At 41.9% G+C, this 72,089-nt stretch overlaps 2 long non-coding RNA genes across 2 annotated transcripts; both read right to left on the bottom strand.

The window, feature by feature from the left end:
• Positions 1 to 41,603: 41,603 nt before the first annotated feature.
• LOC146680945 (uncharacterized) lies at positions 41,604 to 43,198 on the bottom strand. Its single transcript, XR_014918061.1, has 3 exons — positions 43,058 to 43,198; positions 42,050 to 42,142; positions 41,604 to 41,919 (listed from the first exon to the last, which is right to left on the bottom strand). It is a non-coding gene; the product is annotated as an uncharacterized LOC146680945 (long non-coding RNA).
• Positions 43,199 to 46,931: 3,733 nt separating this feature from the next.
• Positions 46,932 to 48,106, bottom strand: LOC146680944 (uncharacterized). Its single transcript, XR_014918239.1, has 2 exons — positions 47,766 to 48,106; positions 46,932 to 47,180 (listed from the first exon to the last, which is right to left on the bottom strand). It is a non-coding gene; the product is annotated as an uncharacterized LOC146680944 (long non-coding RNA).
• Between the last annotated feature and the right edge of the window lie 23,983 nt (positions 48,107 to 72,089).

Raw genomic sequence — 72,089 nt, 5'->3', positions numbered from 1 at the left:
GGTTTGGATCGTTTACTGTAATGATGATGTTGTCATAGCAATGATGCAGGTGTGCACATGCTGGCTCAGGTCTTTTTTGTTTTGTTGTTTTTTTAACCATAAAGTAAATATCATCTCTTTATTTAATCGTTGCAATGGAAATGCATCAGTGTACTTTCCATACGTCTCCGAACAAGTTCCTTTTTTGGACTTACCGTTCTCTGTTTTATTTGTGGTTATTTTACTACTTTTGTTACAGAATTTGTTAAAATAAATTTATGGGCATTAATTGTCTCCACACATACAAACAATATATATAAAAAATTATAATCAAATTAAAATTATAATCAAAAGCTCTAAATGCTTTTAGAGATGTTTTTACTAATTGTTAAAACATTTAGTTTCCCGTCTAAAAAGCTGTATTTTTACTATGGCCAGCAGGGGGCGACTCCTCTGTTTACACACTGTAGACTGATTCTATAGAAGCCTCTGAGAAAATGACCCTACTTCTCCCTTGATATATGAATTAACATTTACATTTACAATCTCAATTACTGGTTCTGTGGTGGCCCTAAAAGGTCAAATGGAGTGCAACGTAAGAAAAAGCATAAAGCACATTAAAAAAAGAAATCTGAAGCTGAATAAAGATGTTGCAAACGCTAAAACACACAAACAAATAAATAAATAAACTAAAATTTACCAAACTAAACAGAATTGTAGAAGGTGATAACGTAATGGACCAACTACGGAAGTGACAAGCTAACAGTAAATGGCTAACAGCAAACATGTATTTTCAAAGTTAAGTCAAAATTTTGAGTTACCTCTAAATTTCAGCAGCTTTCGGCGTAAGGTTTCAGAAGCTTTACAATGTCTCTGTGCCATAGATTTAACAGAGCAGCATAAATCCACTGGGGGAATGTTTGGCTTTTCCACCAAACTAACATGCTGGTTAATACCAGCTATGTGTTACCATAAAGAGTTTAAAAGCTGGATGTAGCTTCCAGGTGTGAAAAGGGAAGCCAATGTGAAAAGTGCCTTAAGTCTGCATTCTGTTGAATGGTCACAAGGGGGGTTGCAAAAGTAATTTGAATAGAAGTCTACAGGAAAAACTGTTTTCTTTAAAAAAATAACATCACGATGAGTGGACATGCTCGTTGTTAATAGGGAGTTGAAAAGACTAACAGACTCTGTGCTTCATACGTGTAGTCTATAAACAAATGGGTGAAAGTGGCTGGGTCTCTATTTTCATTTTTTTCTAATACTGGTTAAAATTAACCTGAAACAATAACTTTTCAGCTAGTCCTGGACTATGGTTGGATGACAGCTGGTATAAATGAAAAGGCACCAAACAGTTCACCTTAAAGAAAACACTTTTATTGATGCAACACATCTATCATCCATCCATTTGTCCATCATTTCATCCATCTGTCCATTTATCTATCATCCATCCTTCATCCATCTGTCTGTCCATCCATCCGTCTGTTTGTCCGTACATCCATCCATTCATTCATTAATTTCTTCATTCATCTCTCCTTTCATTTGTCTGCCCATCCAGCCTTATCCAGATCCAGATATCCTTCTAGAAACAGGGATGCTGTTGAGGGAATTTGCAGCCTGTTCTCGTTTAAATTAAACATCAAAAAAACTTCAGCTTTACAAATGTATTTCACATGCCACCAAGGATGTACAACCTGTCTTAAACTAACGAACCACCACAAGCTGAAGCAGATCAGCATGCCACTGCAGCTCCGCCAACACACAAACACACACAAACAGCATGTGTATCACATGCACATACCATGCACACAGTAAGAAAAACACTCCAGTAAGTCCCCCTCAGCTGTGCACACACAAATCCATCAAACTGAGGCGTACATCTTCGACTTGTTAAGGTACTATTTGTCAGCTGCTCCTGGAGTGGCTGTGTGACTCCGCCACTAATTGCCACTGGTGCTAAATTTAGTAAGGGAGATATGAATCCTTCTGATCAGAAGCACCGAATCTAAGAAAAAAAAAATGCTCTCAGCCTCGCAGGCAAGTTTACCCGCCTCTCTCGCGCTCTCCCCCATCTTCCTGCCACTGGGGAATAGGTGAACTATTCCATATGTCAGCCTTGTCAATCAGCAGCAGAAATATGGGAAAAGCTTCCTCTCCCTTGCCTTCTCTCTCTCTTCCCTTCCCCTCCACCTCCTTCTTTTCCGTTTCTCTCTTTTCCCGCCAAAGATCCAGGGTAGATGTTGTTCCACTCTCTTAGAATTCTGCCAGTGCACGAGTGTGTGTTTATTTATTTCCATGTCATCATGGGTGGTTTGGAACCTCAAGACAAGAAGGGAATATTAATCAAAACAATCTCAGCTAGGAATTTTAATTGTGATATTAATCAATCTTTGTAAATGAGGCGAGGGCTTGTCAAAGCTCTAACGTGCCAGATTAGGAAGATGTTGCTTATGTGGAATAAAATAAAGTTGTTGTTTTTTTTAAACATCAAAATAATTTCATGATGTCCCTCTCAGCTTTTAACCTTTTATTTCTGTCAGTCACACACTGGTCTGAGCAGCACTTGCCATTAAAGGTTGATTGCACTGATGCCAATACGTCATCATCTCATCAAATTTCTGTTTTGCTAGCTATCCAGCCAGTGACAGAAAGCAGTGCCGTCTGTTTGCTGATTGATGACACAGGCTCTACTTCGACTTCCATCATAACTCACAAACTTTGGCGGTACAGTGAAAGATTTGCCTGCAATCAGGTTTATGGCAGATCAACTTTATCTATGGGAAAAAAAAGGGTCTATTTTGTGGAGCATCAATAAATATTCTGCTTTGATCTGTTGCGGTGACGTGATGCCATCCAGAAGGCTCTTATTTTAATTAATACATTTTTCATGATGTGGGTGAATGGTTAATAAAGGGCTTTGTGAGGAGACTGATCTCCTTGAAAAGAACATCCATAAAGGATGCAAATCATACTAAAAGCACTGTCTAAACAAGACACAATAAAGGCCAAGGCTGCACAGAGAATGAATGTACAGCAGCTTTTAAAAGATTTCACTGCATCAGGGTCTTCTTGTTTCTCCTTCTGATACCTATGATTCATACAAGATTTCACATACCTTTTAATCACCTGTTAGATAAACAGGAAGCTCTGTAAAAGTTAAGGCTGCAGTGAGTGTAAGAGTGTGCATGAAACACATTATACGCATGATAGATTTAAAGCTGACAAGTAACAACATGTTTGTGGCAAATGGGTTAAAAATAACTGCAGTGGAGCAACACACCAAATATATAACTTCTTCCTAGAAAGCATGAGATGTGTTTTGCACCCAAACCAAGGCTAGACAGTGGTCTAAGTATCATTATTAGGTGTAAAATAATCTCTGTCAGTAGTACCCATCTCTCCTCGATGATTCCTGTTGCGCCTCGTCTATTTCATTAGGATGAATCCGACACCCACACTCAGAGGCATCAGCATATTACTTGTCAACAAGTACCCCAGTCTCTGGTGAATCATATGTTCACAACTATCCTCTCTCACACTTTGACTTTTGAGGTGATGTGTTGAACTAAGGTCTAAGGAGCCATCCATTAATAGTGTTCTGCAACTGGATATCATTGGTTTAACGGTAAAACTGAGTGAGATTCAGGGACTTTTTCTATATTTTTGACAAGGTGTTTCTGTGTTTCAACCAGCCCAGACATGGTGGGGGCAACAATCCTGATTAGTCAAGTTTAACAATGGCTACTATGAGTGCTGTTGACCAAGCAGGATGGTGGTAGTGGTGGAAGCTGTGCTACAGTTGGCCAAAGACAAAGGAAGAGGAGGGGGGGAAGGCAAATTTGGAGGCATGAGTATGAAAGGAGTTTGGAGGAGATTGATTAACACTGGTAATAGGAAATAGCTGGATGATATGATGGAGAGAAGGAAGACATATATAATGAGTGTGCAAGACACCAAGCAGAAGGGAAACGAGGCCGGGAGCACTGGAGGTGGAATCAAAGTGTTCTTCCATGGTGAAGATACAAATCTCAGTGGAGATGGGGTAATCATAAAACATTCTGCATGAGAGAGAAGAATGGCAACACAGCTTAACTACAGCTCTATAAAACTACAACTTTATAATTTTCTTATATTATAGGGAAATGCTGGGGGAAAAACTCTTGGCAATCACCAAAGAATAGATGTAGTTGATGTAAAGTTTGATTTTGAAGCCACGATTGTAGCATTTTAGTTGCTATCCCACGTTGCTCTTTTAGAATCAAAAGTGAGTTACACTAGAAGACTTAGCAATTTGAATCCATAGACTGCATATTGTATACTGCACTTGCTAATTAGTGCCAAGCAGCATACTATTGAAATAGAAATTAACTCACCAAACTGGAGCACAGCCTTCTCAATTTGGCTGTTAGTTGAATTAATCACAGAAGAAGGAAATATTATTTGCCAGATCACGAGGAAAGTTACAAAATAAAATCACTGCTCAAAAAATGATAGTTCAGAGGTCCAGCTTAGGTACTTATATTAGACGATGTAAAGCCTGGCAGATAGCTACCATTTACTTCCACAGTAATGAAAACTTTAAATTTTTAACACAGTTAAAACAGGTGGCTATATAAATCTTAAACTGCCCCTGCTGTTGTCAAAAAGGAATAACTTAAGTACAGAGACAATAAAGATTTTTGCACCAGGCTTTAAAAATGTTTCATGTTTGATGTATTTTAACATGGGAGTCTATGGGGATTGGCTCACTTTTGGAACCAGCCTCAAGTGGCCACATGAGGAACTGCAGTTTTTGACATGAAGTCACTTGGATGAGTGGCGAAACATTTCTCCCACTGAAAGGGCAACATCCAGATGAAGACAATCAACCTCTTTTAGATCAGTCCCTCTTATTTTTTGCTTATGCAGCGATGACTGTGATCAGAATTACTTGCTGGTGTTAAAATGTGTCCACGTGGGAAAAACTGTTGGGGTTTTTTTGGCCAGAGGGGCTGTGGCCTCCCCTAAGACACCCTGTTGGTTCCACCCATGCAATTTGCCTTCATTCTGTATCTCTACTTAATCAAGAAAAGGAAAATGTCCCCCAAAACCAAGCTGCTTCTCTTTGTGAAGTGCTGTGACACAGTTGAGCCAAGATTGTTACAGTTGGCGTATGAGCAAATCCACTGATAGCAACGAGGTGAGTGTGTGAGTGCAACTGAAACCTGATAGTGCCATTGGAAAGTCGATGTCACACGACAAACACAATCTGCGCCAGTATCTGCAGCAGTGAGACAGAGGCACAACCCGCTAATTGAACCCATAAATGTAAGGCATACTTCCACCAGCTGTGTTTAGTGTTTTCTTATAAACCTCAGCATCTCTCAGACACACCCACATGCAAACAGTTGCCATACACACACACTCAGTCACACAGTGAGAGAGAGGAAAGAAGAGCGAGTGCCGGATGAGACATCGAGAGCGATGATATCACAAATCACAGGGACAATCAAGACGGTGTCATCTCCAAGCCGTGGACGAACAGGCTGTTAACAACAACAACAAGAAGAGATGATGGAAATCATTTCCTGAAGGATCTCCTGTTGTACACCATCAGACAGAATATCTATCCCGCCTATTACTTTATGACAAAATGCTGCATGTTGATGAGATGTTATAATAAGTATATGATTCCTGTCATGTACGCTGAGTTGCGACGGGATGAAAAGCTCAAAGAGAGACTGTTTTGATCAGTTTTCAGCGTTGTATGGTAATGCAAAATAAGACATGGACACTGGACAGTGGAAACAAGATATTTAGTATGCGTTCAGCATTAAAGCACTGTCGTCTTAGCAGTGTTTTCTTTTTATATTTGCAATAAATGTGACAAAATATAGACTATATTTTTACACAGTCGGCGTAAAGTTTTGAAGCAACAGAGGCTTCACGCTACACTGAGAGCTCAATGTCCAACCTAATGATGTATATGCTCTTCACTTCAAATAAAAGAGTCTGCTTTGAACCTATGGTGTGCATGTGTGTGTCTGTATATCTTTACAACCACCTCTTTGAGACAGAAAGACAAAGACAAAGCAGGGCAGCTAAGAGGATCTCTGTATTGACCTTGCTGCTGGCTACGACCCGAGACCTCACCCCCACCTGAAACACACCACAAATGCACACATTTACTCAGGCGCTGGTTCATCCAGGGCACCAGACCGCCACCGCTGCCCTCTTCCTAATGCACAATGCGTGCACGTAAAGACTTGCACTTGACCTCGTCCCCACGCTGCCTCCTCCCAGCCCGGGACCCACTGACAGCTCACAGGCAAGCCGCCTTCAAAGGTGCAGCGCTTCAAACAGGCACACACACACACACATTATAGTACTGCTTCTTTTTAACCTTTATTCATCCAGGGAAAGTCAAACTGAACTTTTTCTTTTTTCCAGCAAAGCCCCTTGTTTGAGTTCACATCTGCAGGCTTCCCATCCTGACTGCTGTGGCGTTCAGATTGGTCTGCTCAACAAATTTCAACCAATGGTCCTCCAGTCTTAAAATCCCTGTTCCAAACTCGGAGCAACTGCTTGAAAAGCCTGAGTCACTCACTCGCAGCCGAGCAGCGGTGACTCATATAACGACATCAGGAAGGAAAACCAACGAGCTATGAAACATGCACGGCTCAGACACACTTACTGAAATGTATACAAACATGAGTCTGATTATTCTCGGCGGACACAACTCGTATGATTTCATTCCTTGCTGAGAGAGAAGAGGGGCAAAGAGAGAGTGAGTAAATAAATGTGCAGCAAACTGCCGCCAGTGTAAAAGGAACATTATTTTTTAGGTTGTTGGTATAATGAGTAAGATCAAAAAAGACATAAACTTTATGAGTGATAGATATGAGAAAACTTTCCACAACCCATCCTCCTCTGTCACGCCAACTCTCTGCATGTCCTCCTTAACCACAACTATGAATCTTCTCTGAGGTCATCCTCAGAGAATATAAATATAAAAATACATTATGGCGGGTTTTCAATTACTATGGCCTAAGAAATTTTATATGGGATTGCCACATTGGATGGATCCAGAAATTTTTGTTTTATGCCAGATTCCCTTCTCAATGCAATCCTCTCATTTATCCAAGCTTGACCTATGGGACTCTATGGGAGCTCTGTAATAAAGTGGGGGCTTGTCCGGGATTCAGACGCTGCACCTGAACTCACCAAACAGACCACTATTTTTTCTTTATTGTTTTACTTGTTCCTCTTCTGCCACACATTTGCCTGTTTGTGCACCAAAACTATTTCAAGATGTATAGGTAATAAAACTACTCATTTCGTTTCTTAAAAAAAAATCATGGTTTGGGTTAAAGTTATAATGTTAACCTCATGTTCCAAAATTTAATTCTCCCATATACAACGAGGTTCTCCATATTTTCCAAGTGCTGGCATCATCACCACTTTTTCCTTCAGTCTCATGGCATCTGTTTCAGATGTTAAAACTCACACACACTATTTTACTTCCTCAGATAGTAAAAAAATAATAGCAAAGGAGTACAAATCATACACTGTATGTAGAAGACAAACATGTTTTCCAGCTCTGACACTGAAGGCAGCATGGAAATATCTTAAATCTGCATTCTATCTTATCGCCAGAAGGGATATAGCAATTGCAAAAAGAATTTAAATTGCATAGAAGCCTTTGGGAAAACCCCTTTTAGCACGTGTTATTGGTGACTCCAATAAACACTTTCCTGATGAATTTGTACTATCATCCAATAGTTTCACACCTTAGTGAATATAACATGGTGCTAATTTTGTGGCTAAAGCAGTGTATACCTTAGAGGCTAAAGCAGGGTATACTTTGCAGTGTGGCCAATTGTATAGTTTCTCCCAGTTTCTTAGTAAGATCATCAAGTCCCATTTCAAAACACTAAGACTGCAGTGATTTCAAAGCCTCACAACCTCATTAGCCAGTGGATAATGTCATGGTAGTTACAATGATATTTGTATATGCAATTTAATACTTATGGAGTATCAGTATCAATATGTGTCAATTTTAAAGTGAAGAAGAGTTACTGAAAACACCTCAAAAACTCCTATTATGTAATAAATGTTTAGTTATAGGTTAATTCTTTATGAATTCTAATGTTTTATGTAAGTAAACAAGAAGTTTTACAAGTTTAATACCGTTCAGTAATCCAACATATGGCACAGTAGTAGTAAGTATAAGGGCATATTTTGCCATAAACAACTTTATAAACTGTTGCTATGAACTATTAACAGGGGCATAGAATTATATCTAGGGAAAAAACTGGCTTTAGCATTCATATTTTTAGAACTCATACCTCTAGAGCGGCACACAATCTGTTACTCTGTATCACTGCAGTGGGAGTGATGTAACACCTTGAGGGACCCAGAAACCCTCCGCTGATGAAACCCTTCGAGAAGCCTAGAAATCCTTCGTTGACTTCTATCATGTCTCTGGATCTACCTGGCTGTCTGTTCTCATCAGCTGCAGCCCTGGCAGATTCGACTGCAGGGAGGGGTTCAGCGCCAACATATGTCGGCCTAACTCTGGCTGTCACCATGAAATAACTGACACCACCCGAGACCAACTGCAGAAAGGTCCATTTGAGAAAATAACCCAGGGTGCAGAAGAGGAAAAAAAACCCTCTATGACTTGTCACAGAAAATGTTTAACTGAGAGTGAAGGAAACATTGCTTGCCAGCAGTGTGTGTGGGTTATCTATGCATCTCACACTCAGCACTGCCGGTGGAGGCCCTCTATGGGCTCACATGGCACTGGGATGTGGCTATGTTACAACCACTTGGGGCTCTTCAACTCCAGACTGGAATCGTACAGGGAGCGAGTGTACTGAGGGCCCCCATCCTCATCAACACAACATGCCTCTGCCAGACAGAACAAATTACACTCCCTGCACCCTCCGCCCCACCACCACCCCATGTGAAAAACAAGCTCGCATTACCTCTCAACCAGACTGTAGTGTCTGCATCTACTCTCAAGGCAATGGTTCCTCTGTTGCTAGAGATGTATAGAGGGGAAGCACAAGCCTGATTACTCATTTGGTCTGATTTGTTTTCATGTGCCACCCATACTTTATCATATGATCTCAGGCCCAACTCTTGCCACCTCCTGCTCTAAAACCCTTGAACAGAATTGTGCCGGTTCATGTGCTCTACACTGATGGATGGACTGTCTCAATATTCTGCTTCTGGTTTTCAGAAGAGGAAACTCATATGCCCAAAACAGAGTATGCTTTGAGCAGTAGCGCACAGTGTCTTGGCTTTGGGTGACAGTTTCGCAGTTTACTGGCTAAAAAGAAGGCTAACCAACAGCTCAAAGATTTATGTTTAACTGGAACAATGCACACATCTATGTTGTACGTGTAGCCCTGAAAGGCTGAAAAGCTTATTATGAATTTTAAAAAAAAACCCTCATTAAAACACTGACAAAGTCGAGTTTCTTTGACCCAAAGGGAGCACTTAAATGATCACAATATGGTCTAGAACTTACACCCTAAATCTTTTGACATGCAAAGCCAGAGACCTTTGCCATTAGGTCACACAGTCATGAAAGGCTTTGCTGACTTTCCACTGTAAATATCAGATATTTATGCCCAGAAGCATGAATGTCCAGATCTTGTGCACTGGTCTTTACACTGATGCCATCTTTGACCTGGCGGGTAGCAATTTTCGAGGGAATCTATTGCTTAGTTGTTGGCAAATCTATTATAAATACACAAATATGAAGCTAATGGTACCATTAATGATAGATTAGATTTATTTGTTTTATTCTCTGTCAATGTCTATCTTAGATGATGACATAATTCACAACATCAGGGATCTATGAGTCCAGGTTAGGAGTCACATAATTGTGGCAAACATCAAATGAGACATTGAGATCTTGAGACTAAAGGATTCATCCTCTGTGGATCACATCTCCGTACAATATTCCACATCAGTTCAGTTGTTGAAGGAATAGTTGAGCATTAACCAAGATGATGGACCAATAAATCCAACTAGAAATGCGAGAGCCCTGCCAGTATTCTGGTTAAAAGGGTCGCCAACCTCCTAAAAATGCAAAAAATAGACTCAAATCATTATCGTTAAGTGGAAAAATGAGCCATAAAGTAGGCCAAGCAAAGCCTGTTTTGTTGTTGACATGTTTTTCTATTGCTTCAATCAGATGCTGATATCAGTTAAAAATACGTATTGAAAGGAGAATGTTTTGTCTTTTTAAAGATGATTTCAATAAGTTGTTTTTAAACGGATAATCAACAAAAAAAGATTGCTGTTATTTTTTTTTAAAGAGCTGAAAACAAAGTACGAATTTCAAAGTGCTTCTTTGGTTTCATTTTGAAGTACCAGGCGCCAGTTCATTTGCAGTTAATTACATTTCCACCCAATGATTCTGATACAATAACAGTTTCCTTCTATCCACTTCTCTTACATCTTCAGCTTTTTGATGGTTGGATGGTGTTAAAAATATATCCTCCTCTAACAAAATAACACCTTTTTGAATCTTTGGTCCAAACAGAAGCTGCGGCAGTGCTGAAATTACGTACATCTGTACGGCAGATTGTCCTCGTGCCAAGTGTGAAATAATCTTCATTAAAAGTGACAAATACCTGATTTGTAAAGAAGGCATTGAAAGCAACATGTGCTAGAATGACATGTGGGATGTGGATGGTGAGAGAGAGACTTGTGAAAATGCAAAAGCTTTGTTTTGAAACCCAAGAAGTCGAGTGAGAGGGAGAAATCACACTGATTCTTCCCCACATCTGCTCACTTGCTGTAAAATAAAAGAAATAAAGCTCTTTTCAGTTTTGGCCTAATATGTTGCATATTGCTAAATCTGTTCAAAATAAAAAATAATTAAACAAAATCACCATAAAGCAAATCCAGGTGGTTCTCCACCACAGAGCAGTGGTGTAAAAAGCACAGTGTGGTAGCAGGCGCTCAGCATTTCATTTGTCTTTTACACTAATTGATTGATCTGATGTTATTTACTATACAACGTGAAAAAGAAAGCTTTCACAGGGCTCTGTGTGGTTTGTGAAAAACTAAGTACACCTCTTTAAAATGTTGATTCAGCTCATTGAAGTTTATGAACTTTTATGCATTTCAATTAGGTTGAGTCTGGTTTTTGACTTTGATTCTTTCCCGTTTCGGCCATTTTGTTATAAATTTGCTGCTCAGTTGGAATCATTGTCCTGTTGCATGACCCAATTTGGTCCAAGCCTTATCTGCCCTTTATGTGTCCTCACATTCGACTCTAGAATACTTTAGTATACAGAAGAGTTCACGAACGACTCAGTTACCGCAAGGTGCTCAGATCCTCAGCCTGCAAAACAAGCCCGAATCAAGCCCTCCACCACCGTGCTGACCGCTGGTATCGGGATGTTTGTGTTGATATGCTGAGTTTGTTTTTTTGAATCATGGTGAGACACCTGGTCTTGTCTGTCCAATGCACACTGAGTTTATTCCAGTTTCTTCTGTTCTGTTCCAAGTTCAGACTTGGAATGTTCCAAGTCTGAACTTGGAACGTTCCCTCCTGGAAAGATTGTGGGACTGTGTTAATACACACCTGAATGCACCAGATCAGTAAACTGCCGAAACTTCCCCTTGTAGCGGGTTGTCACTACAAACCCTTTTCAAGAAAAAGAAGCTTGTTGAAGAGGCTTAATTTTATCCTTCTGGGTGTCAGAGCCTCTCACACTATAAAATGCCAAGCTACCATATTAAGGAAACTCACTGGCTTGTATCTGTGATTCCTATAACTTATAACCTTAAGTGTGTTGGATTGTGAATGGAGTGGTAAAGCAGGACTTTCCTACTATCTGGTACAGTGCCTTTGTTCGTCGTCTGTGGTGTTTCACATTATAATAAGGATGCCATTGCAGTCTACCTTTATTCTTCTCTTTTTAAGCCTTCTACAGAATCCCTAATTAGGCAATTGTTTCGGTATAGCCTGACATAAAATACATGAATAAATAGAAATTAAATATTTCTTATTAATAAAGGAAAGATTCAGTAGATTGTAGTGATACTCTAATAAATCTGAATAAAACATTCGAGTCAAGCGTATTTCCGAAAGTGTGCTCTAGATCCAATTTGTATTACACGTGAGTAACATATTCATTCATCTTTTAATTGCATATCATTACTTAGTCATTCTGATACCAATGGATTACCCACTGCAGAGTGTAACTAATTGCTAGACACACTTGGTACAAGTTAATCAGGAGTTTCCCTCCAAGGAATCATTGTACTGTAATCTAATATACAGGAATGTTCTATTCTGGAGTTGGCTACTTCCTCCTGCCGCCTCTCCTCCACATGTAATATTCATGACGGTGAGCTCTTCCCTAAAACCCTCTCCTCTCCTCACCAGGTGGGAAAGCAAGCATGCGTCTCCCTGACAAAACCTCAGCCACTCTCAGTGCTTTGTGTAGGCTCTTCCTCTCACTCTCTCTTAGCGGTTAAGCTGTCCCTGGGTTCCTCTTAGCTATTGTAATCCATACACAATACCCACACATTTAATGGGAGAGATGGCTGCAATAAAGCAGAGGGTGTATTTTGCGGGGAGCAATTTAGCCTTCAAACAATATGCCAAGGTTTGCCTTCCTGGGACAATACTGCCGTTTGGTTTCTTCCCCCCTTGTTACCATGCAGAATGTTACAGGGTAGTCATTACAGTTTGGACTTGGTGATGGCAAAATGAAAAGAGGAGAGAACTGCATGCTGCCATCCTAAGCAACTTTGCATTGAGTCTTTGTGAAGGTAAGCATATGTGCCTTGAGTGGGATGAATGTTCTGGATTGTGAGGCGGCAATCGCCCAGCGGGGCGTCCTTTTAGCGAGCGCGGTGTCCAGCTGCTTTCTCTCAATTCAACCGCCTTTCAGGCTAAACGCAAAACCCACCTGGGCAAAAGAAGAGGCCCTCACTACAGCTTTGTCCTTTATCTTCTCTGCTATGAGAATACCTTCTGCACTCTAACCTGTGGGGACAATGGACAATAAGATGCAATCATTCTCACTTCACCGGCACAATTACTACACAACTTAGCTCCTTGAGTCCCCGCTCGCCCCCAAGAAAGTGAGATGAGAAGAAAAGTCTAAGAACAAGAGGGACTTCTTTTCTTCTGAGCGAACATGGCGTCGACTACGACAGTGTTTGCTCCTCTTCCCTCCATTTCCCTCAGCGATAAGATGCACAAGACTGATCGCGCTAGCACAGTGCATGCTGGGATAATGTGGCAGCGTGCTGCTAAGCACTTCCTGTCCTCGGCAAGTGCATTGGGGGGTGGGGGGTGGGGTGGGGGGGGGTGGGGGGGGTTGCAGTTGTAGCAATCGGGATGTCTTTCTTCACTCTCTTTTTTCAGATAAACTCCAAGAGAAGTGGGAAGAGAGTTTTAAAGTCAAAGCTAGCAAGGGCTCCGATGATAAAACGCATCTCAACCTTCTTGCTAAACATCCATGTGGAGTCGTGCATCCCGTGATCCTGGCTTGGCTGCCGGTGCTTCATTAAGATTAGCCGGATATCAGTATCCCCAGCCTGTCATTAATAATGACAAGGCCCACCACTAAATACATGTCCACTGTTAATTATCAGAGGCCATGTCTGTTAAATATCAGATTCCTCCCTCTAAACAGTGGGCAGTTCTCCCGTGCAGTCTCATCTGTCACTGTAAATGTCATCACTTTATTCTCTCGTTGGCGACCGTGACAGGCCCTACTTTGAGCCCCACTTTATCTGCTTTTGCCTTCCATTCTCCCTGCTACAAAGATCCCCCCCTCTCTCACACTCCTTTTCTTTCTTTCTTTTTTCTTTTTTTTTCAACCACTCACTGCTGTATCCGCTTTCCAACACGTGGCAAATGATTGCCCCGGTAAAGGTATTTTCTGTTTCAATCTTACATTTTCCCAAGAGAGAACAAAAAAGAAGGGGGGACAAGCTTTCTGCAGCTGGTTTCACTGAGAAAATTGTTCAGAATTGCCTCATTCCAGGGCAGATTAGCGAATGCATACAATCCCAGGCTAAGTGCTATTGTGCACTACAATTTGGCCATTATACTTTGTCTTTTCCATTTAGAGAACCCCTACCCAATTAAAGTAATACAGCCCTTCCAATACCTGCTCCCAATTAAATCTGGGCGGTATTACCTGCCTTGATAGAGCTGGCCATGGCTCCTCAACACTCACTTGCATTCATTAGGCCTATTCAACGTGACGGAGCTGATGACAACGATTCAAGTTGTTCTCCCTCCATCCCTCCCCCTTGCCACTCTCTTCTCTCTTGTTCTCTCCCTCTTTTGGGTAGGCTCTCACTTTCTTTCTCCCTCTTTTTTTCATCCCTGCCTTTCTCTCTGTCACTCCTCAAGACTAGAAATGCCTGTCGCTCAGTCCGAGGGCTCAGAATTGGCTGGGGAATAGAGAGGAGGGAGGGTCAGCCTGTGACACCCCCCATCCCCCCACCTGTTTTTTTCTCTTTCTTCGACATTTTCTCGCCTGCCCTTGGTTTTGTTTCCCAGGTAGCTAGGGTTTTTTCCCTTTTTTTTCCAGTTCATTGTGCCTTTTTCAAATCCTTCGTCCATGCTGCTTGGTTGGCACCATTTTAAAGCCCACAGTCACAAAGAAAGAGCTTGTCCAGGCCACTGACTCGATTGACAATTTCAGAGTGCTCAAAAAAGAAAAAAAAATCCACAAAAGCCGGAGCTCGGGGTGCTGCTGAAGTAGGGGGAAGCCGTCAGTATGACATGTCTGCTGTCCAAACCCATAACCGCCAGGTGTTTGTAGCCTTTCAGGAAAGATCTGTCATATCCAACTGTTCCAACTGAACTCAGGGCTACTGATAAAAAACTTTTCCTTTTTTTTTATTAGTCACAGTCTCACATTTTATAAAGCTACAGTTATAATGAGCTAAGCCACCAGAGGAAACTTGCTGACAGTAGTTGTACTTAAAGCAGAGACAAAGACCTTCACATCTGTACACATCTACACAACTAACAGGATAAATACGCTTCAGGCTTCTTCTGGACAGTTGAAGCGTTACCCTTAAATATTTTTTTTAACAAAAAATTATATTTTACACAGTCCTGAACACTCATACTCCGATTAATGTACTGAAAGCAACTTGGAGTAAGTATCTTGCCCAAGTATATTTGGCATGCAGATGGGAGCAGCCAGGGATCGAACCACCAACCTTTCGATCAGATGACCTCTTAAGACGCCTAGAGTCCAGTTGGTGACCCTCCCCTGGCAACCTCCATTTGCTGGGAAAACATGTATTCTTAGACTTGTTCATGACACTTCACAGCTAGCGGTTGCAAAAAAGCATCTTTGTGGTTGCACTGGTCTCCAGCAGATTCCTGTAATTAGCATGAAAGACACTGACCTGTCTGCAGCCACTTGTGACTTACTCTCCAAGCTGTAGTAAAACCTGACCCAAGCCAAAAAAATGAGAAGTTCCACCTTCAAAGTAAAAGCTGTTAGCTTCCTGCTGAACTTTAGAAAAGACTCAGCTTTCACTTAAATAGCGAGTTTTCTCTGTTTCCAGTTTGCATTGTTACGTTGTTGTTTAACTACCACTCAGAGAGTAGTTTGCAGACAAGTCTGAATCTTATAGGTCACCGCAGCAACCTGCTAGCAACAAAAGGAAGGATGTTTTTGTTGCAGTATCATATTTATCTTTGCTGACAGTTGCTAGAGTGAAATTAGTCACAAACTCTCACGAGCACTTGTGAAATATGCACTTTGCTGAGTTACAGTAGTTGCCAGATGACTGTGTAGAGGTCTCTAGACTTGTGTGAATGTGCTCTTAGCCAATCATCTTCCCAAAGCTAGGTGGATAGCTATCTAGCATGATAGCCAGCTCTGAAAGACGTATACATACGATTTATAATTGCTCTAAATTTGCAAGGAACCCTGCTGCCATGTGTCAGATACTACAAACTGGATGGGTAAGCATCATCTTACCAAACATGCAGTAGACATTTCGCTACGTTCTTTTTCTACACAAATACTCCCTCACCGACCTGCTTTGTACACACATGCTAACACGGTGCGACTGCAACATCCCTTCACAGCAATCCCAGTGTTTGCTAAGTAGTAATTTCTTCAGAAGGATTCAAGATGAAGAAAAAAAATCAAGAGCGTTGGTTGAATGTTAGCATTAAACAGAGCGCAAGTGAAGTACGTGAATATACTGGACAGTGATGACAAATAGGCTGAGAGGAAGAGACATTAAAGGATAAGATTTAAAATGTATGAATTTGATACTTTTCCAGATTTTTAACAAATGTGTTTGCCCATGTCTTGTTGCTTGTCTAAAGTAAGAAAACTATCCTCCTAGGACCTGCCGTCCACATATGTGGACATCGCATTTTGGGTTATTTAGACCAAAATACTCAATTTTGCTCTACAGGGGCCTGATATCCACTTACAAGGACATTATACAGCTACTGTTCTATCGAAATTTTAAACGAATATCCTCACATGTGGCTCTCATTTTTCTTAGAAACAAAAATCAGGTAAAAAAAAAAAAATCTGGTAATTCTTTAATTTTACATTCATCGGGTCCCAATATGCCTAAATATCAAAGAGAAATTAAAAATGCATGCTGTGGAAGAGTTCGGGTCTTAGGAGGCTATAGAGTTAGCTTAAGATTATACAGTCCACCCCATATATTTTAACATATTTACGTAGTATATAGTAGTTATAACCTTTTTCAACCTAATAATTTAATATCTGTATGTATAATATATAGTAGAGAAAGTGGACATAGCTAGCGGCATGTTCTGGTGAGTCTGAGCCCAAAAAGTCAAATCCTCAGTTTGCAGCAGCGATAAACGAGTCATGCATGAGGCGAAAATCTCTTCAGCTGGTTTACATGCTTCCATCAAGCACCTTGTACCCTAAAGAGCATAATACCTCCTTGATAAATTCTCCCAGTGCTATTGGTTTTACTCTCAGTGACATTTGGAGATAATGTAGGTGAATATAATGGCAGTAGGAGGTGGAAGTAGAGAAGGAGGAGGAGGAGGAGGGGTTTCCACTATGGCAGTGAGAGTGACATTCTCAGGACCCCCCATGAGGGGAAACCTCTGGTCCCTGCTCAGCAGCTAGCGGGAATGATATCAACTTTCCCTTTTCAGTCAGCCGGAGGATCAGCAGCTCCCTCCGCCTGCACAGCTCTCGCCCAGATGAGACTGAACAGCTCTGATAAACCAGTCAGCTGAAAGTAATGTGGGCTCGGGCGGTGAGGCATGGGATTTATTTCAGCCTGAGATGCTCTTAAAAAACAGCTGGATGTGTGTTATATTTGTCATTTAGTAAATTTGGCTGTGTTTGCGCAGCAGTTCGAGGAATTTAGTTTTAATACGTTGCAAGGAAATATACTTCCATTTAATCAATACTGGGCAACTTTCTTCTGATTCTGTCGAGTGTCCTTGGTGTAAGTTCAGTTGACATTGTGATAAACAAATGAAAAGGATTGCACACCATTTCATCATACTTTACAGTCGCAGACCCCCCCAACCCCTTCTCAACAACATTGATTTAAGAACTTAGATCATTTGTTTAGTGGAAAACACATTTTTCTATCTATACTTGAACTCAGGCACGACTGGAAAAGCCCAGCCAATCAGAATCAGGCGAAGTAGGTCTGCGTGTTCCGACCTTGAGAGACACCGCAACCCGGGGATCGCGCTCCCCTCCTTTGATATGCCAAATCAAGGATCCTGCTCCTGCCGACTGAAGGTTGTTTTGTTGCTCTACTTCTGGTTTTTGCCGTGTCCGTGTTTAAGGGGAAACTGGCCGTGACTCGCTCGCTTTAAAGAAAGAAAAACGATCAACCTCCCTCACCTTGGGAGGGATTTTAAAGGGAACGCTGCAAGGATGTTTGACATGAGAGATAATGAGGTATTGGGAATAATGAGTAAATAAAGTATCCATGATGACACCCCCCCCCCCCCCCGCCCCATCTTCTTTCTCCCTCTGCTTTGGTTTTGCAGCATTGATGCTTTTTTTTTTGGAGCTCACTTGATTCTGAAGGCACATGTATGCATGCATGCAACCACTTAGCAAACACGGAGAGTAAGGAAAGGAAGCCGGATGGGAGAGGAAGATAAAGGATGGCTAAATTCAGACCACATGGCCTCATGGCTGAACAAATGGAGTCACCAGGGGCTACTTCTAGTCACGGTAGCTTTATGAAACAGGGGTAAGAGAGGGAAGAGGCCCATGGATGAATCTGCACAATATTCTCCCATACTTGGTTTATCATGCCTGGGAGGATCATCAGGGGAAAACTTTTTGTTACTTTATAAAAGTGTATTATGCCGAGAAGCACTTTTTTCTGTCCCAGCCCCAACTTAGTCAATCTTATTTCAGCAAATGTGAATAATTAACATTCAAAAACTTTTCCACCAGCTAAACCAATGCTTAAAATTCTCTCCTCGTCTCTCTTTCACCTTGCATCCATGCTGATGTTTCTCCTCGGCACACTGCAAAAATGTACCAAATCTACATATAAAGGTAAATGAATGAATGTTAGAGATGTAGAAAAAAGAGAGACAAAATGTTCATGAAACTAGCTCCTAAGTTCTACTTTAACAGTTTGTTTTTATTGTTATTTGAGTAAAAAGCTCTTAAAAACCTGAGCTACTGCACTGCAAATCATATGAAACATCTAAAAAGAAAAGAATGCTGCGGTGGCCCAAAGTCCATACTGTGTTGGCTTTGGGATTATGGAGTGTACTTTGTTTTTTTACATGCTGCTTGGTTGCATTTACCTATTTTGAGAACCTTTTAAAGACCAGAAGATTTTTTTTTCTTTATAATTATGAACCGAGATGTAAAACCTTAAAAGTGAAAGAGGCTGTACTTTCTTTTTTAAATGGGGAAGTCTGCCTCAAGCAAAGGAGTTGGGGTGTCATGGAATCTAATTCGGGTGAATGCATGAGTTGGGCCTGCAAATTGGCATGGGTATAGTACTGGACCATTGCGGCGAAGCTTTCAGTTTACCAGTCCATCTACGTCCTCACCTACACTTGTGGTCCTGAAATCTGGGTAATTACTGAAACAATAAATCTGTGAATTTATCGAGACCTTAGAGATAACTTGAGAAGTTTAGACATGTAGAGGAATCTCAGTGGAGAGTCATTCCTCCTCCGAGTCTAAAAAAACCCAGTTTAGGTGGTTTGGGTATCTGGCGTCCTTTTGGTGGTATTCCTGCCACGACCAACTGGGATGAAACCTCAGGATAGACCCAGAACCCAATGGGAAGATTATATTTCTAATGTCTCCTGGGAACATCTTGGAACACCCCATCGGGAACAGGAAAGTGTAGCCGTTGAGAAGGCTGTCTGGAATACTCTGCTTAGCCTGCTGTCACCACGACCTGGCTTTGGATATGTGGAAAATAATGGATGGATGGATTAACATCCCAATAATCTTCTGTTATATTTTATTGCAATTCCTCCTAATTCACTCTGTTTTTTGCAGAACACTTTTGACTGCTTGTTAGTGAAAAGCACTTTATAAATAAACTCTACCTACCTACTGTTAGAGTGAATTGTTAAATGTTTGTCATTTTTATGTTTAACATTTGTACATTGTTTTAACTCTGATGAAAGAAATTCCACTGTCCTTCCCCCCCAGATTCTTGAGGTTCTAGGTGGGGGGCTGTAGTCTTTTATTACAGACACATCCTTGTGCTTCTTTTAATGTAAGCTTCCTGCGTTTACGACCTTTTGGTCAGCAGGAGGCCTGACACACACATTCTCACATAACACACACACACACACACACACACACATTCTTACTTAGATACAGAAGTTCACAAATATACATACAATGCCTTGCCTGGGTGTGGCTTTGTTCTGACGTGTTTTGTGTGAACTGTCTCTCAATAAAAAAGGCAACAAGGGAGGTCGTCGAGGTCATTTTCGTGGTGGACACGGGCCTCCCTTGCGCGAGTGATTGATCGATCGACTGTCTTGTTTTCTTCATGATGAATAAGTCTCTAGAATTAGCAGGGCTTGAGGAAACACAGACCCAACACCTACGTACCAGGTAGCTGATAATCACATGTATGTGGTGGACTCCTATTTTGAATAGAGATCTTTTAGCATACAATGCTGCCTTAATCAGAATGGCAGAGTTGGTAGATGCCGTAAACCTGATTTGTCATCCATCCTACGTGGATGCTTTGACCAATGACCAGTGTTGAAGTCGATGACTGTAATAGAAATTAATAATTGTGCAGGTGGAGGTTTGGGAAGCATGAGGCAGGATGATGATACCTGTGATCTGTTTCTGTTGATTGTTCAGCACAACTGCTCGGTGACTTTACCAATTCTAAGAGTGATTAATTCAGACTCCTGACAGCTAAAACAGTATTAAAATGCATGGTGCTGCAATGCCTGTGACAGCAATTTGGCTTGATGTGCATGTAATATGAGTAACTTTAAGAAAAGCACAATGGCACGGGTACGTTTTGACCTATAGAGCAATACTGGGTAAACTTCCAGCTTCCAGTATTAGAGCTAGAAATATGTATTAGGCTTTGACAGATCATGAGGGAATACAATTTTCCTGCTGTGCACGTTGGACTTGGACTCGCTGAATTATCTATAAAAAATTAGGTTAAAGAGGCATATAGGTGTTTTCTTTAGAATTTTTAAAGAGGAGAAAATCTTGAATGGCGTATTATTCTCCAAAAAAAAGACCAATTAAGCCAGATATAAGATTGCCAGCCAGGTTAGACGAGGCTTTTTGCTGCAGATGTCAGCGATGAGCTGGAATTAGCATGGACACTAACCCCAGCCAGCTTTTAATTAATTTTACACAGACTGTAGTGCAGCGACCCCGTGAAAAAAGGACAAGGCACACCCGACTAATCAGCCTGAACCCCATGACATCACTCCTGGACCTGCCAAGCCAGCCCAAACAGGGGGGAGCATAGGTAGTTTACTGTGGATACAAAGCGCCAATTTATCACTATAAGCAAATGCTAACCTAGGAGCGTTGCCCCCGGCAGAATTAATTGGCCCTCTCCCTGTCTGTGAAGTGTCTGGCCTTGTTTAAAAAGACAGGCTGCCCCAGAGACCCTCGCTCTCAACACGCTGCTCTGAGGAGCCACGCCGCTATTGGCTGATTGATATCCATGGAAACCCCTTGTTCTACATAACCAGGAAGTGCTTGTTCATGAGAGCGGCTGGATGCTCAGAGCACTGCTGGGACAGAGTCATGCCTTTGAATTTTGAATACTACAGCGACCAAACATGGCACCAGCAAATATTCGGGGCCTCTAAGCAAAACTGTGCACACAGGCACACACACAAAAACCCCCACAGCACGGCGTGGTGGCCGGAGCAATCGGGGCATGTGCAGCGAGTGCCGCGTTTAATGGAGTTCCCGGTCACTGCGTCAGTGGTTTTTCCACCAAAAGCGCCATCCACACGACATGCTCCAGGGTGCAGAACCCCAGCAGCGGAAACAACACAACTTTTTTCCCCCTTTTCTAAAAGGATGAGGCGGCTGTTCTGTACGCTCCCATTGGAGCTGATAGTTGTGGGGAAAAAGCAAAGAAGTAGTGATTAACTACACTACCGGCTCTTTCAACCCACTCTACTGTGACTAAGAAAGTGTGGGTGCAACTTTCTAGTACATTAGCCACTGGAGATTGAAGGCTACTGTAGGCTGAGAGGGGTGGGGGGCTAAAAAAAGAGGAGACAACAGAGCTCTCCCCTTCTTCGTCTTCCTCCCCTTCGCCCCACCACCCACTCTCTTTATCTGGCTTCTCTCGTTCAGTTGAGAGAGTGCAGCCCTATCTTGCCGGCCCATCCGTGGTGTCTCCTTTCCCTGGCTCCTGTACTTGGGGGAATAATTAATCGGCCTAACAGGTAAGAGATACCAAGACGTGGCATAAGAGCAGCTTTCAGAGCTTTGTGTGTGTGGGGTTTCCACGCTGAAATGGATCCGCTCGCCACTCAGGGCCCTTTTCACCAGAGGAGCCGTTGAGAAGGGGTGTGGGGGTGGGGAGTCAGCTGCGAGCGGATCTCACCGGACAGCAACACCCCACCCCATCCACCCCCAACCTCCACCCTCCTTCAACTCTCTCCCGCCCTCTCCAACCTCTCGTCTCCTTCCCTCAATCCCCCATGAAACCCCACATCCTTTATTTTTCTGTTTTTTATCCCCTCCTTCGCCTCTCAGAGAAATGAGACTCATGCACGCACAGAGGCAGCTCGGGGCGCCAGAGCAAACTGGAGGGCCCTTGGACATTTTCCCCCGATCTGTCCTCCACCATCAACGCCAACACCTTTCCACTCAAGCAACCAGGCGTGACTCACCTCCGCACGCATTGTTAAAAACATGACCAGTCTAATCCTGTTTTGAATTTAAGTTCTTTTTTTTTCTCCAGCTTGAAATCTAGCGTAAAAAGTAAACTGCTGTCCTGGCTAACAAAGACTTTCTAAATAAAAAGGACCTGGATGTGACAGTACACTTTGTAAAAGCAGCATGTTTCTGAAGGATCGTTTCCTGCAAGAGACTTCAGTTTTCTTCCTGTGGGTGTCAGGTGATTGACAGCAAGCAAAATGTAAAGTAATACTCACGCTGATGTGAACAACAAAAAAAAAACCACACACACACATCCAAAGTCAGTACAGTGGAGATGTGATGAAAACAGAAAGTTTTACAAAGCCAAAATGAAGTGTCACGTTTGTTGTAATGAGTGATGCTGTAAAATGAATAATAGGACACGGCTCGTGTTAACGCAGAGAAAAGCATAAGAGAAACTTGAATTGTCGTTTTGAGTGTTTGCAGGCCATAAATCAAAATAGCACTGACATATCTTCACTTATAACAATAATAGTAATGATAATAATAATATTAAGAAGAATAAGAATAACTATGACTAACTGGTATTTAAAGTAGGCCTATTATGCTTTTCCTTTTTACTGCCATACTGTTACAATGCAACTCAGTAATCCTGAGGCGAACAGCTCAGGCTTCATACAACTCTAAACACTTCATTTCAGACAGTTTTTCCAACTCTTGATTCTGTGTGATGTCATAGAGAGCAGCTATCCCTAATATGGTCCTGTCAGCTCTGGCTGTCAGCAGAAAAGCCAATTCTTTTCTCTGAATTGGGGTCGCTATAAAGTGCCTTGAGGTGTTGTTGTGATTTGGTGCTATGTAAATGAAAATTAATTAAGTTAAATCGAAAAGCCCCACCCACCATCCATTTGAAATATTTGTTTACAAGGGGCAACCAATTAGAAAAAAAGTTGGCTTTGACGGGGGGGCAAAGCTGCTTGTTTAGCTGAAAGATTATTTTTTTAAAGGTTAATGTAGAGAAAAGCATTTTGAGTGTCTGCAGATTCTAAATCAAAACACTGTTGACATACTTTTTATTTTAACAACAAAAGTATTAACATGAAGAAGACGGAGAAGAAAAAATTTAAGAATGACTAGCAAAAATCTGAATTTACGTAAATAGGACTGATTATACTTTTCCTTTTTTTTGCCATACTTATTTCTGTGTGATGTCATAGAAGGAGCATGTCCATAATATGGTCATGTAAGCTTTGACTATTAGCAGAAAAGCCCCACCCACCTTCTGTTCAAAATCTTTGTTTAGGAGGGGCAGCCAATTAGAGTATCTGAACACCATAAATGAATAACCAATCAAATAATAAGAATAAATACAAGATGAATATAATATAGGAAGAAGGATAACTAAACTAAATAACAAAATTTAGATTTTAAAAGGGATTTGTTATATTTTTTCACAGTTGTGGATGCTCATGTTAGTCATGGCCAACGTTTTAAATAATGAGTTTGGTAATCCCTCAGAAACCAACAGCTCTAAACACTTCGTTTAACTCTTGCCTTTGTGTGATGTCAGAGAGAGCAAATATCCCTAATATGGTAGTGTCAACTTTAGCTATTAGTAGAAAAGCCTGTTTAAAATCTTTGTTTTACGAGGGGCAGCTAATTAGAAAAAAGTTGGCTCTAAATAAGGGAGAGGAGCTAAAGGAGTTTGTTCAGCTATAAGATTTTTAAAAAGAGATTATTTTGAACAGTTAATCATGCCAAGCCACTCTAACAGATTTCAAGAATAATAAATATGGAGCTGGAAATGCCCGTGTTGTGGAATTAGCTCAGTTACTACACAGCTAAAGCCTCCTTTATGCAACAGAAAATGCTGTGGTAGTGTGATACAGTAAAAGTAGGATTATACTAACAGTGTGTTGACTGCACTCTCTGTTCCCTCTCCTCCTGTTCTTTTAGGGGAAACTGTAGCTGAGCAGCGCGTCAGTTCAGCAGCAGCTGAGCGAGACTCTTGTAAAAGGGAAAACTTCACAGCCCTTGCGGGTGTCACACCCTGGAAATAGACTGTGAACTTAAAACTCTTAGATACTGAAAATGAACTAAGCGATATATTATTTATAACAGCCGAGGCGGCGCTTTGACGCGCTCAGGCTCAGGCGAGCTTTGTCCTTAAACGCTGTCTAGAAAGTATTCAGGTGGCACTCGCCTATAGTGAGCTGCCGTTGGCCGCCTAGTGTGAGAAATTGAACTTAACTTCCACCACTCTTAAAAAAAAAGAAGAAAGGCTGTTACGGATTCTACATGGAGTTGCACACATTCACCAACCAATATTACAAATTCGGAGGGAGAGCAAACACTTCTTGCTCGTTTCTGGCTGACTAATACAAACCGAAACGCACTTTAGGCACCATTTGGAAAAAAATGACTTGAAAGTGTCTCTGGGTGTAATTTTATTGAAGTCAATCGGGCATCCTCAGGCTAAGAAAATGTTGTCACTTTAAGCAGAAGCAATTGCCTGTGTTTTGAAATATTGACTGTATCCTCACCCCAACAAAAAAAACCTCCTGATTATAAAGTGTTTTGTTTTTTTTAAATGAAGCGCTACACAAGCAACCCAAAACAGCACCGATCTCCTCTAAAGGCGAGGCTCTACAGGAAATAGATGTGATTCTAGACACTTCCTACTTCCACCTTCACAAAGGTCACTGGTGTAAAAGTACACTAGATGCTTTTTCCCCTGCTGGTCAGCTACCAGCATACAGTATCGTACTCCCTGCTGAGCGTGCAGCTGGACGCAGGAAGAGGCCAGAGCGCCACTGCCACACCGCCCTCCCCTCGCCTGGGCAGGGGGAGGTCCGGCATGGCTGCCACTCAGCTTGGGGTGCGCTTGATGTATGACAAAAAACTAACGGGATCGATAGGCGCCCCGGCAGAGAGCCTCTCTCCTCCTCCTCTCCCAGCCTGCCTGTGTTTACCCTCCCCTGTCCTCTCCCTCTCTTTGCTCTCACTTACTTTTCCTTTTGTCTTACCTCCCCCTGCTGGCTGCCTCTTTTTTCTTTCTTTTTCCCCCACCTCCCTCTGAAGAATCTCAGGGGTTTGCTTTAGCTTGAGAAGAGCTCAACATAAGGAAAAAGCAGGCGTTGCTTTTAATGCAGATTTGCATTTTTTTTTCCTCCCCAAGTGCTGCGTCATGAGTTTGCAGAAATCCCTCAGCTGCTGCTGCAATTACCATTATTTTTTACATTTCATGTGGCAAAAAAAAGGAGCATCAAATGCTACTTAACAGCTCGCATATGGGAAAATGTGTTCGGGCTACCACCGCCGCCGCCCCGGGGCCCGTCCAGGCCGTAAGCGCGCCACTTGTACCACTGTAATCGCTTCAGATTTAAGCACCCAGATGAACGCTACGTCGTTAGCAATTAATCAAAGATATCGATAACACCTCATCAGAGATTAAATCAATCCCGGTAATGTCAGCGCCGATGCTTAATCGTCTGACTTGGGTTCATCAACGGCAGTGATTGACAAGCTAGAGAAGAAGGAGGAGAATAATTAAGGAACACAGATATTCCTGTGACTGCTGTTGGCGCTCGCCTTCATCATCAGAACACGAGGGTGGCTTTCGTGGTTGAAAAGGATACTGCTGACAAATTCAATTATTGAAAGACGACAGGCTAATGGGCCGTGGTAATGATTTATTTCATAAGTATTTCTGCTGTATGTTTTAATGAAAGCTAACGCCGTCACTAGTGGCAAAAGGGAGCGGATGCCTCAGACCAATTACTGCACTGTCACCGAGGGCGCGTGCTGCAGTAGTAATCCTCCCTCCTCATCCCACAGCCTCCAGACGAGACGTATATACACAGCAGCACACCCACAGTCTGAGCATGTGCACCATAACCACACATGCTCTTTTTTTTTTTGTTTTTGTTTTTGCTTTTGTATTTCTTTGCCCGAACCTGCTTCCCCTTTGTGCAAACACAAAAAGCAAGCGTATACCCTTCTGGTATTTTTCATTTCTTTGCTTCAGTCTGGATGGATTCACGGGGTCCACGCACAGCCTCTGCCCCACCATGCTTCACCGTCCCTGGGCGTGAGAGGCACAGGTAACGGGGCCCGAGAGTGTGGAGGGTCCACAGGTCTTCTAGAGGAGGGTGGGGTTGTTGTAGGGAAGGGGGTTGGAGGCTGACACACATCTGCAGGGAGAGAGAGAGAGAGAGAGAGATGGGCTCAAAGGCTCGGGGAGAATGAGAAGGGGGTTGCAAGGGTCAGTGGCAAGTGGCACACACAGGGTGGGTGTGCGGGTGAAGTGGGGTGGAACAAGTGCTATAGAGGGGCCAGGGATTGTGTTTTTCCCATGGTCCACTACTCCCTTTTTTTCCCCCTCCCTCCCTCTGAAGTCTCCCACCCAAACCCCCAAAAACCGGCGGCCCCCGCCCCGCTCCCCCTTCCCCCCCGAGCTCTCTCTATCTGCCTCGCTCTCTTTCTCGATGCCCTGTCAAGAAAGGAGCGGGGCAGGCTCAGTTTCACTCCACAGGGCCGGCGTGTTTTCAATGAATTTATACAGATGAAGAAGTTCAACACAATGGATGGATTACCTCAGCCAAAATAGAGTGACCCCCGCCACTCCCCTCCTTGTGCCGCCCCACCCGTGACCCACCACCTCCCTCCCAGCAGTCCCCTTGTAACCCCCCACCTGCCCCACCTCGTCTATTCACACAGCCACTGACACGGACTAACACTGAATGATATAGACTCGCACAGACGCAGACATGTACACACATTTTCTTTTTTTTCTAAGAAAAGGCTTTTCGAGGACGGACAGTAAAAAAAGAAATGAGGGACTACTTATACTTTAGATATCAGAAAGTGACAGTGCCAGGTTACTACCAACTTCTGTAACACCATGAATTTGAGTTTCTTTCTTTTTTTTTTAATATCTGAGCTCAGTGTCCCAGTTTTGCAGCAGATGAATGCTGAACACAGGTCAAAAGATTTTCTTCATCTTGAACCCATTTTTATTGCATTATTTTGGCCTCTTCCAACGGAAAGTCAGTGTCCGAGGGTAGAAAAGAATATAGTTGCAAATCTGCAATGAAAAATGTCAAAAATAACTTTTTTTGTCCTCTGATGATAGTCTTGCATGACCTCTCCTGCACAATGACCACCTAATTTCCTGCATGCCATTTAGGGGCACCACATCTTTCAGTATTCAAAACATCTACGTAAAAATCAATACTCTAAATTCGTTATCGATGGTGTCAGGTCGTCCCAACAATCCTCCACAAGCATAACTTCCATAAAAGAAATCTCGAAGATTTTTGATCTATGTTCACTTTCTCCAATAGTCATTCAATATTGAACCAGCTCATGAACTTGTGTTGAGTCTTTATAGTCAAATGAAGTCTTTCATATGCCTACATAGAAAGCCAGAGATGGTGTGAGGAGCAGCAAGGCCTCAGAAGCACAGAACAGAGCAGGTATCCAGGATAGAAACAACATAAAAGGAAAAGCTGCTGTGAGGGTGGGTTGCAAGAGGCTTGCACCTCTCAAAAACTGTGGAAAGGCTGAAGCAACTCGAATAACAAAGCCTATTTTAAATTTCCCTATAGGACATAATGGGCTCCAGCTGAGCCAGTGTTTTGGGTGATGCTATCAAGACACCTGTTAGATATGAGGTCTGTAAAAGAAAACATAATTGTTTTCCATTCTTAACTGGTCTTTTAAGTAGCAGAGGGGGTTGTAAATTAGTTTCAGTTGCTTTAGTTTTAATGAAATTAACAACAGGTGCACTAGAGGCATGACAATGAGACAACTTGAAATGGGAATGATTTTACAGGTGGAGGTCACTGACATTTTTCCACTCATCATCTTTTCTGACTGATTGTTTTCGCTAGTGTTGCATTTGGCTAGGGTCAATGTCACTACTGGTTGCGTGAGACCATACCTGGATAGACCTTGTTGGATAGACCTCTACAGGTTAGGTAACAGCACCCTGACAGCTGTTAAGGGTGGCTACCACTAATCAGAAGGTCGGTGGTTCGATCCCAGGCTGCCTCCTGGCTGCCAAGATACTAACCCCATGTTTGCTTCCTGGTGGTGGTCAGAGGGCCTGTGGCGCCAGTGTCCGGCAGCCTCGCCTCTGTTAGTGCGCCCCAGGGCAGCTGTGGCCACAATGTAGCTTGCCATCGCCTGTGTGTGAATGGGTGAATGACTGAATGTAGTGTGAAGCGTTTTGGGGTCCTTAGGGACTAGAAAAGCACTATACAAATGCAGGCCATTTACCATTTACCATTTAAATATCAAGATGAAATCTTTGGAGTCATTGTCAGATCCTATCATGGTGCAGTGAGTCCTGGGTTCCTCCTGGTACACTACAATGCCCGGCCTTGTATGGTGAGAGTATGCAGGCAGTCCCTGGAGATTGAAGGGACTGATACCTGGCCCCTGGCCCCCAGGCTCGCCTCACCTAAATCCAACAAAACACCTCTGACACATTCTATTTCAGCCCATCTGATGCCGCCCAGGAACTCAGTGATGACTGATCCAGACCTGGGAGTTCATCATTAGGATCAGTACCCGATGTTGTCAGGCATGCATACAAGCACGTGGGAGCAAAATAAACTTCCATTAGTAGTACCATTTTGAGTTGGTCCAATGAAATTTCGGGAAAAGGGACTAGCCTGCTGCATCATTTTTTCACTTTGATTTTTGGGGTGTCTTTAAATCCACGCTTCTGTAGGTTGATAGTTTTCATTTCTGTCAAACGATGTGGCGTCCTTTGTTGCTAACAGTCCATATCAGTATAGAGATCTAGAATGATTTTTCCCCATCTGATGTGTTTTGAAAATGTTCCTTTAATTGTTTGAGCAGTGTATGTACAGAACTAATGTTGCATATGATGCGTGAGGACAGATTTCTCCTTTTTTTAGGTAGTAAACAGAAGAAACTAGGATCTTCAACTTGTGCCAATTGCCACAATTCAGGAGGGGGAAAAAGGCACAAGCTTGTAGATGCTTTATGGACTGATGATTCCTGGGAAGTGCATCCCAAAAAAAGGACCCATGCAATGATATGATTTTTGGCTTTTATTACATCCTGAACAAAATGTACCAGCCTGCTGCTGTAAACCATAGGCCCTGCCCACTGCCACTGTGGCTGCAGTAGGAGGTGGAGGCGTCCTTAGCTGTCCAGGCTAATGGCTACGAATGGGCTCTAATGCATGCTTCTACCAATAAATCACATGCACAGCGCCCTGCTTAGACATTCAGCAGCTTGGCCGACCACTCTGCTCCATCACACACTCTGAGATTAATGAGTACACACCCATTTACCTTGTACCAGTGGACAGCCAGATACACAAAGGCAGACACACTCACACACACATGCAAGTGGACAAAACACACTTAGATTTATATGACAATACTTATGAGGACTTTTATATTGACTGTTATTATTCTCCGAAACCTAAAACCCTGACAGCGAGAAGGGGCACAAATAATTTCTTTTTCCACATCTTTCTGGGCACGTAATCACATCCTGACAACACAGGTACACCCAAACACTTTCTCAGGTCTAGCGAGGCTCACGCAAGCCTTTATTCCGTCTGAAGGATAAAAATGTCTCGTCACAAATATCAACCGCACCGGTGTCGAGGCAAAACGGCACAAAGACAGAGAGAAACAAGAGCACGAGTAATGACGGTAGGCAAGCTGAATGATTAATAGGTTATATGCACGAGACACAACATTTCCTTTCTCCTAGTTTGGGTAAACTTTCTCCTTCGGGAGGCTGCCGTGTCCTTTGATCTTTCATTTAGAGTTATTACAATCAGACAACGCTGCGGCGAACACTTCAAGAATCCAATGTGGCGAGCAGAAAGCAGTTTCCAAATGTTTATTTTAGCAAGAAATAATGCACCCAACTAACCATATCTTTGGTGTTATCATCATTGCCCAGGCTATTTACAAACTGTATCTATTAATCATTTTTGAGCATGTACAGCAATTAAATTAGGCCGGGTCACACTCGAGCAATAATACGATTTTAATTGCGTGGGGCAAGACTCTAATTCAACTATCTCTGGATCGCTTGACGGGGGCAAATGAAGCACTCACAGAGAGAAAAGGAAGGAAGGAATGAAAGAAAGGGAGAGAGAGAGACTTTGGGTTTCAATTTATGTGAAAATGAACCAACGGAAGAACAAAAAGTCAGTGATATAGACTAAAATCAAAACAGTAGACAGTCTCTATCTTTTCAATTATGCACCTGGGTGTTGCAATCTGAAAAGACAAGCGCAACCGCAATTACAACTGAGCCAGACATCTGGTTTCGCCTCATCTCCCCTCCCTGAAACCTCTGACAGGGGAAAAAAAAAACATTTCAATACAACTCATCTGCAATCACCTTCAAATATGACGAGGTAATCCCAGGTCAAACTCCTACTGTCTGTACCTGGCGAGCAAAAACCAAACACCCCGCAGTTTAAGAACAGACAAACAACGGGAACTAGAGGACAAGCACAAAAAATAATGGAACGGGAACTAAACTCCGACCAAAAACCCGAGCTGCTGCTTCTGCAGTAATATGAATGTTTACTTGTTGAATCTTTTATCAGTTTTGTTTTTATCTCTCCCCCAACCACCACCACCTCTCTGTCTGTGTTATCTATGCAGCAGGTACTGAGCTATGCATTGGGGCTGCGTGGAGCTGATTAGAACAGTGATAGATGGGAGGGTGGATGACCTTAGCTTCCGACTAAACACAAGGTTGGACATTTGTCTCCTTGCTGCATTTGCATGCTTTCCGCCCGTTTATGGCAATTTGTCACCATAGTCGCTTTGCCATTGAGAAGACACGGTTAAACAAAAACAAAAAAAAAGTGCAAGGCTAGAATCCCAGGAATGAAAATTTAAAGCAGGTTATGATGAAGCACTTTCATTCAGATAATTCCACAATGCTGTGAGTTCTCCTCATGCTTAGCCTCTCCCTGTTAGTATCGTGTTAACTTCTGGAAGCGCAATTAAGGAACACTGGTGCAGAAATTCATCTCAGCAGCAAAACTGGGAAAGTTAAAAAAAAAAAAAGGGGGGGAAAATGCACGAGTTGCAAAGAGACACTTGTTTGGAGTCCACCTTCCACCCCAAACCCTCCACTCTAACCTCCCCCGTGCCTGTCTGCCACCCACATTAAGCGCCGTAAACACACACGCGTACATGACACACCGCACATGCTGATGAATGGCCTGTCATGCTGTTTGGTGATCAGTGAATTATTTACACTCATATGCCTTTAATAATTCAGGGGGGCCCTGAGTCTTAACAAATTACAGCACTGCTCCCCAAACCAACAGAGTTCACTCAGCCAGAGTGCCGCTCCGCCCCTCACCGCACGCGGCCCGTTCATCCACCCTCCAACACGCCCTTGGAACATGGTGGTGACATTTTTGCGAGGCACTAAATCTCTGGAGTAATTCGATAATTCTGAAAGCCGAGACATGTCTCAGCAAATCGGTCTCGGAAAACATGTCCACTGTGACCTCTCACCAACGCACGCATTAAGGCTAAACTGCTTATGCTTACGTTTGACTGATCGTAAGGATCTGAGAAGGTTTTGTTTTCAGACAATTTTGCATCTGTAAAACTCCAGCATTCATATGCTGATTTTGTGAGTTTTGTATCACCCAACAATTGTGTAATTAAAACCTTCTTCCTGTTATTATACAGGACTACAAAGTACAGGATATAAGTACAGGATAGGCATCCTGTATTGTTTGGAACCATGACGTTGGCAGCAGACCCTTCGAGACTGTAAAGTGAAGCCTGTATGCCCTTTTAGCATCCCACAGACGCTAAAAGGGGTCATGAAATGGGGTTCTTGGAGGATAATGCCTTGTTACTCTTCCAAACACAAAAAGGTTTTGCAGTGTAGCGCACTATGTTGTTCTGCTGTGGGAAGTTTGTGCCACTGGAGAGTGCCACTGACATAACAAGCGTTTCATTAGTCATCAACAATCTTTAGATGGTGGTGACCCAAGGTTGAGGAGAAGAACATTGAAGTTGAATTAAAATGATCAATGTTCAGGTTAGTGCAGGTTTCTTTTTGACTGTACTTGGTACCAGGAGGTTGTTTTTTAACTGTTGACAGTTGCAAACACTTTTAACAGAGCTACTTTTAACTGTAGCTCTACACATGGATCTAAGAAAATGGACACTTTCCTGAAAGCTTTCCATGTTCCCGGAACACTTCAACAATTTCTAAACACGGGTAACCTGATAGATACTGCTGCCCAATCTCACATGAAGATCCAGAGTTCTGTGTGGCGTTTGCATGGTCTCTCCTGGTTTCTCCCACAGTTCAAAGACATGCATGTTTGGTTAATTGGCAAATTACTCATAGGTCTGAATGTGACAATAAATGTCTGTCTCTTTAAGTTAGCTCTGCGACAGACTGGCAGCCTGTCAGGCGTGTACACTGCTTTTAGCCCTAACAACTTTTGTTGTTTTCATTTGAGGTCACAAGCCCTGACATAGCATTGCAAAAAGCATTGGAAATGTCTAAGGAGAACTCCTCAAGATTTTAACTGTTATTCTGGACAAACCCCCAATTCATCATGCTCCTCCCTGTTTCAAAGGAAGAAACTTACAGTAGCCATATAAGCATGTTTAACATAGTAAGGTTTATTGTGAAATAAAGCAAAAGAAAAAATTAAACGAAGCAAAGCAGAAAGAGGACCTCGGTTGAGTTTTATGAAGTATCATGTAAAAAAGGCCAATGCTGAGAATTTTGGGGGGTTCAAGACTGTAAGACTGATATGATACTTCACTAGTACAGAAACAAACATACACACATATATGTTAAACTATTCAATAATTCTAAAGCAAATATAAAATGATCTTCCGTCACACATGTGTATCAGTTGGCTTACATTCAGTACTTCCTGTCAGTCACACAGAATAAGCTGGTCATGTATACATACAATAAGAGATTAGGTCATTACTACGTGCCTTTCTGTATATCCTTGTCATCAAGTAACACACACATACACACAGACACGGAGACAAAGACGGCACACACAAAGATAGAAAGAGGCACGCACAAGCACACACAGAGGCCCCACCAGACACTTCCAGGTCCCTAACGAGGTCGCTAATTAACTCTCCCACTTGCGCTCGCTCGTTTTCATCTGAGGTGCACATTGCTTTTTTGACAGGAGAAAATTGCTGGGCAATTAAATCATCTAAAGACGAACACTCCAGCAGCTGGTATTAACAGCTAAATGTTACATCCATTTTCAAAAATGTGATTGTGGAGAAACTGTACAGTAAGTGACTGACTGCTATAGTGCTTTCTAATAACACAGCTGAGGCTTTATAGCACTGTACTGCACCAATCCCACATGGTATGTTGATGTTACAAATACAAATACTCCAGATGCTGCTTTTTATAGCCTTTGTGCTCTGCTTTGTTAAAGTATTTGTGCGATAGTGAATGCAGATGTTTTACTGCTGACTGTGCTGCCATTCAGCCCAATGCAGACTCAATGTAAAGCCAGAAACCTGATTAATAAAGGTGAAAAATAGTTTCTGATTCTGTTTATACAGCAACTATTTATTGTCTGCATTTGTAAAAAACCATGATTGAGTTTTCAATGAATTGGTACAAAACAGTGAAATGTGGCAGGGATTTTCAGGAACCAAGAAGGTTGTTGCACTGCTTTGGATATCAGAGAAAAACACATTCAAGAAGCTGAAATCAGGGCTTATTTGGTCATTTTTTGTGTGTAATTTTAAGGTAAAGTTCTTAAACTTACCCAAATGGAATGGCACACAAGTCAGCAGGAAATGAAAATGAAAATATGAATTGGAGTACCTAAGTACCTATGGAATATCATAAATAGTGCAGTGTGGAAGCAACACAAGTCTAACAAGATAAATCAAAGAAATAAAACCATTAGGATACACAAGAGAAGCAGCTGAACACATCCGACACACTCGATTTAGATAAGACACAGCAGAATACAGACAACGAACTGGGCAGGAAAACAACAAATATAAGAAAATACAGCAAGCCACATGAGATTTTCAAAATAAAACAGGAAGCCAGGCACATGGTGATGAGATAAAGCAAAATGTTGCAGCAGCCTAAGCAAAGCAGCCCTGACCTATCTCTACCCTACCACCGCCTTTAGGTGATCCAAGGCAGCCAAAAAATGTATGCTTGGTCTACCCCAGGACCTCCTCTCAGGATATATGCCCAGGACACCTAATCACAAGCATCATAGTCAGATGCCCGAACCACTCTGGCTTCTTGATGTGGAAGATTAGGATGAGATAAATGACTGAACGTTTCTCTCCATCTCTAAGGGCTCCTGTAAACGATAGTTCTACATTACAATTGATCAACTTCTCACATGAGTTACATGACTTTAACGGCTCAAACCCACAAAGAAGAATCACCAAGAGCCTGAGGTCTTTGCATTTTTAGCATTTCAGCATCTATAAACTCATTTTCACATGGCGATCTCCAGGGGGTAAAAAAAAAAAAGGTCAACTACATGTGCTAAAAACTGCTCCTTTGTTATTATCTATGTATATGGTTATTTATACTGAGACACCATCCAAGAAGTCTACACTCCAACTTTGGTGAGGGACATTTTAGGGTTTTATTTGCATGTTATTTAGCACCAAGAAAGCAGGCAGGCTGTATATGGGTGATAATGTAACCCTTTATCCCCCATATATCATATATCAGCTACATTTCTAGATCCAGCTAATATCTGTTTTCAGTGAAAATGTACTCACACTAAACTATGAATACAGTTATTGTGGTTGGTGCCTAGTGGAGAATCAAGCAGCTTAACATTGCTGAAAAAGCAGTAACAACTTGAGTTTCTCAACATTTTATTTTCCAACTAACTGACTGATTTGGTAGTAAGTAGATGGTGTGACTGTCGATCACAGTTGACGTGGCTCAAAGCTGATTTTGTGTCAGTTGTTTAGAACTTTGGCCATCCTGTAAACCCTGCCCTTTCTGTTAGCACCACTCATTAAGGGGAAACAACATCTGACCCAGCTCCGTGCACCCATGCAGACATATACACATGTACACACACACACACACACACACACACACACACACACACACACACATACACACACACACACACGCATTGTGTTCCAGGTCCCACTTCATGTCAGTTCAGCCTCCTGGGTCCCCGGCCTCTTCTGAAACTGATTTTTGTCTCCTATTTTGTTAACCTCGCTCGCAATTAACCCCACGCTGCGAGCCAGCCACACATGGGCCAATAGAGGCTAACCTACAGTATGTGAGTGCCCAGCCCGGTGTGAATCACTGCATTGTGTCATCTGTCCTGCAAAAGAAAGGACTGGGGAGAAAGGAGAATGAGACACAGAGAGGGAGAAAGAGTGCTGTTTTTTGGGGGTCCGCTATTCTTGGAAGGATACCCCCGGGGGCGATGACAGCAGTGGAGGGTGGAGGGTTTGTTTCTGCGTCTGTGTGTGCGTGCAGTGAGGGAGGGAGGGTCCCATCCTGACAGGTTCTTTTGTAAGGGGTTGGGGATGGTGTGTGTGTGTGTGTGTGGGGGGGGGGGGGGGGGGTCTTTGGGTCAGAAAAGAGAGGGAGGAAGGAGGGCGAGGGGGTGCGTAGGTGAGGGCATGTTTTGTGGTGCCGTCAGGAGCGTTGGAGATGGCGTGAGTCGCCACCGACGGGGGGTCATTGTACCCACTCCATTCTGTCTCCACACTCTGCCACTGCTCAATGGGCGGATTAAATAATACGCCTGAGTCTTAATCTTTGAACTGCGCAGACACAGATGCACAAACACTCACACACGCAGCTGAACCGAGTCCGCGAAGGTTGGATCCCACGCAGCGTGTGTGTGCATGTGTGTGTGTGCGGTTTCTCTAAACGTCCACATCGATGGTTACGCCACAATCCATAGGTCTCATTTGCATCGCCGAATACACCGTAATGATGTTACCCACGCCACGGCTCATACTGTAAGGCTTCTTTTTATAGATCCCTTCTTGCTTTTTTTTTCACCTCATAATGAGAGAAAAAGGTCAGTGTCTGGTGAGAGGGAGGAGGGGGAGGGTATTAAGACAGGATCCTTGGTTTCTTTACAGTTCTCCAAGTTCACCAACTCCAGCAAATGAGTGTGTACAACAAGCCAAGGGGCCTTTTATTGCAAATCTAATTCATTTCTCTAGACAACTGTGAAATTTGCCATTGACATTAGTCATTACCCCAAGGCTAACGAAAAGATGATCTCAGTTAATAAATGATCCCTAACAAGGAGCGCTCTCTTTCTCTCTCCCATTGTGTTAATGGCAGGGGCAGCTGTTAACGCCATGCAGTTACAGAACAACACTGCTAACACCGACTCTGGCTCCACTTCCTTCTCAGGCCGTCTGCTTTCATTTGGCTGCTGGGTACCCTCGCTCCCCCATCCTGTATTATCATCATCATCATCGTCACCATCACCCCTGCAGATCCTGCATTATGCAGTGCCATCATTAGAGCCTCGATTTCAGACGCTTCCGGCACCATTGCTGGATTGTGACCTGGCTCCTTCTTCTTCTTCTTCTTCTTCTTCTTCTTCTTCTTCTTCTTCTTCATGGGTTCTGGTCGGCTCGGATTCCAAGACGAGCTGTTGGGAACGGATGTGAGTGATAGAAATTGGAAATGCGGAGAAAGGGTGAAGAGATTGCAGCAAATCAGGCAGGATTTGGGGGGAAACTAATCATCTGCAAATGACTCTGACCCTCCAGCTGGCCTTGGCCATCACTGATACTTAACAATAGTTGTTCAAAGCACCATGAGCAGGAGCACAACGCGTTCAGTATGGGCCCTTCTACAAGACAAAGAAAAAGGTCACCAACTGTAATCAAACCCTTTTGTTCCTGTCAATTTACATAATTTGAAAATAAAACATATCACCACTGTGCTGTTTTACTTCTAGACCCCTCATAATTGTTTCTTGAGAAGTGAAATCCATTATTAGGGTGCTGGGGCATCAGCGTTTGTCTGCCTCTGAAATGAAAAAGTCACATTTCCTCATCGGAGGAAAATGGAATTGTTCAAATTGTGTTTGCAAGAGAGGGCTGCGCACGTGTAGCGGGGAATGGGGAGCACATAATACGATATTCCCGTTTTTTTTCCCTACTCGGAGTTCCAATTTATTGAAGTAACCGAGCAGAAAATGCACTGACAGCTGTAGCACTTTATTGCGAATTAGTATATACATTCTACACCCCGCGAGAAAAGCCAAGCCTCATTGTATTTCTGTAATTGCTGGAGCCCGGGAGAACGAAGGGCCAACGGCAAGTCGAGCAATTACAAGCTAAAGATGACAGGGTATACTTTTAGCTTCAGATCCCATTTGAAACTGGGAGTGAAAGTTGGGAGGAGATGGCGTCAGAAAGGTCTGTTAGGTGGCACGAGTGGGAGAGAGCAGGTGTTTAACAAATGAAATGCAAATACGTGCTGGTCAACGTAGCTGGTCATCACTGTTGTCATGGTTATTGTGATTGCTGGGTACTTTTAGTTGTGTTTAACAGAAGGAGAAAAAAAACACCTCTTTTCCTAAAATCTGCTGGCTAATTAATGTTTTTGGTTTTACTTTTTACTGACAACCCATCAGATGATGAGTATTTATTTTCAGGAATTTGTTCCCAGGTAAGCAGCTTTTTGCTGGTATTGTTGTGGCAGAATTACCAGCAAATCTACATGGAGAGGTGTGTTCCTGGATCTCACTGTGTGTGTGCAGTCATGTTTGTAAACCTGTCTATAGGAATGTGCTAACGTATATTTAGAATCCATGCGTACACACTTACAAAATATAATTGTGCATATGTAAAAAAAATATAAATGTGCATACAGGTATTAATTAGTGTCAGAAATTTTACACAGTTTACATTTTTCGCCACACATTTATGAATCACAGCACACCCAAATTTGAACATCTTCTTTTATAGATTTACGATCCCAATTCAAAAAAAAAAATGGGAACCAGTATGAAAAGTAACTAACAAAGTTTCTGCAGTGATTTCCAAATCACTGCAGAAACTTTGTCTAGTAAGTTGTGGAGACATTCTCATCATCTACAGTACAAAATAGCATCAAAAGAGTCTGAATATCTGGAGAAATCTCTGTGTGCAAGAGACAATGCCAAAAATCTACACCTGATGCCTCCGATCTTTTGGGAATGCTTCAAAGTGGAAAACTCTTCTGTGGTTAGACAAATAAAATATGAAATTGTTTTTGGAAAACATGGCTACCGTGTCCTCAGGTCTCAAGTGGAGAGGGACCATCCAGCTTCTTATTATCTCTGAGGTCAAAAGCCTGCCTTTCTAATGGTATGACAACCTATGGAACTGGCACCTTGCACATGTGGAAAGACACCAGCAATATGAAAAGGTATTTACAGGTTTTAGGGCTCCCATGCAGATGCTGTCTTTTTTTAGGGAAGACCAGGGCTGTAAAATAACTTTGTTAGCTTGTACCACTAATGGTACAAAAGTTGCTAGCTTTGTAGCACAGACCAAAAAGTCTTATGCTTTATGCTTGTGCTACCAAAACGTAACACAAGCATAATATTCTCTCTTTTAAATATCTTGCTTCCCACAACGTAAGGATCGTCTAATTTACTCTTTTTTGCTGCTTCTGAGCAGTATTGAAAAAAATTAAAGTTGCTTCTTAATCAGCCAACTTTTACTTTCTTGTCACACATACCCTCAACTGGAAGGTTGTGTTTTAGTTTCATCCTGATGAGCCTGTTTTCCTTTAAAGGTTTAAAACATCACTTGAAACAGTCAAAGTACAGCTTTTAAATTCCATTAGATTCTCTGAGCGGCTACCCTACCCTAACCTATCTACCAGTGGATTGGAGATAAACATAAAAGGAATTGTGGGAATTTTTTTAGAAGTCAAGGCTAATAACACTGACATGATAACAATTTACTACCACAACACACTACATTGCTACTACTCTGTAGCATTGTGACGTACCATGGCTTCACAATAAAACTAAGTGGGTAGCAAAGCTGTTGCGCGAGCGTATGCAAGACCATTTATGGCACAGACAGTTTTTTTCATCACATATGCAATGTATATATTGCACTGTACAGCCCTGAGGAAGATGATGTTAAACTGAATACTAAGTTGTTTACAATAGCGTGGCTTCATAGTAGGAAACTCTAGTTGGTGAACTGGCTTGCCTGGTGTCCAGACCTTTCACCAGTTGAGGACATTTGGAGCATCATGAAACCAAAAATACGACCTAGAAGATCCAGGAATGTCGAGCTAGGATCCTCTACCAGAAAAGAATGGGACAAAATTCCTCTCCCAAAAGTCCATCAGCTGCTCGCCTCAGTTCCCAGATGTTCACAGACTGTTGTTAAAAGTAGAGCGGATGCTCTAGAAGACCTTTCTTTAAAACTTTCTCAGTTTACATGTTTGATATGTTTTTTTTCTACTCTGAATAAAATCTGGTTTTATGAGATTAGCAAATTGTTTTCTTTTTTTATTTACATTTTACACAGTGTCCCAACTTTTTGGCGGTCTGGGTTGTAATCGCGCACATTCTGAATACATATTTACGCACTTTTTGTACACATCCACAAATCTCAGAGCATATTTAGAGAATCCTTTACACGTTTAAAAATCTAATTACACAGAGAGAGAGACAGAGATTGCAAAAAACCCACATAGCTCATCATACACATCCACAAATACAATATTTCTTTACATTAGCAGCACAGGCATCTTCATAACCAGTAATATGTATTTATTACAAATGGATATTGAGACTCTTACACTTGTTTTAATTGTGTATTTATGTTTGCCTTCATAAAAGTCTGTATGTAAGCCTGTGTAACCAGAATGATCCTTTTCAGGAGATTCAGGAAGTCACTGCTTGCCAGTGCATTTCTAAAAATCTATAAATGACCTTAAATGACTTTTACAAGTGAAAAGGATAGACATACCCTCCAGTCATGACTTTTATTCTTTTTATTCATTTAGATATAGAAATACACAGGATTTTACACATCTTTGATTAAGGTTCAAATAAGTTTAGACCAAGCAGAAACTTATAAACCAGGTTAAAAATGAAAAAAGGGCTTCAAAAGTGAGTTAACCCCCATAGGCACCCATGTTAATGCCTGATTTAATAGCACAAATAAATGTGTTTACCACCTGATACCAAGCCTGGTTTGGTCAATAGAACTCTCTGGGTGTTAAAAATCATATTTAACCTGAATGCCACTGGTCACCACATCTAATTGCTGGACTGATCGCCCCTTTATGTTTGTGGTGTTTTTGGAGCATTTTGAATGCAGTTGTTTGGAAAGGGTTAGGGTTAGTATTTCTAGTATTTTATTCATATGATAGCAAATATTAGCTGGTATCTGTGTCCATGCAAAGGACCGTCGATCCCCTACTTCCTTTAACTGTTTGCTTACACAGCCATCGAGCTAGACCTTCACTCTAAGAAATAAAATGTTGTATTTACTCCACCCAGTTATGTCAACCGGTTCCACACAACTGGGTTAGTGAAATATAAAATGTATGATATATTTAATTTGAACAACAAATTTTAAGTAAATCTGATAAATCTACTCACCCAAAACACGCTCTACTGAAACTATAGGATTAAATCACTTTAACAGAATTGCAACTTAGTCTATTTAAGTTTGTAAATTAAATAAATCGAACACAAGTTTATTCAGTTAACCTAACTTTAATAACACTTTGTGTAAAACTTGTTGAAGCACACTTTGAGCAATTCAAATGCTTCTAGATCTTTTTCCCCAAACAATCTTTACATATATTCAAGTGCATTTTAGGTGCAGGAAGACAAGATACAGAATGTCATGTTAAACTGAAATGATTAAAACTGGAAAGTGTTGTGATTCCAACATTTTTAACATTAACATGACTTAATTTAAACTTGATTGGGCTACAATGAAAAGCCCACAATACAGCCCTTCAAACAGCAGGTAGAAATTACTTTTGTGTCATTTTTGTCCATATTTAGAAAAATAACCTTTGCTTCAAAACTTAAACTGAAGTCCAAAGTTAGGAGCAGTCTTTTTCAGTGTAGTTGGATGTTGGTAAAGGTTCAAGAACAAAGAACGCAGAAAAGTGAAAGGCCTTGCAGAAGTTCTTGTGGCAATTCAAACTGAACAGTTTATGAAGTGCAAGGAGAAGGGTTCGAGAACCTTAAAGTTCAGTGTCCTCTATAGTTCACTACAGGCTGTTTCACTCAAGCAGTTTGTTTTTCAGAACCTGCACCTTCATGGATAGGTTGTTCCCATCCAACTCCATCAGCACCTTCTGAAGAAATTCAAATGTGTATTTCAGGTGCTTTGGGTAGCTCAGATTTAGACTATAGATTAGTCCAAGCAGGAGGGCACAACCCTTTGCCACATCACTAAGAGCTTGCAGCACAGTGCATCCTTCTATGATGACACCAATGTCCTCAGGTGTATCTGCAGAGTTTGCTCTCATGTCTGACAACATAGACTCCCAACGTCAGCTGCTCTGTTTCTCTGCTTGCACCAAGATCCACATCCTTTAAATAAAAATTAAAAAAAGATAAGTTAATTGCGTACATATACATATGGACAAGTAAGTCCACCTTCCATTTCCAATCCCAAATTTAAAAAAGGAAAATAACTGATCGTTTTCCTTTTTTAACTTACCAAGAATTCCTTGAACAGGTCATCTGGCTTTTCATTTAAGTAGACACAGACAGCTTTCAGAATGCATTCCTGTCAAACATCAACGCTGGGATTCTGGTGGAGATAAGAACTCAATATGAGAGAAGTTTCCTATTTTGGTTCCTTTCAACCTCTTTACAAAACAAAGTCAAAAATATTAACACATAGCAGATATGTGATTAAGCAATGTTTCATAACTCACATCAGTGATGTGCAGTGAGGTTCATGATTGGTAAGGCACTGACTCCTCTGTGTCAGATTAACAAATATATGAACCCAAAAATCGAAGCTTTTCAATTTTGACATTACGTGAAAGCTTTCATTTTTGCTTTAATCAATTCTAGATTGTTCAACAATATATTTAATAATTGTGCCCCTAAAAATATTAAAATTAAATAGAAGATTAGAACTGGGCAATATGGACTTAAAATCCTATCATGACATTTTGTGGATAACAATAAGTCTGTGAAGGTTCACAGTCATCCAGGTCATCGTAGTCTAAGGAGCTTGGAAAGAAAAGTGAAGCTTCTTCAGTGAAGATTTCTGACACTAAACCAGAAATCAACATGGAGTCGAATTCTTTCAAACAATGTAGCAACTTAATTGATGCACATTTCTAAAATACACTACACATTCATTTCATTCTTCAAACTACAGGATCGCTGGCGCTCCCAGTGGTCATTACTGATGTCAGGGAGCAGGTGCGGTAGATGTTGGGAGTAATTTTAAAACTGTCGGTCTTAGTAGGCAAGTCTCATCTTAACAAGAATCGCAAAAGATTTTGGAAAATTACACCGAAGCAGGTTCAACAATATTTGTTAAATGTTTTCATACTTCTAACATGTGAGAGAGGTATACAAGCTAGAGTGTTAAAAAATTTGCCAGGCATCATTTGTTTAAAAAAAATGCAAAAGTATTCCCGAAAGTGTCAGATGTGTATCAGTTAGTATACATTAATCAAATTTGTCATCCTTAAATTGTTGAACTTACCAAATAATCCTCAGATGGCGATGGATTCTATCCAGGATGCTAAGCATATGCAAGTCTCAGTTGAAAATGGCGGATGATCAAACTTCCACACTGCACATGTGCAAACTCAGAAGTACGGAGAGCCTATTAGGACAATCCTCTTTAAATTAAAGTGCTCTTCATTTTAAATGAACTTTTTACATTGGATTTAATTTACTGCATTTTGTTGTATTGAAATATTATGTTGTTAATTAAATTCAAAACAACATACTTGTGTTTAAAGTTAAAAATCAATTGGTGGCATTAGTTTTAACATGAAGCATTTACATAATGCTACCAACATCAGTGTGTCATTTCTTAGAGTGTTGGATGTGAGTGTTTGTGGGTAAAGGGTTAGCTGTTCATCTGTTTGGTTAAAGTGTAGGAAAACTATTAGAGGGAATTAAAATGAGACAATGTGTATTTTCATAACTGGAAAAGTTAGTTCATTGTAAAAATGCTGGGTGTTTTAAAAGACTATTTTCATGCTTTGACAAAGAATCCATTTTGTTTCTTTCAGTGCTGATAGTCTTCACGATTAAAGGCGTTGCATCAATCCATATTAATCACTTTTTTTCGCTGTCAAGTAGCTTTTGTCATTTTGTGAATCAGCTCCATTAACACAAATGTCTGTGGCAGCAGCTGCCACAAAAAAGCCATAGATAAGCGTTCATGGCTTCACTGAACATGTCCACAGCCACATGTATACAGTTATAAGAAAATGACTATAACACATTCTCCTTTGATTTCTTCCATCAGTCTGCTCCACTTCTCTTTTCTTCAACAAAGAAACGCAGAGAGATCTCTGGCCTGAGCTGATCCCAGACCTGCAGGGGATTTCAGCTACCTCCGAGCTCCCCAGACGCCTCCTTTCATGATTCCAGGTAACTCCTCCATGCGGTCTTGCAGCTCTGTTGCTCACTTGCAGCGTGCTAGGAGACACAGAGGAGAACATGCTGTTTTATCACTCTTCTGTATTTGTCAGGCTGATGTGCTGTTTGGTGTGCAGAGCTGCTGAACTGTGAAGTGCCGGGGGCGTTGAGAATAAAGAAGGACCTGGCAGTATATGAACCAGCCAGCCTGTCCTGTGTGCAGGTGAACTGCCCAGGGCCTTTGAGGGCTGCCTGGAGAATTGATGTCAAATGAGAGTGACTTGAGAGGTTGGTCAGGTGCATGAAATATGTATCGAGGTGTATTCCAGCTTCAGCGAGAATGTCTTCCTTTCCTCGGGTGATTGATGGATTGATTTAGACTCTCAAACTGGAACCAACTGTACTGCCCCGGGAGGAAAGCCACACCCAGCAGGCCATCCCTGTGCAAAATCAACCAGACACAGTCAAAACGAGAACAGTGAGGCTTATAAAGTTGCAGTTTTTTCTCCATCAGATCAGGCTGTTTTATTTGCCATGCTGGAACTGCGACTGTGCCTCCACTCTGCTGCTCTGCCACCAGTGAGAGCAGCCCTGGGGATGCTAACAAAGAGACGGAGAGTACTTAGGATGTAAAACGCACAAAGCCGCAATGTAAACACTTGTCTTCCTTCATATTAGATTTTCCATCATCTTCATTGCTCCGTCTTTTGCCGAGAAGCACATCTCACACTCCGGCATTTCAATTTGCAACGCCGCCTCTCCAAAGTACATGTTCATTTATTGCTGTTATTACTTTGTCATGTTGGATAAATTGATAACATGACATAACTTGTTTGCTGCCTTGTTGCGCTGGCAGTCTGATTATGAGGTCAAGTGCGTTAACAAATGACAAATGCGAGAGATGGGAGAGTTGCCATCCGTTCGCTTCGAGTCACTTCTTTTTCCTCTCCTAAAATTAAGACTGCTGCTCTGCCAGGGGTGAGGCAGATTGCAGGTTTCTCTTTGCAGAAATAATTCACTCTAACATATCAAGCTGTGGAAACTAAAGTCTAATCAGTAGCAGAAGAAACAAGAAAGCCTGATAGTCGATGCCTTTGGGTTGTTTTTGTGGTATAAAGCATATTGAACAATTTGACTCTTTAAACTGCAGCATATGTAGCATTTTTCATGTTTTAAAAGATGCTTTATTGCCAACGCCTGGTTAGACCGTAACCTAACTGTAAAAATGAGAACCCCGCGATCCAGAGGATCTAGTCTCAGTATCCTTCTTACATTCTCGCACAATGCTAACAGCAAGCAACAGCTAACTTTAGCCTGGATATGTAGCTCGCTGATCGCAACAGACGACCTCCTCCTGAAATTCTGGACCACAACACCGACTCCACATTAGGACAAAAATCCAAACCTCGGCTACTTCTCTAAAGCACCTTTTTCATTAGTACCTACTCAGATCGAACGACTACAACCGAGTACTAGCTTGTGTGTGTGCTTGCATCTTAGGTGTTAATGCATTAAGATGTTTTAGGTGAGAATGTAATGGCGTAAACTTCAAATCTGTGGCCGATTTGTCAGGTTGTTTTCCAAGGTGTCCACTCCTGCTAGTGTAACAGCCAGAACGCCTCGTCAGCTATCATCTGTTTGAACCCGTGATGTCCTGCTTCTCGGCCCGTTGCTCTTTAAAAACCCCTGCTGGCCTTCGCACAGTGATGGAAGTTCAACACAATTTGCTTACGTTGCTTTGAACTGGTTAAATTTGGGTCCATAGCTAACCGGTTTTGGCTGAGATTAAAGTTAAGCTTCAAAACTGAATAATTTTATTCAACCTTACTGGAATGCTGTCGGTGTGTTTTGAACTGAGTCATTCACGCATCTCTATCTCCTGATGTCCAGATCTGTCATCCTTGTTTTACCATCTTATTTTGAATTAAAACTGACATTAAAGTATTTTAATCCAGGAAGGAAAGTGAGTGTTTCCACCAGGAGCAGAAACATCTGGACCAGCATGTTGATGCTGTTCATGGACAGAACCTCCAGAAATCTTTTACTGCAGTTTTTACTAATTATTTCACAGCGATGGTCCTTTTAAAGTCGAGCATTTTTCCAATGTGCTTAAAATTAATGCTGTGCAGATAAACAGAGAATGTTCACTTTCAGAGTAAAAGTTGCACCTTTGAAACACACTGGTTAAATTGGTAAGACACAGCGTTTACTTTGAAGGCAAACATTTCACTTTTTCAGCATTTACTACAGCTAAAGAGTAAAAGGAGAGTATGTGCGCACTACATTTAACCAAATTAGTCGCACTGAAAAACAAATGTTTCCCCAGAATTCTGACTTTAATTCGTTTACATGTAAATTCTTTTGTTATTTTGATTATAATGTAAAACTTAACTGATCAAATGAAATTAATGCATCTGGCATGAAGTTATTTAATCCAAGCATATTTTACTTTACACAACAACAGTCTCCCCCTTTATATTGTAAGGTAAAGACCCTAATATAATATTATTATATTATATTATTATAATAATAACAATATTTTATTTTCTTTGCATGGAGATTTTTGATGACATCCATCAACCTCCAACTGGTGTTTGGGGGATACACACTTTAACCAAGCAACTGAAGGTTTCCAGGGGGTCACCACCCAGTCTCTACACAGCAAATCCAGCATGTCCAAATTAACACTGTCGGATTTGATTTCAACACTATTAAAGTGTCTATATGGGTCCACACCAGAGAGTGTTAATTTAACTCTTTTTGGAGAGTTGGTACGTTAACTCTGATTTAGTGTTAAACACCAAATCTGTCTGGAGTTGATAATTTAACACTTGGTGTTAAGAGTTTATATATTAACTCTCAAAGAGTATTTTAGTTTAACTACGTAAGAGTTATCTTCTAATTCATTCTAAAAAGCGGGAATTTTACTGTTCTGAACTTCCAGAAATTTCTTTTGGAAATAAACATTTACTAAAAAGATGCAATGGTTTTTGAAAAACATTTATTCTGAACTGTGCACCACAATTTCAAAACATTTTCTGAAAGACGTAACAGTATACATGTTCTCACTTTCATTAGAATTTTGTTTATCAAAAGGTCTGACATGGTAAATGCAAATAACAGCATTCTCATCACTTATTTCTTCAATACAATATGCATGTCCTTCATTCATCCCTTTGTGGAACTTCAACGCACTTCTGCTCTCCCCCATATTCCATCTTCACAAGCATATCCTGTGCGGAGATTGAATAAAAATTAGTTGACACTAATTAATGGCACAAATAATCCAGTAAACAATTGCAGCACAGTAAAAAAAAAAAGGAATCCTCTTTGAGCCATTACTTGTGTAAAGTATTTTCCCAAAAGACAAGGACACAGGCAACAGGTAATACTGAACTAAATGTAAAACCTCAACCTTTTTCATTTTTACCTAAACTGTGTGCACAAAACTCTGGAGGGATCTAAATGCTAACGTAGAACCCAGTCAGGACGTCTGCTACTGCTGTTTGCTCGTTTTTTTTTTTATGGGCGATCGTTTTCAGGCTTCAAGTAGCACCATTATACCAACATTTCACATTCTAGACATTGTTTTAGGTGTATTTGACCAAAGGTTTGACTGAAAATTCACATGCAAGCTTTTTTTCAGTGCTGTGGTATTTGCCCGCAAACAATACCTTTCAGCTAGCTAAAACAGAATATTATGCTATCAGCGAGCAACATGGCTAATGCCTTTCACACAGCTTTGTCTCAACTCCAAAGAGCCACAGAAGTAAAAGCTCATAATAATAATTGAAACAATCTTTGAAAAAATGACTTACCAAGCATGGCAAACAACTCGAATATGTAGAGCAAAATGTTCTGAAACGGCTTCACTTCAGCTTCAATTGGAGCCGTGCTGGGGGCGGAGTCTGTGAATTTACTCTGTTGGTGTCATAGCCCCTGTAGGAGTTCAGAGTTAAGAGGTCAAGAGTTAATGTTTCCATTGTAACACCTCCAGATTTGACAGAGAAACACTCATTTTTAACACTCGATTTTAACTACTATCATTTTACACCTCAGAGTTACATTAAAAGAATGTGACTCTGCTTAGAGTAAAATTAACTCTACTTTTGCAAGAAGACTATTAACACCAAAACATTTAACACTTTTGAATTTGCTGTGTAGGCCTCCATGACTGAGCCCTATACTGTCACTCAGGTATACCTACAGTATAAAAGCGATATACAGTGCACTGGTTTCCCAGTCGCTGTACTTGCATATGTTCAACGTTACAGTACAGGACGTTTTGGACCCCGCTAGCTCATGCACAGAATGGAAAAACAAGCACCAAACGCAAACATAAAACACTTCTGGTGATTATTCGTCTAAATGTGTGATAATGTTCACATTTTCTTGTAGCTCAGGCAGAAAAGATGTCAGAAATGTTAAGTTCAACAAGGCCAGAGAGGTCATGAGTTTAATGGCATGATTGGGTAAATACAGAGTTCAAATTTGGCTCCAAGATTCCTAACGATGGTCCAATTCCTGAGGAATTGGCAGTGATTAAGAGGAGGCCGAAGCAGGAGGAAAAGCCCTGTCAAGGTCAAAGAGGGCTCGTGATAAAGGTTGCTAAGCTACAATCTGTGACAGGCAGAGAAACCTGAATGTGTGTGTGACTCAAGAAACTACAACACACTTTACCTCCAGGTCTTAATTTACAGTGAGCTGTCTTTAAAAAAGAAAAAAAGGGAGAGCTGTACGTGGCCTTTCTCTCCCACACTGGTTTTTCAGGCTACTCAGAAGGTTACATTTAACTCCAAATTAGCTCTCAGGCAGCATCTAAAGGTTTCACGAGGATCGGAGCTGAGCTACAGTAGGACCAAAGATAACACAGAACCGAGAAACAGTTGAAATGTGAGCCTGTGACCCCAAATATTTCTTCGGCAACATTCGTATAATTGATTTAAATTCCATTTACTGCTAAGAGGTGTGCAGATTGAAGTGACCTCTGCCTAGGAATAGAAGTGGAAACAATAAAAAAAAGTACTGAAAAAAGCGCTCGATGAAGCGCTCAAACAGCTGCGAATGACGCCCTGGCAACACCATACCTTCAGGGGCCCAAGTGTACCGCCTGTCCTCAGGGGGACGACTGTACTGTCAAAGAATTCCCATTATGCATTATCACAAAGTCAGACAGCAAAATCTTCAAAACCAGTGTCTGTGATGGGCTAAGAAAGAGCTGACAAGAGAGCGCTAGCCGCCCCCCTCCTCCCCGCCACCCCCTCCATCTGAGTCACTTTGAAAACTTAGCAGATCCACCTTTTAACAATCCTATGGGGATGAATCAACCTTGCGCTCCTATCTAAGACGGTACAACCAGCACACCTAGAATTACAATGGAAGCACATCAAGGGACGGCCAAGCCTGACTGACAAGCGCTTCCCCCCCTCCATAAAAGAGCCGGGCTGCCTTCATTTGCATGACGGGGTTTTGGACTGGTGGTGAGAGTTAATCAGGGCTTTCCACTGTGCCATAGCAGGGGCTCTCTACCCCCACCACCACTGCTGCCATCACCCACCACCACCACTCTTTCCCTTCTAACCGAAGCACCCTTCCCCACGAGGGCCCGCCGGTGAAATCCTCTTAGTGGCAGTAGGCTAAAAGAGGAGTTTGCACCCACCTTGCCTCCTGGGATGGCTTTTTTTTGTGGGGGTGGGTGTAGCGCGAGGCTGGCCGTTCTGGGGGCTTCATCTCCATCGGGACTGACCTCCCTTCCACTGCCTGGTACCTCCTATTAAAGCAGCTTTAATTACAGAGATGATTCCTCCACTTCCTCTGCTCCTCCAACTAACACCCCTCCACCCTCCCCACCACACCCCACGCCTATCTCTCCCTCTCCACAGGGGAGCACTCCTTGTCTCCTCTCCATTAAGATTGAGAGAGTGAAGGGGAGAGGAGCCCGCAGAGCCTACCACTTCCACACATTCAGCGGGGAGCAAATACCATTTTCAGCTTCAAATGTCTTTTCACAGATTGGGTTTATTCATTTATTTTATTATTTTTCTCCATAGATTTTTTTTTTGATCTATGAAGCAAATTAAAAATGATTCATGTGTTTGAGCGTACTTGGGGTGCGTGTGATAGTGTATGAAAAAGAAATGCATGTGGGAAAGTGGGTGTGCTTTCAACAAAGTTGGACAGATTGAATCGGGAGCTCAGATGTCAAAAACGTAGCACCAACTGTGGTTCTCGCCGTCCCAGGGATGATTAGAAAGTAAAGATTGCAATGTTATCTCCGTCCTTTGGCCCCAAGAAGAAGCAAAAGACTTCTTAATCTACATCGTACAAGAGGAAGGTGATAAAATCACCTTTGTTGTCCACTTTTTACCCGTCCACGTCCAGCCTCTATTACACCGGGATGGTACCTGAGCGCGGGAGAACTCGGGAACCATTTTTTTCCCTCCATTTCACAAACAGCCAACTGTTATCAGTTAATTCCAGTGAGGGATGCTTGATTTATGCTTCCTTGGATAATAAAGTACAGTATCGCTAACATGTGTAAAGTGTTCCCCAAGCGCCACCTCTGTCTCCTTGATTAATGCCGATTTAATTAAGCGGCGTGCTAATTAAGCAATAAATAATGACAAGGTGCGCATTTATGCAAAGATAATAGCAAACCCTGGGTGAAGTGATACCCCGGAGAAGTTGCCCAATCAGATCATTTCTTTGGACAACAATGGGGTGAGATTAAATGCATCAAGCAGACATGTTTGACCATTGTTATGCAGTGCATTATACACGTCCGATAATCATCGCAATGTCTATTTGCCCTGAATGTATTTAGAATTATAATTAATAGAGCAATAATCACCAGGCTATTATTGAACATGCTACCGGGTGAGGGGTGGGGGTGGGGGTGGGGGGGGGGGGTGGGGGGGGGCTGTGCTGGAAGTGCATTTTCAGTGCTGACTGAACTTTCTGCAACTACTTTGGCTACACTCCTGTACCAAAAGTTAAATATTAAACCCATCCATATTTTTGAAAGTAAGATGCCGTCCTTAACGTGGGCGAAATCCGATAGAGCCATTAATCAAAATCACGCCCCACTGTCCCGAACTCCACAATCTGAGCGGCAAAATAAAATACCAATTTCCTCTTGTTTAGCATCAGCAGCAAAAGTCCTCGAGCTCCTCGCCACCGTACGTCCCCGCGTCACTTTTCTGATCATCCGCTCACACGCCTATTTGCGGTAAATATCCTCCCACCCCCTTCCATGTCAAATGTCTCCACGTACAGACTCCTGATATGTGTATAAGAAGAGCGTTATTTACACTGATTAATGGTCCCAGCTTCAGCGGGGTGTAAGCCGCTCGCGTCCAGACAGCAGTGACAAATAAATCTATCAATCATAAGAGGGATTTTCTAATCCCCGAGCCATCAGACAGAGTTGCAGCCTAAACACTTTGTCACCGAGCGAGCTGCCCTCCGCTCACTGTAAACATGCGCTTATACAGCGAACACAGCGCTTTGAGCGACACAGCAGCCTCCAGGTCGCTATGTATGGAAGCATTTTCATATTTAGCATGATTCAGCAAGAAACCCCTCAATGAGGGATTTCTGAAATTCAAGAATGGTGGAAAAAACTGCAAATATTTCACTTATATTGCAAGTTTTGGCCATAAAAAGGCAACCTCACCCTTAAAAGATGTATGTTATGGAACATTTCCACAATGTCCTTCATGGTGAGAATGTTTAAGAAAGCGTAGGCTAGAAAAACATCTCCAGCTGACATTTTGGCACTTTATAAGTCTATTTGAGCCAAAAGAGAGGAGTTTAGGTACACTGCACAATGCTAAGTAGAGACATCAATCGGCATCCGAAGTCCTCATGGGTCTATCAGCTCCAGTGTAACAGCATGGCTGTCTATTGCAGAACAAGCCCCTGGTTGCTCTCAACCATCTGTGACTGAAAACAAAGACTGTGATCACATTAAAACACCATGGAGGGAAGAGGAAAAATGTATCAAACTGCAGCACTTTCCATAATCTGCTCACAGGTCTCAGCCATTATACAAACACAGGGCAAATTCAATAAACCTACAACTGCCATTTAATTAAACATTTGGCAGCCAAAATTCAATTAGGCAATAATAGCTCATTTCCAGAGATGGCTAATATGTTAGACACAGATAGGAAACTCCAGGTTGATATCCTGTGTCAATTCCAATTATTTGGAGCTCTCCTTTTAAAGCTGCTTTGGCAGATTACGCAATGCCTATTTTCAAAACAGTGTGACTGCGAGGCAGCGTGTGTCCCTCAGGTGGCACAAGGCAATGTTATTATTTTTTCCTCCATCCAAGAATGCAAATTAATAGTTGCCATCTAGTTGTGGTTGTTGCGGCGACGTCCGTGCCGCCATTCGGTCCCACGTGGAAGTCAAAGTAAGTAATGCTAAGGGAAACCTAATAAGATCTTGCAGGGGGGGGGAAATGATGATTATCTTTAATCACTAACCTGCCTCTAGTGGCACCACCGCATTATCCAGCACCTTCACTCCTTATAAAAATATCTATCACACACAATACAGGGGCGATGAAAAGAAGCAGCGGTGACGATGGGAGTGGAATGCCAATGGCCTCATTACTTGTCATAGCACATTGTAACTGGAAATTGCTTCTTTCAGGTTTTGTTTGCTCAGGCAATTACAATAAACTCTCGGCTTGACACGTTGTTTGCACAGATGTAGGACATTAATAAACATGAGCTCTAATCTGAATTATTGAACTGCTTGCCATAATTCTGACAATGGATTTGGAGCCCCTAACGGATAGAGGGACAGGAGGAAAGGGGACGGCAGGGATCCCCAGGATACTGCCCCGCTGGTTGTCTCTTATCACCTGAGAAATCCCCTAATTGAATGTTGGAGTGTGCCGCACAGCCCTGCAGGTATTCCTAAACTTGGTTCAGCCTCCTTGCTTGTCAGACACTGGTGACTGCCAAAACACACATGAGCTGCATGGATCTGACATTTCCTGTGAAAACTGATCATAGGCAAAAAGGAAACAAGAAGGAGAAAGACACCGGAAAACAATCCAAGAAACTGACAGGGGGAATATAGAGAAATTCCAGACCTCTTATTTTTCTGCTTCTAAATCAGAGTTACAAGTGGCCCAGGGGGTAAATCTGCAGCAGCCAGTAGATACATGGACAAATTACCTCAACTAATTTGACTTTGACCAAAAGGTTAATAGTTAACTAAACAGTAAATGTTAACAGATGTCACGTACAGAATAATTATTTAATTATTTGTGTCACGTGCACAAATAATTAAAGCAGAGGCATTAACAGAAATCATTAAATCTGCTTGGTAAATGTTTGGCTAACAATTAAAACTGTTGGATCATACTGGACATTATTGGGTAATCAAAAATCAACTGAAATTTACTAGCTAAAATTATTGCTTGCAGATGAAATAGCTAAAGAAAATGCATAAACAGCTAAATGGACAGCTAAAACTAAAAAGACATGGCTAGCTAACAGGATGGCTAAAGCAATTAAACCATTATTTAAAAATAGATAAATACCTAAAGGCATGCTTAGATAAACAGAATGGATAAACTAGATAGCTAACACAAAAAAGGCCAAGGATGAACAAAATAATTTAATTATTTAAACTCAATTGGAAACTAATTTCAACAAAAAGCAAATATTTAAGCTAAAAAGTTAGAAAGGTGCTAACTTGCTAGCTAGATGCTAGCGACAGTTTTAGCTAATAATTTCAATGTTTATTTTTAGCTTGCTTTTTCAGCAGTTTATCTTTTATCTTTAACTAATACAGTAGTTAAACAAAAATGCTAAATAAACAGCTGAAAGTAATCAGTAAATATAAGAAATAGTTATTAATTAGGGTAACATCTAAAACTGATACATGTTATCATTTCTTAATTTGAAAAGCAAACTTTCTTCTTTCTTGTTTTCTAGTTTTCACAGTTTCGCTACAGCTTGGTAAGTAGTTTGCGAATGGCTGTAGACAAGTCAGCATCTTTCACACAAACACTTGGGAGTAGTCCAAAATGCTAACAACTAAAGCAAATCAAAAAGTTGTAAAGTTGTACCCCTTTGCGACCAGTTTTAAATCAGCGACTGCCAGCAACCACTCTCAACCGGTCGGGGATATACATTTCGCCATCAGGTCTCTATAGCCCAAAGTCCAGTTCCAAGTTAGTACAACAAAACATGACATTGCGTTACACCCAACTGGTCTCGCTGCCAGAGGTTTCTTCCTGCTAAAAGGCACTTTATTCATCCCACTGTCGCCAAGTTTGCTCAGAGGGGGATAGTTTGATTGTCTGGGTCTTTACCTTACAATATAAGGTAAAGCCTTGAGGCAACTGCTGTTGTGATTTGATGCTATATAAATAAAACTGTGGTGTGAAGAAAGGGTTATTGAGTTCACTAGAGCATCCCATATGAAACTTTTTAAAGCAATGCAAATATATTTAGTATATTATTGTTAGTATTAAAATAGCATTCAGAGTTTAACTGTAGGCAATCAGAGATGATTTTATACTCAGACTAGATTCTGTTCCTCTCACCACTGCTGTACATATTGCACTTGAACAAATATATAGGCAAAGCACAGGTTTCATTCCTCCAGAAGCTGCTTGTCCTTTACTTTCCTTCAAAGTTTCACCAAAAAATGCTGGACAACCAGCTTCCCAGGCAAGCGTGTAGTGGGAATATCTACAAGAAGAATGCAGGAATAGCATTTTTTGTCCTCCTTTTTTGTCTGAGGAATCTTAAGATGTTCAAAAGGCATAGCAGAGGGAGGGCCTGGCTATTCTAGATAATCAAAAAGACTATGCGGACTTTGATCACCTGCATCTCATTCAGTGCAAAATTACTGCGGTGGGGTCCTTGGCTTCTCGACATGTGAGCAAGATGGAAGCTTATTATACTGTACACAGAGGCAGACAGTGAAATGAAAGAGGTCTTTTGTCAGTTCTTTGATTACAGTAAGGCATTGTGACTGTTAAGCAGACTACCAGCAATTATGAGAGCCTGAGCAAGTGCCGATGGAGAGTTTAGGATGGAGATGTAGCCAGACAAAGGGATGAGGGGATAAATAGAAATGTGGTAAAAGAGACAGAGGAGGGAAAAAAGTGACAGACTGGACTGACAGAGCTGAACGTCCCAGCCCTTTTTTGCAGATACAACTGCAATCAGCTGTAAATGATGATACAAGCACATATGGGTCATGAGAACGTCAATGAAAATACCTTCGGGAACACTGTTGTGCCTGATTGTTTTGCCTGTTTGGTTGATATAAGCATCTGAAAGCACATCTCGGTTGTTTGCTGTGGGTAAACTCGGCTGTTTTATACCCTTTGATTCCCTACAACAGGCAGTATTAGGTGAGAAGTATGAGGCCCTGCATTTCCATGTTGAGCCCTCCCATCCTCCCTCTTTGCAATAAATATTGACAAAGAACGTGAGCCATCGCCCCGTCACAGGTTGTTAAAAGCAAAGTTTATTGTGTGTTTGCTGTCTGCGAGCATACACTATGTGTGTGCGGGTATTTGTGTGTATTTGCACACACATTAGCATATCAGTGTTTACTCCAGAAGTTACTGTGAAGCGCCCGTTTCTCCTTGGGGAGAGCTGCTTGGCAAACACCTCGGAGTAAACAAGACAACCAGTGACAATATGCTAATGGGTCGATTCATTATTCCCCTCCAACAAGCTCCGCCTCGCAGAAGACACCTCAGATCTCCAACATCTCCATCACATTTCGCATTTAGGATCCACGCGCAACAGCGCTGCTCCACCCCTCCCGCCGCCGCCGCCTGATTAATATCTCATCAAGCGCTCCACTTTTCCTCCAAACGGCCCATCAGTCATGTGGCTCAACAATGTTTCACTTCTGACATTGTCAATCTTCCGAGATTGCACAGAGGTGATGCTCTAAATAAAGTTGTTCACTTTTTAATGCTGCGTAGATTGATGCCCGGCTCGTCAGGGGTGCCCTCAAAAAAAAGATGAATCATTGACAAAAACCTGCACCAATCTCCCGCATTCACGTACACAATCTTCTTGATGAAGACGTTTCAAGCAACCACCTTGAGCTGCACTATACAAGTCAATAAGCAGCCGGACGAACCAGCTGGAGGGCTAAGCCTGCAATAAGGTTTCCCTTTAATTGAATTGGACAATGGATTGGATTTATTAACTCCACAAATATTTACTTTGTTGCCAGCGGCCTAAACTTATTACTCTCCTATGGATTTCTCCTCCTACACATTTACTGTTGTAACTTGCATCGCTCCGAATCATATCCACAAGCCAAAGGAAGACCTCTTAACGATGCATGAGGAAAAGGCCTCATATATGGCACAAGCACCGCATGCTTCTATTGATTTGCCAACAGAAACATATAGACTGGGTACAGATGTGTAAACATGGATGTGTGACTAAGCTACTGCCAAACGGTATTTGTGCTGCACGCCCAAATTACCCCCAAAATGTCAATATAATTCCTGTCGCTATAAATAGGGTCAAAGTCACATTTCAAGCTTCTTTGAGATGTAAATATCTAAATATCTATCTGTGGCGCTAGCTATGACTGAGCATTCATCTCGGGTTTAATCAACAGCCTTGGTGAGAAGAAACTCTCATTTTGTGTTAATTTAAACCTGCTACTTCGATAGTTAGTTCCTCTGTTTACTCTTCTGGGAGCAGTGCGAGCTCAGGAGTGGTTCTAGCTCCTCGAAACGTAGTGCCAGGTTTTATAGTAATGTGGCACTCCATTTATGAAACAAAAAGCTCTTGCGCACTAGCACCTGTAACTATCGAGGTTTTTCCATGAACTTTTCAGCTCCAGCTGTGTGTGCGTTTGGAGCTCTCTCTGTTTGATTTGAATGCAGATATATATTATTTTTTGGGGTTTTTTGGGGGGATTTAGACCCAAAGATTAGTAGAAAATGCAATTATTACCCACAAATCTGAGGAGTCCGTAGGGAGGAAGAAAAATCAGGTGATGCTCACCATATTCCAAAGAAGATTTCCAAGTTATGAAGCATTGCGAGCTCCTGAGACACAACTCATAATTCATCAGCGCACTGGGGTAATTTATTTCCCTTGGTTTTAATATGTTACAGACGAGTGCTCGTGTGTCTTTCTGCCATCAGAGCTTTACTACATAGAGGCCAGGCATGTAGCGGGGACTGCCGCCCAATACCTGTGGTGCCTTTCATGGTTCAGGGCCCCCTAATTTCAGTGGGAAGTTGCACATATTTCATGGACACATCCCTGCTACAGAAGAAGACGAGGAGGGAGGGATGGATAAGAGTAGCGGGTTGGTCTCGCACAGGAGGAGGCTGATGATGGACTGTGCCTCTTCCTCCTGTGCATTGCAGGCCATCCACTTTACAACAGAAGGTTCTGGATCATTTGGTCCAGCCGCTGGCTGCTCTACAGCTCACACAGTTTGAGATCACCTGACTGTTTGATTGGATGAAGGGTAAGAAAGCTTAGTGTGGGATTCAGGCTGTTCAGAATGTGGATGACACATAGTCACTATTTCTCCCTGTAAAATTCACAACTTATATCCTTCAAAGTGAGCAGCTCTGGTAAGGTGCTGGGTTCACAACTCTGTTCAAATAAATATGCAGCTACTTTGGTTTTCTTTTAAAAGCATAAGTATGTTCATAATAACTTTCACATCTGTTATTCCAGGACTCAAATGTACACATGACGTCTTTGGCGACGTATTTTCGAGCAACACCCACCTTATTAGCATGCCAGTGGACCTTCGTTTAGTAGTTAAGTTTACCTAGCTGTAAACTGGATGTTAACCGCTTCTCCATTGTAAGGTTACATGACAGGCTTGCCTTGCACACACCCTGCTCCCTAAAGATCCTTTTCAATGTGATTTAAATGGCTTGAGTCTGTGCTGATGCTTGAAAAGCCAAACTTTTCTCACCTCTCCGCCAGAAGTAGAACATACAATTTTACTCAGTTGTTAGTTCTCAAAAAGGGGGTGTGGGGATGCTAGAAGTCTGAAATAGTCCTTCAAACAATTGGCTGTATCATTAGAAAGTGTATATTTACAGATGGTGGCTATTTGAATAACACATTAGTTTGTCCCTGCAATCGTATTTTTGGCAGATAATTGTGACAAATCACAGCAGTGTGCCATCAGCTGCCACCATTCACTTCTCAGTGCAACAACTCCATCCAGCTTTTGCATAGCTTGGCTTATTAGCCACTTAGATAACTGGTAAGCATTTCAAAATATCAGGGGAAAACCTTTCCTCCTATGTAAAGTGTCCTTGGCCTCAAAATGTGTCAGAATCTCTGAGTTAGGCAATGCAACGTGTGACCCTGTGCAATATGACTGAGGAGGGAGGCAGCTGAAGCCTGAAACTTTAATATGTGAGTCCAGCCAAACAGTGAAATAATGAGTTCGAGAGGCACTACAAATGTACTGAATGTCATAGAGTACAACACTGACCAACAACATCTCTAATCAGTGAGCAGATAGATATTTTAAAAAAGAACAGAAACACAAACCGAAAGCTTCCCAAAAGGGATGTTTTTGCAGCAATCACTTCAACATGCACTTTCTGAAATGCAAATCAAATAATTCTGATCAAAAGGTTTAAAATAAAAGAACTGAACGGATATTTAACACGGATTTAGTGTGTTGTGGTACTAACTAAATGTCTAAATCCAGGGCACCAAGGAGACTGCAGTGTACAAAGCAAAAATGGCGAAATCAGCTACAAAGATCCAGAGAAAAACAACAAAAAGTCAGCAAAGATTCATGCTACAGTCACAGTAGGGAAATAATGGTTGGAGACTGTAGCATGACCAAACTTATTGCAACTGTGTGGAATAAATAAATAAACTTTCAAAGACAGGGCGACTACACTTCACTTCATTGAAACAATAAAGCAGGACTGCAGAGATAATTTGATCTTTTAATGTAATCTGTTTGTGATAAATGGTCAAAAATTTCAAATCTGCTGCTGAATATACTTGAAAACTGAAACTCAGATATACTTCTACTATATTTGCATATAGCCAGAAAACAGCCAGTTGGCAGCCGGTTGTATTGCAATACGTCACAGACAAGTTTATGCTCATAGGACAGATTGAATCACAACGTGTTGGCAATCTGTTTGTGTTTATAAATGAGACACTGTTTGCTAACCTTCTTGGACCATGATAGGTTGGCAACAGGTTGCTTCCTATTAGGCAATCTGTGCGATCACATTGTGACCAAAAACGGTTGTGCAGAAGTTGAGGTTGTTGTGTTGCCACAACTACTGGCAATCGCTAAATACGTATGTTCCAGGGAGAGAATGGTAACAAGGCACAGTTTAACTCAATCGGACAATAAAAAGTGTGGGAAAAGAATAAAGGCAGGAAGTGAAAACAGCAGTCACATTAGAAAATACCCTTCAAAATAAAAGCGGACATGAAATATGGATACATAAGAAAAGAAAGATGTAAAAGATCAGATGACACGTGACAAAAGACACTTAACATGAGAGAAAACTAAACATCAGTGGCGCGAGTCCAGCTCATTTATGATTAACAACAACAATTAAATGATCTTATGGAGATTACACAAAAACTTTTTTTCCCCCCAATATCCAAGTAAGAGTAAATCTATTCCCAACACCACTGTTTTTGTTTCAGCAGCTAATACTCACCAGGTGTGCCAGCTGGTTGCTTAGTAACATGAATTAGGATAATGGTGCCATAGACTCAGACACAGGTGATTGGAAGAAATATCAACATATTAATCAAATTGTAACATTTGCAAATGTAGTTAAACTTGTGAACATTTTAGAATCAAGATTATGGTTTAAAAAAAGGCAAATGTTTGTTTTAACACTGGGTCACTGGGATGTTTTGGTTGCTACTCTGTATATTGTTCCTAAATCATCCTGTTTTTTTAGCTTTATTAATGTAATTGATGTTACTGAGTGATGAACTGGCAAGCCTGGCTTGTATTAGCTTTTATTTTGAGCATTTATGAGGCAATGATGTTTTTCCAAGCTTAAATCATGAAACATTCCCATGTCGTTTTCAGGGTTTATCCTTTTTTTAAGAAAAAAAGAAAAACACGTGTCCAATCCTCGTAGCTAAACCTGACTCGGAGAAGATTTTCTGAAGCACAAAATCGGGACACCTGATGGAAATGGATGCACTCTGCACTCCCGCGCAGCCATTAAACAGCCCATTTTATGCATGTGAGATTATCAGTTCCACTGTATCATTCCCCAGGTGTGCTGGAGTAGGGACCTCGAGTGTTGTCCCAGCTGTTTGGATTGCCTCTCCTCGGAGCTGCAATAATGTGGTAGATTCTAATCAATACTCAGCGCCTGAAGAAGAATAGATCACGGAGCTACAGCTGGACTCCACCTCACTGTCCATCCCCCTGCTGGTTATGAATCAGCATCCTCTCCCTCCAGAGGACAAGAAAGCAGTGTCTACACACATGCATATAAACACAGTCTCCAAGAGAAGCTGAACCTTGACCCCTGACATTTGACCCTTGACCCGTCTGTCTGATGGCCTATTGATTACGTCTGGCCTCGCCTGGGTAATTGTTGCCTCACAATTACTTCACATGTTGTGTTGGGGTCTGCGTAACGGCGATTTGGCCGTGTGAATATTGCACGAGAGCACTCGAGACCGCGGGACACAAGTCTCGCCTCATTTCAGGAGATTACACCGCACACTGGACAGACAATTGCTGACAGAGTTCTTGTGGCTTCAATGAAAAATAATTGCTTTCCATACAAAAAACTGTAATGTTTCAGATTGAAGGGTGAGGCTGAAATAAAGAAAAGTAATCAGGGACATTTCTGGCTTCTCTAAAGGAGAAGGGTCTGAGGCATGTCATGTGGTACACTGAGGGGCTGCCTCCTACTGTCCAATTTCCTGGCCTCATTGCGTGCGTAACCATGAGGAAATGAGAAGCCAGCCCCTCTCTGGGTTTGCAGAGTCACGGGTGGCATTTCAGAGGAGGGGCGCCTGTTTTGGTATGAAATGGATTTGAGTGTCTTTCAGATAAATTCACAATAAAGATCTTGCACCCCATTTCATACATGATATGACATGAGCAGCTTCTTTAAAAAAGAAACAAAAAAACATTTAGAATATTTGAATTGCGACGAGGCAGGCGACCCTGAAACAATGATGTAAATGAAAGCGCGGTCCTCTCCCCTCGGCGCCTCAGAAGGATGACTCGATGTGACTCGACCGTTGCCGTGGCATTACAAATGAAAGAAAAGGATCTTTTTGTTGTCTGTCGTCGACACATCCCGCGAAAGATCTCAAAATCGCCTCGGCAAATTGAGTTTGTTGTGTATACAAGTACCTGCCAGATTTAATATCGAATGGATGATCCAAAATGGATTTTTGATCCGGGGAAAATGAGGGGAGATGTCTGTAACAACAAAAAGTGGGAAGGAGTAAAAAAAATCCATAACCCTCTCAAGCTAAAACCCCGCTCCTGGGCGCGGAATATATTATCCTCTTCCTTGCTCTGTCTCTGTCCCTTTTACGAGTTGTTTTCATGTAAAGAAAAACCTATAGGCTTGACCTCCGCGTCAGTTTGCCTTTGGCAATCCATGGATTGCAAGTTTTCAATGCTTGATCCTCAGGGAGGGATCCAAGTCAAACCCTATAAATATTTCAAGACTATTTCTTGCTCCCTAGACCTCTTACTAACACACTTGCCTCTGTTGGCAAGCAAATTCTGCCTGTTTACATTCGCCACTAACTTGTCATCACTTTAAATTCAGCCTTGTGCAGTGGCTTAATGAGAGAGGCAGATACTACCATATTGCATGTTTAAATGTTTTGCCAACAATCAGACCCTCTCGCTCAAAAGGATTCATGGATACCGATCAATATTTTTCGAGTCTAAAGGGTCCTTCGCTGAAGAGACGAAGGCGGAGGAAAAAAAAAGAAAAACAACATAAGATGGAGCTTAAAACTGATTCCATGCTTTTCTCCCCCTCGTGTTTGAATGACAGATTCACATGTTGAGAGAAGAATCCCCTAAAAATTAAGTGTTGGGAGTCTTTAGAGATACGTCTCGACATCTGGTCGCCATCTGAGGGAACCTGGAGCAAGGCCAAGGATACTCCAAAAAATGAAAATGACTTCATTATGAGGGAATTATCACTGGATAGTGACTGAATAGCTGGAACTATCTCACAAGCTGAGTGGGGTGATTATAAACCGCTGCAGGAAACTTTATATTTATGCTGTAAATGAATGAATTAGGCTCTTTTGGTGTAGACGGAGTGAGACGTTGAGGTGCGCGGTCTGCGTGAGGCTAAAATAAAGGCAGAACCACACAGCTCAGTTGCACCTTGCTACTTACAGCACTCCCCTTCCCCTGCTCATAATATAAAGTGACATTATTTGCTCACATAAAAATGAGTGCTGTTGAAATATGGTATTTTTATCAAGGCTCTTAAACTCTTTGAAGTGATAAAAAATGCTCTTAGAGGGAAAAAATACAACAGTGGCTGGCTTAACAGTTTTAATTGTTGCTTTAAACAAAGGGATTGAGGCAGTATAAGAGGATCAGTGTGACAAACAGTCCCAGCGGTCCCTCTATCATACACAATACTCGAAAGGTAACAAAAGCGAGAACAAAACAGTGCTGGAAAACTTCCAGGAATCCATTTTAACATCAGCTCTGGGTGAATCAAACACTTTAGAGTAGGACACATCAGGTGCTCGTGAAACTAGCACGCAACCTTTCCAGTCGCTGAAAGGAAAAGCAAAAAAAACCCCAACAACAACAACAAAAAGCCCATAGAGTCGATATGGATTCAAATAAGATCTCATATCGAGGTTTGTTTAGTTATTTATTTATTTTTAATAATATTGTTCCCAAGCAGCCGCAAATCCAAGTTTAAGAGACGATGAATAACAAGCTCCCCCTTGGAGCAGATGACTAATTGTCAGCCTCATTATTTTGTTGTTGCTGGGTAAAATCCTCACAACTCCAGCTCTGTTGATTTGTTGACGCTTCTGTGAATCTGGCATCAAATATTCATTCATTATTGCATCAGAAGCACCTCTATGGAGGAGAACGAAGAAATCTTTTAAAGGGGACCTCGTGTGCTTATTTCTAGTCTCTTATCTTCACTGTCAGACTTTGCATGATGCACACTTCAGAATAATAGAATTATCTTATACCGGGCCTCGATGCAATCCTTCAGGTGAATTTCTGTCCAAAGCAAGTTGTTTTAGTTCCCTTTGCACTACTATAGGTTGGAGATGATTGGCTGGCTGCCCCTCGTAAACAAGTTTGAACCACATGTGGACAGGGCTTTTGTGTCCTTAAATGAATGAACACCATTATACACTTGGTGTGCCATCATGTAGAGTACGAACAGTATGAAGGACAAGCTTCTTGATGTGAAAAGTGAAAGCAATGCAGAAAAGCTTAAGCCTGCATTACTTTTTCAGAGCCAGCAGGGGGCGACTCTCGTGGTTGTAAAAAGACTTCCCAGCAAATGGTTGAAATGGCGTCATCTTATTGGTCGTAACTACTTTGATACAATGAACAGATGTCAGACCGTCTCTTCAGCCTGGACTCACGGACGTTTGTGAAATAGTCACAGGAAAAGTAATCTATGTTTTCGTGTTCATTACGGGTTTTTTTTTTCATATTATTAAGCATTAACTTGCAAGTAATGGATCTGAATGGGACATAGATTTCGTGCCAGCTAGCTGTTATTTCAAACAAACAATGATGTTTTTGTAAAGCTAATCAAGTAGTGTTTGAGTTCTTACCCTAAATCAGTACTTTTTAATTCCTTAACCCTAACACAGTAGGGTTTGGATTGGTGTATAACGCTAACCAAACAGCATATTGGTAATTAACAACGTATTTAAAAACCGTGTGTGAAAAATTGTAAGAGGTAGGACTCAACTTGCATTTCTCATAGTTTTTTTTTTTTTTTAATGAATAAAATCATATTCAGAAATACTAAATAATGCCAAGAAAGACATGTTGAGGAACACGAATCAATGGATTATAGGTCATGACATTATCACAAACTGCTTTGTGAACTCAAGTAGAAAAACAGCCAGAAACAGAGTTTTCAGCAGGGTGAAGCATGACTTTTTGGTCCTTTTTGCTCGCATTGAAGCTTTGGCCAAGTGCTTCATAACAACAGTAAAAATATTGTCTTGACCTGCTCTTAAAAAGTTAATGTAGAGTCCACAGATCTCAGTTGTAACGGCACTGTATTACAGTTAAGGAGCGGCAACCTCAAATTCACTGTCTTCTTTAGTTTTCGGTCTGGAACGAGGAACCATCACAAGGTGAACAGCCTTCCGGTTGTACACAAATGCAAGAGTCTGTTTATGCAGATGTGTGACCATGCAGAGCTCTGAGAGTGATCTCCAAAAGTTCTTAAAGTCTGAACCATATGGGGGGCCAATACGAAGATGACAAAATAGGTGTAGCCTCGCAGCCACATTTTGGACTACTTGTAAGCAATCCAAAGAGAAACATTTTGATGCTGTTTAGATATTTTCTGAAAAGGCATTCGAACTTTTAAATCGGCAACCATGATTTGTTGGTTAACAGCCAGCAAACGCAGAGACAAGTGGTACAAATGGCTTACATAATCCTGTGTGACAACTCTGACATAAATTTGGTCGACGTGCTAAGCCTATTGACAGGCACAAAGGTTTGGGATAGATGGCCCACTAAGTTGTGTTTTAGTGCTACTGTAAACAGGATTAGCATTGGCAGGTATCGGGCTACGAGGGATACAAACAGCTTGGCACTCCGTAGGGAATGGACTGATGCAAATACCAGCTAATGAACTCGGCTGCTGTTTGTAACAAGGCAAAGAGATGAGCGGTGGTGGTGGGGGGGCAAAAAAAAAAGTTGAGGACGAGTGAATGGGCACAAGATTGATTAGTTTGGAAAATGGCCAGCGGGTCAGTTTTTAATAGCTTATGGTGGATTTCCAAGCGTGCTCAAGCGCCGCATATCATCCTCTACCTCAGACTCTACCTTTGTTTTAGCTCGTCCCAAGTTAACGTCGAGGAGGCTGATCTACTGTATCCCCCATTCGGATCAGAAGGTGCTGCATCAAGCTGTCTCTTCTAAAGACGGGACTTTATTGGGCCGTCTAAATCTGTCCTGTACGCAGAGCCGAACAATGAGGCCTGGAGAAAAATGGACGCCACCTGGCAGTTTGAAAGAAGGACAGCCGTTTCCCGCTGTAATCCATTCAGTGTAATCACCTGGGGGGCTTGCTGGAGAAGCCTCACCCACCCCTCCCTCCGCTCCCTAAACACCATTCAGCAGCGACACGGTGATGAAGTGCAGGGTGAGGAGAAAGCCAAGTGTCCCTTTTAGAGATGATCAACTATCATGTTTTTACAACCGCTGCCCCCCCCCCCCCCCCCCCCCCACCCCCATTGATGTCGATGGCTCTTCTGGCTTTTTTATTTTATTTCTTCAGCTGCTTGAGCATGACAACAAACTCTAATACATTTTTCCTTCCTTGTCCCTCCTCTTCCACATACACACATGCTATGCACACAAAATATTTGGTGTCACCTATTCAGGGGAAGAGGCGCTGTAAATCGCATGTCTGCGGGGAGAGATCGAAAGCAATTACCATTAGATGGCGGCTATCGTGAGCCAAGTGTGCATCGGCCTAGCAGCTGACTCTCAATGCTCCCTCTCCACTAACTCTGTGTGCATGCAATTTAACCGGCGGATCAATAGCTAAAGGCAGTTAGTGGCCTTGCAGCACTCCCTTCAACTGGGAGCGCTACGGCATCAGGCAGCGGGCAAATGTCAAAATGTTACGCCGTGCCAGACAAAAAAGGAGAAACAGCCACAGAAATTGTTCTTCTGAAACATTATTGACACCCTTTAACTCACATTTCCACCCTGCACACAGCAGCAAAGTCAATTCTCATTTAGGAAGGTGGTGCAGCAGCTGTGATGACCAGTAGGTGAGGGGGTGGTGGCGACCAGAGGGTCAGCAGGAGCGAGGCTGGAGGGATCAAAAGGATCAGAGGTCAGAGATTGGCCCAAGGTCAAGGTGACAACAGCAGGATATGAGTGCAGGGAGGCCTTCATCTCCACCGTGGCCTTGGACAGGATCAATACCATTAAAGATTCTGTCTGATCCACCACTCCCCTCCCTCCTGCTGTTTTCAGTCTCACTCCTCCTCCTTTACTTCTCCCCGTACAGTTCTCACTTTCTAAAATATCTCCTGTTTTCACTTCCTTTTTCTTGCCCTCTTTGCTTCTTTCTCTTTTCTTTCTTTCTTTCTTTCTTTCTTTCTTTCTTTCTTTCTTTCTTTCTTTCTTTCTTTCTTTCTTTCTTTCTTTCTTTCTTTCTTTCTTTTACAGCGGATTCATTTAATCAGCTGCCGCCTCGCTCCCCTTCGTTTGCGCCGTCACATTTGGAGGAGCAGGTCCAATCTTGATACTGACCCCCCGTCTCCCCTCGCACAACCCCTAGACGCACGGGGCCCGCTGAAAAACGGACAGGAGATAACTCGGGCCCCCATATTGTTTGAACAGCATTTTATTAAGCCGAGCGCTCTCTTTAATATTTACATTGGCGCATCGGAGGCTTCAGAAACGCTTTAGGCAATTACACACATGACCAAGTCGATAGCCACAGAAACAGCAAAAAAGCCTTTATCACGCCGCCAGGAGAGTATTGCCAATTCCGCCGCCTAGCCGTTGATGTAGTTTGCATTTCAATTAAAAAAAGGCTGCAATACTGGTCTTTTATTCAAAGTCATTGTCGTAAGAGGGATCCACAAAATGCGGCCAGAATAGAGTATTTTGTGTATGTATGTGTAATAATGCAGGAACATCACACAAGCTGGTGTTTGGAATCACAAAGAAGCAGAGGTGCAGTATTCAAGTGCAAAAGGGATGTATGCGACTGAACGTAGGAATTGTGGAAGAGGCTGATGATGCCGAGTTTGAGATTTTGACGAGGAGTTCATGGCCCCGTGTTACATTGGGATTGTTCTGTAAAAGCATGGGGGTGTTGGTAAATTTTGCTAATTTTCTGGAGAAATTACAGCTGAATTTGGCTCTATTGTTTGTCTCAAATAGTGAAGCCTTACAGGCAAAAACTAATTTTTTTGTGCAACGGTTAATTTTGAGATTTACGAAATACATTTTTCTCTCCTGTCGCGTTTTATTTTAGACGAACAATTAAAAGACACAAAAGAAAATATACATTTAGACATTTATATTATGTATTTATATAAATGCATACTCAAACACAAGATTTCAAGTTTCACAGCTACAACTATAACTACACTAACTACAACTAATTATTAACTACAACAGCAGTTAATAATTTTACCTATTAATGGTTATTTATATTAAACTGGGATTTTTACAGAAATCTCTACTTCACTGCTTTCCAGTCTTACTCATGTTGATATTCAGAGGGGTTTGTTCCTCCCTGTGAGGAAGTTTCAATAATATCTATTGGTCTGATTTTATTATGCACAGTAAACGCTTTAGTTTAATTAAATGAAAAGGCCAAAACCTGAATCAGAAATCCAAACCAGGCTGGCAAAAGATGGGCAAAAGTCCTAGGCTCCATTTAGATTACACCTACATCACCTGCTGAGCCATGGAAACCCATGCTACGAAGCTCCCAGCTCACTAACCACTTAAACCTTGATTGTCGATGATCTAAGATAAAAGAAGTCCTATTACAACATCAGTGATTTCAAAGGCAGTTTGTATGGCTAGCTGCTTGATTTTATACACCTGTGGGAACCGGGCTGAAAACACCTACATTCAAACATTTATAGTGCTATGGACGTGTATAGTTCATGTGGAAAGCATGAAAAGGTAACACACAAGGACTGAGTGAAGACACAAAGGCTGAATATGAACCAAGGAAAAGGATAATAAGGCACTAGTGAGCTCAATCAGGAAATGACAATGGTGGGGAAAAGAATAAAGACAGGAAGTAAATAAACTTTAAACTTCTGAAATTCATGAAGAAAGAACTCAAACCAGCATGAAACATGCTTAGAAATACAACAACACTCATTTGTATGACATTGCTGAAGAAAACACAGAAATCACAAGAAAAGCTTGGAAAGAGTCTTTTTCATTCATAACCCCTGAATTGCACTGACTACAACTTAAAGTTATATCTAAAGCTGCATACAGGCCATTCCCTCCTTTGATTGCGGTGGAAAAGCCACTGAAAAGCAAAACACTTCAACCTAAACACACATTTTCACATCAGCCTCCTCAATTGCAAATCAAAAGCCCGAGTCTGCAGTGTAGGTGTGTGCCATTTCCACCATTCAGTTTCTCCTTGTGTTTTGCATTGTTAGTGGCAGCTGTGCTGAAAATGACCCCCTGCATTTGAAAAGCCTCTGCTCGTTGGCGGCCCAAGAAACAAACAGATAAACAATAGCAACAGAGGGGTTTGGCAATCAGGGGATTCTAATAAGGTATATGAGGTTGAGCAAGGAAGCGAGCTTTGCTTTGAAGTGCTCCCAGCCCTATCTCTGTACCCCCCGGTGGTCTTGCCTGCACAAGCGTCCATCAACAGAGAAGCAAGGCAGCGAGTGTGTATGCTTGGAGGATCATAGGTGGCTTTGATAATCACTCACATACTCCTAAAACAAATGCAATTACTAAGTTAATTGTGTTCAAAGTGGAGGCTGGCAGTGGAAGGAGAAGTCAGCAATCATGACTGTGCTGACGGTGCAGCCAGCATGGAGAATAATGGATGCATGCGGGGTTGTGGCGGTGGTGGTGTTAGTGGTGGTGGGAGGGGGGTCTGTGATTGCAGAATGGGCTTAAGGGGTGGAGGGGGCTGAGAGGGGTTTGAGCAAAGGGAGCGAGGGGGTTTGATGAGCGGTCGGGAGTACGGGTGACATGGTGCTGAGAGATGTGGTGCTGAGCGCCACCCGACTTGACCTGCCATTTATCAGAGGATAAACAGCGGGTCACCTGACCAGGAATGCAATGGCGTGATTGGTTGGCGAGGCTATTTAGTATGCAGGTGCCATTGTGCGGTGGGCGCTCGCCACGCACAGACCACGTCTGCTCCATCACAATGAATTATTGGTCAGAGGAATGATCAATTTGAATCGGCTGCATCCTAAGCCACGGTCAGAGGGAGAGGAAAGGTGAGGAGAAAAGAGGGTCAGAAAGTTGTGCGTTTTTTCTGTTACTCCAGGGTTCACTTCCTCAGCTACTCTCTCTTCTTACTTGGAATTTTTTTCTCAATCCAGAGATGGCAAAAATAAGGGAGAGGGAGGGAGGGGATTGGAGGGGTGACAACAGATGTGCTCCCTCCTTCAGAGAGCTGCTTGTTTGATGGTGACAGTGGAGCGTATCATGTAGCCTGAGGTGCTAACAGTAAATATTACAATACCACAAGATGCTCACTGCAAACACCATTTCTTGCTCTCTGCCAGTCAATTTCTCCTTTTTACCCCTGTGGTGCTGCTCTGCTGATGGAACCAAGTCTGAGAGAAATTCAGTCTGTGTGAGCGTCAGTATATACAAATACACACACTCATATATATATATATATATATATATATATATATATATATATATATATATATATATATATCTTTGTCTGTGGCATAAGAGTGTACAAGGCCAGATATTCAAACATGAAATTCAACTGTGAGTGTCTTTCTGACACATTACGAACAACTTAAATCATGATGGAAAAGAAAGTAAATCAACAAGGCACCATCAGCGAGAAAAAATGGCACTTTAAAAGGGCTTTCTGCAGAATAATAGGCGAGCCCGGGATTCATGGGATTGCATTTGGCTTCCTGTGGTGCTGGGGTGTCTTTGGCTCGCTCAGTCATTTCAGACAGAGCAGTGGTGCCGTCCCACCCTGGGCGCTGTACAGATGGGCTCATGTGTGGAGAAATGAGCCGCGAGCAATCATTCTCTCCTTCTCTTTCTTCCCCCCCCTGTCTCTCTGTGTTTGTCGACTTCTCCTTGCTTTCTGTTTACCTCTTTCTGCTTCCCCTCCCCTCGCTCCCCTCTGTCTCATGTCTGTCCCTTCATCTTCTCTACCTCTCATTATCACCCCCCAACCCTTCATGCATCTTTTTCCTCTCTTCTTTTCTCCATCGCTCTTCCTTCCCCTCCCTCTATTCCTACCCCCTTCTTTCCCCCCGTAGTGACTGTGTCCTGGGGCTGCAAAGTCTCGTCTCCCTGCAGTGGCAGTAGGAAGACTCGGCAGGAGGCCCGGCGAAACGAGCTCACCGAGACGCAGGAGCACATCTCAGGCTTGTGCTACCGGAAAATCTACCCGTTCACGCTCTGCCGCGCAGCCAGACGTGCTGGGGAGATGTTGCAGAAGGAGCACATAGCCTCTGCTATTGTTTAGGTTGACACTTTCTTTACAGTAGCTCCAGCACAGTTAAGGTGTATGAACACAGTTAGCATTTCCACCCAAACTGACCTGTAGTTTCTGTCTTGTCAAAGAGCATTTTTTTACCCAGTGTTGAGCCTAAACAGTCGTTCTGGATTTATTACAGAGTGCGCTAACCATGTAAAGGTTTTCAACCCAAAGAGGCAAAATAAGATAGTAATTTACAAGGAAATAAGTGTATACTCCACTTGTCAGGCTTATGCTAGCATTTTTGCTGTTTAGCTAACTAAGACTTGATTCAGGCTATCTGACAGCAACATGTCAATTACTAACCTCTAACACTGTAATCTCAAACTCACTGTGGCTGCAGTTTCTTCCATTTCCCCTTGTCTTCTTTGTGACATAATATTGTGCAGATACTGCAACTGATTGTCAATATGTAAGCTAACCAGGGCTAGCATTAGCAGATGACTTCCCTACATGGCCCCATCATCCAAATATGTTGACAATCGCCAAAACATACACTTTACAAAAATTTGACTCTCATCCTAAAACCTAAACACATTAACTGGACCACTGTCTTTAGAGTATATTAGCATAACAATACATCTGTAGCTAGCCATACCGTTACAGGTACACAGTTTCATAGGCACATTTTTATGGTGTATCTATCATTGTATGACTGAAGTGCAGCCTTTGAGCTTTATTTCACGAGGTTGTACAATTTTTTTTTTGCATATTTAGAATTTATAAATTTTTTATTTTATGCAATTCATAAACAGTTGACACAATACTTTGGCAACTTAAAATGAAAGTCTGATTTTAAGTCCCATATTGATTGTTTGATTTAAAATACACTGTGGTAGTGTAGAGAGGGAAAACTAAAAACAACAAATATGTTTTTGTCCAAACATTATGGACCTGTTTATAATTCACTATAGATATTCACTAACCTTCAAAACCTTGCTGCTTTTTTTATTTTTACATTTGTAATTTAAGAAGCCCTGTATATTTTTTTTATTTTTGAAATGCTTAACCAGAACACGGATTATCATCTGTAAAGGTCAACTGATGAGCTTACCACTAACCTCTAATGCCAATCAATGTTACAAGTCTGATGTGTGGTCTACACTTAATTATGACACCTGGGAAAACGGCTACACTCAACTATTTTTTTAACAGTTGAAAGAATTTGGAATTTTTCACGTTCCCAATAGTGATTATATGCTTGTTACATTGTTTGGGGAACAGAAGGAGCATCTGGACCTAGAAATGGCCATTATGTCACACTAAAAAGTAGATAATATTTATCTGACTATATCCATATTAAAGTATATTCATGTATTGGGTGTTTGCTCAAAGCACTGACAGTTAATTTTTAGCTCCTCTGTGTTTTCTAGCTCTTAGTCAGCACTCAAGTCATCTATGTTTTCTTAATCTTTTCTCAGTATTTGAATATTTGGTCCCTGTTGGTGCCCCCCGTCTAATGCTGAGGCAGAATTCTTCATTTCTTCTGCCACATCTCCCTCGATGATAAGTTCGGCATCTGAATCAATCGCAGGCAGCAGGAGTTCAGCGAGACGCCAGAGTCCTCCGAGGGTCAGCCAGTTAGAGTTTCACTTGAGGAAATAGGAGCGCTGTCAGCATTCTCCACTCTCATCCTCCAGCAGGCTGCAGCGGTGCTCCTATCAGGTTCACATGCTTCCTGGTTTAAATTACAAATAGGCTTTGGAGGAAG

This window comes from Copadichromis virginalis, linkage group LG23, assembly GCF_057382275.1.
Source record: "Copadichromis virginalis isolate Kocher_CV1m ecotype Utaka linkage group LG23, C_Virginalis_male_GT1.1, whole genome shotgun sequence".
Classification (NCBI taxonomy): Eukaryota; Metazoa; Chordata; class Actinopteri; order Cichliformes; family Cichlidae; genus Copadichromis; species Copadichromis virginalis.
Note: the sequence above shows the minus strand (reverse complement) of the source record. Positions and strands in the feature narration are given on the sequence as shown.